The following is a 72,089-nucleotide window of genomic DNA, read 5'->3' on the forward strand; positions in this document are numbered from 1 at the left end:
TAAAATGAAAAAGCTGCAATAGATTGAGTGGGGAGGTGTGATCAAGATATAATGAAGAACAGAAAACTAATAAAAAATCTATGTTAAATGCCAAATAAATGCCTACCCAGTGTAAAGAAAAAATATCTGGGATATAAAACCCAGGGGGGTGATCTAATGAATAAAAAGGAAACTGACTCAAAGTCTTTAGTCTCAGTCTCTCTGGTGGCTGAATTCCAGAGTTGCCAAGCTTTGCAGCACAACAGCGCATTGCTTTCCACTTGCCATATTTCCTGAAAAAAGGAACCCAAGCAACAAAGTTGGCAGCACAAATTTGGTTTGTGCTTAAAGTCATTAATATCCCTACCTGGTGGGAGACAAATGTTGGAGAAGCCCTCAACAGACAAGTTGTCTGAAGGATTTGCTCAAAGCTGCCTTGAAGTTGCTGTCATCACCCTTGCTGCAGATTTCTCCCTGTGCCGAAATAACAAAGATTGCTCCTGCAGACTCACTCCCTGTGCTGCATTTTGCCTGGTTCAAAATTAATTCTCAAAATAATACCTAAACATGTTTTTCTCAACATATTATCACTGCAATATTATGTCAGGAAATGCTGCTCTCCAGAAATGGCATTTCCTTTGTAACCCAGGTGCACAACAGTCTTACCCTGCTCAGAGGCCCTGCTCAGATATCCTCTTCTGATCCCTTCCAGCATTGCAGGGAGAAGTGGCATTTATCAGGACACCCAGTGAAAATTCTTCATTTCATTCCCCCTCCCAGGCATTAAAATCCATAAAAGATTCTTGCCTTTTTAAGATATTGAATGACTGGTATTAGTGGTTTAAAGTTAATGAAACAGGAGATTCCAGGGTAAATTCCATTCTCACAAATAGCAGTGGAACTCCAGTGTAAGTTCAGTGAGCTTCACTGTGTGGCAGCAGAGGAGAAAGGGCTCCTTCCAGGCCAACAGACTCACTCACGAGCTAAGTGCAAACAGCATTTGGCACTCAATCAGCTCAGTAGTAATGCATGCCAGGGATTGAGAATATTTTCGTGGAATATTGTGTATATTATTCCTGTCTTTTGGGTTGCATTTAAACAATAAAACCCAAGATAGCAAGTTCCTGAATTGTGATAGGTTTTATTGTTCTGTTCTGATTTCTCAAAACATACACATTTTTATTTTACATTTGTATGCATACATGTGCATGGGCATATGTGTGTCTCTCCATATTGAAAGCATATTTGTAATGTCTCAGTGCATGAAGGCAACATTCTAGCTGAAATTTGCTCTTCCTGGAGATCAGAAAATCTCTGTCCCAGATGGCAGACATGCTCTCCAGCCAGTCATGTTCCATTTCTCACTTGAGGCATTTTGGATTTGTGCAGTAATTGTGCACACTAGAGTTTTAATAGTACATAGAATAAACACAAACAGTCTAGCTGAAAATGCATGAATTGCATAAGAATACATGCATTTCTTGGGGGAGGGGGTGAATACTTCTATTTTTGTCTCCAGTATGCATCCTTTACTTATTTCGTTAAATGCCCAAATAATATGACAGAAAATAAAATAACAAATACCAAACCCAAAGTTACATCCAGTACAGGAGAGCTTATTAATAATGGCATTGGCAATACATTATGCTGGAAAAAAATACACAATGGTTCCTCTGCAAGGCTTGTATCTCTACAATGCCACAAGGAATGTCCTGGTCCCTTCCTCATTGTGCAGGCATAATCAGTCCCTCTTGGGAAGGAGAGCACTCATTGTATCTCCCTGTGATTTGCAACTCTGTTGTAGCAAACTAATTTTAGCAGACTGGACAAACAGAATTGAAATGGGATTCCAGGGATGTGATGCAAATAAGCAGACCCAATTCTGATCTCATATGTGCTAGTTAACATCTCAGTTTACAGCTTCCATCAATGGAGTTATTCCTAATTTGTGATGGATTTGGCCTACAGAATAATATTGCAGCATGCCTTTTGTAACAATGTAAGGCCAACTTTTGCAAAATTCCAAACACAGTTGCCAACTATAATAATCAAAACTCAGTGTCTTGCAGGACCACACCAAAGCCCACAGTGTGCCATTTTCTTGTTGGGGAGATTGTTTGGGATCAGACAGTCTCCTGCTTTAGCTAATGAACAGATAGGAAGAAAAATGAATGATCAGAAGTAATTGCAACTTGCAAAGTAAATTACACCATTAACTGCTCCAGAAATCAATAATCAGGCACAAAAAGAAATTCAGTTGAGGGGATGACAGAAGAAAAAATAAATCTCTTGGGCATCTTGCCACTCTGGGGATTTTAATTTTGAGTTTTCCACTCCCATCTATCCATTCTTATTGCCCATCCATCAACCTCCTGATGAATATAAAGGACTCCAGTATGAAATGCCAGAAGATTGCTGGGTTGGTAGAACAATGGAAAGGGAGTCTTTCAGGTTTGGAGAAGGAAGGGTAAATCACAGATGACAGTTTAGAAAAGCTTGTCTGCTCTTGCTTTTTTCCCCTAACATCTCTCTTTAATAGCATTGGCAGTCTAATAACCATTTCAAAGGTAACCAAAATAGTTCTCATGGGCAAATCATCTGGAAATCTCCTCCTGATTGACTCTAACTACTGACATAATTTTTAATAGAAGTGCAACATGATATATGTCTTTGCTTATTGGTATAGCTTTAAGCAGGGACAAAGTGGTTGTTTAATCTTACTCCCATGTTAGAGGCATTTATCTTCCACCCCTTTGTATTTACTATTTACATCCTCATAAGAATGCTGACACTGTAGCCTTCATTATTAGCAATACTCCTTGATTTAATAGCATTTATGACTATCTCTGTATTTTGGGCTTTATTAATGAACACTGTGAGATCTTCTGAGTGCCTCCTTGTGACAGGTTATGTTGTGTGGATTTTGATCAGAAGAGAGTTAAAAGGAGGAGAGTGGACCAAGCAGAAAGCCTACATGGAAAATGTGGTTACATAGGTGGTGGCAGAAGACAGCACTTCTTCGTTAAAAGAGGGTGATCAGTTAAAATGCCCATCCTACAGGATGGGAAAAGTGGGGTGTAGACAGAAAAATATGTTTTCAGCAAGTACAGCTGAGCTGGACCCTGCTGCAAGCAGGTGCTGTCATGGTCTGTAGGGACACTGGATGCCCAGGCTCCTGTGAGAAAAGCTGGTGGAAGCACTGTATAAAAACCCTCATGGCTGGAAATCCAGTTCCTGAAATGCAGAGCACTTATGGGCAAACTGAGTCTATTAATGCAGGAAGCATTACTGATTGGTGCAAGCATTGCTCAGTTACCCCTCCACAGCACCATGGCTCTTAGAGACTCTCCAGGAACAAATCCCAGCTCCTTGTGCAAAGCAAAGCGTGGACCTGCCACCTGGAAAGGGGGACAAGTAAGAAAGGGGGTGTCAGTGGGTGCAGCTTTACCCAGAGACCATGAATGCGACACAGCTCTGGCAACTCTGTACCATCACCAGGGCAAGAGCAATGAGCTGCTCAGGCCACACTGTGGATGGAGAGGTACTTGCATCATAACCAAAAATAATCCCAAGGCTGACTGCTCATGTGCTTTCCCAAGCAGCACTACAGCCTTGTATTCACCACCTTAGATCATGACTCCATAGGGATAAAATAGAGAGAAGACACAGACCAGCAGGCTTGAAGGTTAATGGGAAAGAAGAAACCTGAAAGAACAATTTTTTTGCTTGCAATTGATGTTTTATTTTGAATAAACAAGGGCACTCGCAATTATGAGAATCTTTTATGGTTAATTACTGCTATTTATGTTGACAATTATTGGGTGTCATATAGGAATCTTTTATATCCTTAAACTTTGTCAGCTGAATGGGTAAACTTTAGGTCCCTATGTGTTTAAGACTTATTTTTACATACAGAGTTATGTTTTTATATCTGCGGTAATTCACCAGTCAAAACATGACATGCATGATTTTGGTTCCAATCTTTCCACTTTAATTCGGCTCTCACTCCTTCCCTCCCCCCAGTAACCAGTCTTATTTGACTGATCTTTTCAGATTAAAAGCTAAATGGAAGAAATATGTCAAATTTATTTGCAAATTCTCCTTGTTGAGCCCTGTCACTTCAGCGACAGCCCTCCTCGAATTCCCTCCCCATGTGGGTTTGAAAAGTGGATGTAACCCTTTCAAGGCTGGATACATTTTCTTTGGATCATTTTCCTGCCTTTGCATTGACACTGGTCTTCAAAGGGCGCTATTAATTGCAATAAATCTTAATCTACAGTATCTCAAATCACACATAAAGGTGGCTTAAATCCCTTAGTAGCAGAGAATAGCCTGGGAAAGGACTTCCTATGTTCCAAAGGACAGATAAAAACTTCCAAAAATCAGCAAAACATTTTTTTTGTGTTACACACCAAAGCTGATTTACTTTCCATGAGCATAAAAAGCCTGATTTTTAATAAGGAATACAGTGGGCATCTTGCAACTCTATAAACATATTTGGTCTTCAGTCATCCTGACCAAAATAGGTTTTGTGAGAGTTTGATTAAAGCTACCTCTACAGTCTCCTACCAAAACTGGTGCAGGACATGGTCCTCTCCAGGACCTGATGCCTGACACAAATGCCAGAGCTGATTTTGCCAAACTAAGGAAACAGACATGGAATAGGATACCAAGGATGGTTTGGGATAGCAACATGTCGTTGCTGCGTCTGTCACCATGGTACCTTTGAGCCACCTAGAGTGATAGGAATATTTTTCCCTGTTTATATTTTACAGCATTAACCTAATTACATGTTGGAATGAGTGCATATTTTTTCCTTGACCATATCACTGGGACCCAGGCTAAAATGCTAACCTTTAAGTATGCAATTAAATTAGTGTTTATAACAGTACAGTGTAGCAAAGCCTTAATTTCTGAGCAGAGTGAAATTCAAAACATGTCTCTAAAATAATAATAAAAGAGATTGAAAATATAATTCAGAGGGAACCAGATGCAGATAGGAGTGAGCAGAAGCAGGGTGGAGCTTGGCACAGCATTGGCACACTCATTTTCTAGGCATATGCCTTTTTCCATGGGACTCCTGCTTATTGTAGTTGGTAAAGGGTTACCCTTTCTCACAGAGTATTTTTCCTGGGCTAACTTTGAATTTAGCATTGCAGGTGTGAGGAGCCATTTTGTGCTTGGTGCCTGCAGGGTGTGTTGCCCTGTATGCCAGTGGTTGAATTTGTAAATTTTTTTCTTCAATTTTCCCCTGTGTTAGTGCTGAGGCAACAGCACCCATGTAAAACAGATATGCATGTTATGCTGCATGTCTTTAAGCCTCTGTATGAACATTAACTAATTAGGGAGCAAGGGCTGTGACAAGGTTGTTGCAAATGGCAGAGGCTGCAGGGGCTACAGCTCGAGCACCACCTGCAAGTCTGACTGCACGAGGGCCCAGAGAACAGGAAAGGAAGCAAACAAGCTGAATGGCTGGAGCCAGCTAGCAAGAGGGCTTCAAAAATACAAATAAATTTAGCACATTAAGACTGGCAGCAGCTCATATAGGTGTAATGGTTACACTAAGAATGGACTGTCAATCTGGACTGTCAGCCTTTAGCATGGAGAGATTATAACCTAAGTGCTACCCAAGCCTTAATTACAGCAGATCAATTTTTGACACACCATTTCAGGGCAACAAAGGTCCCATAGCAAAAAGAGTTTCCTACTCTTCCTTTTAATTTGCACCAGACTGCTGAGATCTCTGGTGCATAACTTCTGAGCACTTTGGTTTCCCATTTTTAGTTTTCCAAGAAAATACAATTTTTCCTAGGCAACTAATCTGTTAACTAAGTCCAAGGTCACAGGTTATGTTCCAAGCTAACATAAAACCCCTGCTGACAACCCAGTATTTGCCTTGATCTCTCTATTCTGGTTACTCTGGCTGTGATTTTTGTGGCTGTCTTCTTTGGGAGAAGGTCTGCAACGGTTTAGAGTGAATGAGCATCCCAGGCAGCACAAGTGAGGATAAAACTGTTAAGGAAAAGGTTGGTATGGTAGGACCAACTTTAAGAATCAGGCTTATCATAGCTGGAGTAAGGAGCTGAGGGTGTGCTTGATGCCAAAAGGTCACTCAGCATCACAATGGCTTCACAGTTCATGACAGGTTTGTGTTTATTTCAGAATGAGATCTGTCCTTTGCCTAACGTGCATCGCAGCCATTGCAACGAAGGCTCATGCACACCCTGATGTCACAAAAACCAGCTGGCTTGGGGATGACTAAATACAACACCTCAAGGGCCCAGCTACAGGCTGAGACAGAGCAGTCACTTCTGGCATATCTTTTCAGTTTTTCTTGCCCAGAAGAAAAAACAGTGCTGAAAGCCCTTTCCCATGGGGTGAAGAGAGCAATGAGATATGAACATAATCCTCCAAGTGTGTTGGACTGCCTTCCTGGGTCTTGAGGGGAAGCCTTAGCTAAGGGAACTGGCTAGCTTGTGTCAGTGCCAGATAAGGAATTTTTTAAAGACAGAGCATTAGAGAAAAGTAAAAAATAAAAACTTTTTTAAAAGGGGAGGGAGGAATATTTACAAATGCGTGAATGGAAGGTTTGTCGACAGTTTTCTTGGGAGATAAGGAGCTGGACTGGCCCATCTCTGCACGGCATGGACACACTCGATGCCTTTGAGTCTCTCAGGAAAGAGCAAAAGGAGCTGCTGACATTTCTGCTTAAAAGGAAGAATCAATGAATCTTTGTTTCCCACTGCCTGCTTGTTTGACCTTATTGTGTTGCGGAATAGAAAAGAAATAAAAGAGAACAGTGAGAGGAGAGCAGATTCGTGCTAATAAAATCCAAGACAAGATCACAGCCCTCTGATCATCGCTGGAGATGCCATTATTTGGTTGTTGTCCTATTTGCTGCTGTTGCTCATTTCTGATTCTTGCCCTGCTGTAATAAGTCACACTCTTCCCAGCCATCATCCCTGTATTGACAGGCAAATGTCACCCAGCTTTGATTGACGTCCATTGCTCCTGAATACAGAAGTATGATTTAGGAATCAATTCTGTTTGTTTGTTTAAACAGCTCTTTGTGTACCTTGTAGATCTGTAAGCAGGACAAGTTCTTTAATATTTTCTCTGCAACATTGCCACTAATACTGCACATTCACCTTCCCACTCAGTCACAAAGGTGCCCATCAGACCCTGGGGGAGGAGAAGCCTTTCATGCACCAAAAAAAAAAAAAAAAAAAAAAAAAAAAAAAAAAAAGAAGAAAAAGAAAAAATTAGAAGACAGCAAAAACAACAACAACAAAAAAACAGCCTCCAAGTTTTAACAAAATGCTTTACTGCCCCTGAGTTAAGCCAAAGAGATCTTTATATCAGGTCTTAAGCATCTGACGATTTGCATATACCCCGGACTTTTCTTTGGCTTCTCAACAAAAGGGAACACTTTCCCTCAGTGCCGGTTTGCAAGCAGAGCCGCGGCTGGTTTTAACACCGGGAAACACGGTAGCCAGTGATGAGCACGTCAATTTTAATTCACAGGAAAAACTATTTCCTTTACTGTCTGTGTGGTTGCAATTGGGACGAGGAGAAAGAGGGAGATCCGAAATTGCCTTAAATCTCTTTATTATTGTGGGAGGTATATTTTCAAATAACTTTTACTCGGACAATTGGTAAAACATCCCTGCATTTAAAGAGGTATTTCCCAGAAAACGCTAACATGGCAAAGTGGCCTCAGGGAAGCGTTAAGCAGGAGGTGGATTGACCTTTTAATTCTCGATCGGTGACCTGAAGGGTACCCAGAGGCTGCTAAGCACGTCTCTTCCTTTCGGTCTGCTTCAGAAAGAGCTGTCATCACAAGATGCAGCTAGTGAGTGAGGCTCACGATTTCGCTGTTCATCCGTTTGCGGGAGAGGTGGGGGAGGGAGAAAAGAAAAAAAATATATATTTCCCACACTGCCAGAGTAATGCCAAACTCTCTGTGAGTGGGAAGAGCAGAGCAGATGCTGGAATGAGATGCCAAAGCAGCTCCCCTTTCCCCTGCGCTTTTGGGTGCCTATAAATTGCTCCAGCGCGCTCGTCAGCCTCCTCCTCTCCTGGCAGGTGGCACTCGGGCAGGATCCCGCTCTCCCTTCGGCTCCGGCTCCGGCTTCGGCTTCGGCTTCGGCGCGGCGGCGCGGGCACTGGGCGGCGGGCACCGGGGCGGCCGGGAGGCGCGTCCCCGCTGAGGACTGTCGTCTCTGCGAAAAGAGAGAGAGAGGGAGGGAGAGAGAGAGCGAGCAGGCGAGCGGGGCGATCGCGAGAGGAAAGGCAAGTTCCAGGGAAAGTTGACTCGGACTGGCACAGCCTGCAAAAAAAAAAAAGTCGATCGCCAGCGGGAGCATAAAAGTGCGGGCGGCCGGGGCGCGGCGGCAGCTCTTCCTCTCCCGCTCCGCTCCCTCGCCCGCCCCGCGGCTGCAGCGGCCGCAGCGGAGCGCCGCGACCCGCGGGATCCCCCGCAACACCGGCGGCCCTTGGGAGGGCGGCCGAGCCCCAGGGGAGCCGAGCTCACTCGGGCTCGGCGTTTTTTCGGCTCTGAGGAGGAACCCCGCCAACCATCAAGATTTTGTCCAAAAGCAGACAAGAGGATCGCCCTGCGCTGAGCCGGCTGGTGGGCAGCAGGCGGCGGCTGATAGCGGCCGGCGCGCTGGGGGTGGTGATGGTGCTGCTGCTGGTCATCCTCATCCCGGTGCTGGTCAGCTCGGCCGGCACCTCGGCGCACTACGAGATGCTCGGCACCTGCCGCATGGTCTGCGACCCCTACGGCGGCACCAAGGCGCCCAGCACGGCGGCCACGCCCGACCGCGGGCTCATGCAGTCCCTGCCCACCTTCATCCAGGGGCCCAAGGGGGAGGCCGGCCGGCCGGGCAAAGCGGGGCCGCGCGGCCCGCCGGGGGAGCCGGGGCCGCCCGGCCCGGTGGGGCCGCCGGGTGAGAAGGGCGAGCCGGGGCGGCAGGGCCTGCCGGGCCCCCCCGGGGCGCCGGGGCTGAACGCGGCGGGGGCCATCAGCGCCGCCACCTACAGCACCGTCCCCAAAATCGCCTTCTACGCCGGCCTCAAGCGGCAACACGAGGGCTACGAGGTGCTCAAGTTCGACGACGTGGTCACCAACCTCGGCAACCACTACGATCCCACCACCGGCAAGTTCACCTGCTCCATCCCCGGCATCTACTTCTTCACCTACCATGTGCTTATGCGGGGCGGCGACGGCACCAGCATGTGGGCCGACCTCTGCAAGAACAACCAGGTGGGCGCCGCGCCGGGGACAGCCGGGGACAGGAGGGCAGGGGGCCCCGGGGGGACGGGGGTTCCCCGAGGGAGCGGACGCTGTGCGGGCAGCGGGCGGAGCGGCGCGGGAAGGGCGGGAAGCGGGCGGGGAGGGGGAGCCGGGCGGCCGCTGGAGGCGGCGCGGGTGCGTGCCGGGGGAGCAGAGCCCGAGCCCGGGCGGCGGGAGGCGGGAGATTGGGACCGGCGGCCGCCTCTCCGCTGTTGGCGGGGAACCTGCGGGGAGCTCCGACCCTCTCCGCCCGGGCTGCTGGGTGAATGCGGACTCGACGCGCTCTCCTTTCCGAGAGCCACGCCGTAGGTGCCGCTCCCAGCCCGCAGTCCGAGCAGAGCAGCTCCCGGCTCGCCTTGGCCACCGCCCCGGGCGCGGAGCGCTGCCCGCAACTCTGCCGGGACGGGAGCGGGGGGCGGGCGTACAAACTGCGCTGCCCCCGCAGGGGCAAGAAGAGCCCGGCGCTCCCTCCGGGAGGGAGAAGTCCCCGGCAAGAAAGGGGAGCCAGGGCCGGTGGGTGAGCTCGGGAGAGGGTGGTGCTGTGCCCTGGGAAGGGGTGAGGTGGGTGGGAGGGACGCAGCCACGGCACGGGACGGGGCTCCCACGCAGCGGAGCGCCGGGCTTGATACGCTCAGCCCCCGGAGGGGTGCGAGGCTTCTCCCTGTCAGGATAGCTGGTAATAGAGCGAGATCGGTGCCCGCAGACCTGAGCCCTTGGCGGGCCGGTGCCGGCTGACGGACCGTGCCAGGAGGCACACCGGGCGTCCGGAGAGCCCGGGCAGGACCCGAGGCTGTCGGCATCCCCTGGGCAGGATGAAGGCATCGGAAATAATTAAAGGCTTTGCGATGCTGCCTTCTGAAACACAGAGGAATCATCCCTTTTAATTAGGATAAACGTAGCCACTGCCTGTTACATTGCCCCCTTGTAACCCCTCCTTGGCAATTTTGCGCCTCTTCCGTGAGTAGTTAACAGACACGGTTAGGCTGACACTAATTCCTCCGGCGCTTTAAGGCACCGCCATCTCTCAAAGCTCTGGATGCCCAGGGACAGTGTGAGGTGCTCAGTCGTTCCCGTGTCCCCGGAGCTCCGCGGTGCTCCCGCCGGTACCCCGGCCCCCGCACACCGGCGGCTCAACAGGTCCCGCCGCCCCCGAGCAGTCCTGGCGAGCAGGGCTGGGCTGGCCGCTCGGGGAGCCCGGAGCCAGCGCTGCCGCTCTCCCTGGGCTGTTTGCCCTCCGGCGGGGTAGGCTGGGGGATGGCTCGGCTCCCTAGGACTGGACGGCGGCCCCCGTGTCCCCGCCGTGCCTGGCGGCCGCGCTCAGCCCCGTTCGTTTGCGCGTCTCCTCCCCAGCCGAGCACGGCCGGCCGGCGGCCCTTTGTGCTCGGCGCACACGGGAGCGGCGGCTGCCAGTAAATTAATCTGATATGCCACTTAACCTTTTCTTTATGGCTCCTCAGAAGGACTGTGAAAACGGAATAATGAGGACATCAGCGGCAATTAATTAAATTAGAAAATATCTACCATAAATACTGTCTCAGCAGATAAAGCAGGACTAGTAAAACTAACTACATCCTAATATATTCACTTTGATATCTCCCTACAAAAGCAATATTCTTCACTGAAGAAATACAATTTTACTTACAACTAAAGAATTGATCTATTTTTACCCATATTTATAATGTTGTAGAGTGTTTATTTTCCCGAACCCTGAAAAATAAATACATAGCAGTAGTTTTAAAGAAGCATCCAATTACAAATATTCAATTGAAGCTGAAGTCTAACCATTTCCAAATATAGATACTTCCAGTGCCAGACTTGAGACAAACTCAGAGCTATTCAAAGAAGAAAGAAAAAACCCACCTAAAGAGAGGTTCTATGTGTACATTTGTATATACTATATGAGATATTTAGGGAAATATCTACGCATCAGTGGTTTTAAATCAACCCACAGTTTTAATACTTCAATGATTGACTAGGATTTATACTTGATACACTAAATGCTGATGTGACAGGCTTTATGTATATTTGTAAGGAAGCTCAGAAATTTTGGAAGTAAGCAGTTAAATGGAGAGACAAAGGCAACATTATAAATCCAATGTTCTCTAACAATGAAAAAACTGGAAACATTGAAAACTGTATGACTTACCAAAAAAAAAAAGCATTCCTAAGTAATACATATGTGAAACCTCAAGGTCCCCAATGTTACCACATTGTCTGCTTTAATGGTTATCAAGCTTGAACAGGGAAGTGCTGAGGTGACACAGCTTAGGGATGTGTGTGCAGGCTGAGAGCGTAGCTTCATGAAAGAACTTACATGAACTTGTGAAATGTATTGTCTCATAATGCTTTAATTTTGAGATGCATTTACCCTCTTGCAGCAGTACACTCCATTCATTTGAGGAGAATTCATTTGAGACTGTTCTAGGCTTTAAAAAGAAATTGCTCTGGCTAACCAAGCAAGCAGGTAAACCCACTAAGAATAGCATACAGGACCTTTGCTGCTACACACAAGGCACTAACATCTGCATTTTGGTTTCTAGACTTTCAGTATCCAGAATCTTTTTCTTTTTTTCCAGCCAGTATGAATTATGTAGAATCTTAAAAATGAAATATCCATTGCTGTTGTAGCCAGTGTCCACATGCTGACTCCCTTGAATTACTGATGTAATTCAAAGTCTCCCTTACCGTCCACAAGATTTTATACAAATCCACAAAGCAGCATTTCATTAGGAAGTAAACATGAATTTGAAAAGTCCTTTAAATCATTTTTCTCACCATTATGCAAGACCTGTTCTCTGTGGAAGTTTTTCTACCTTGTCTGTGGCCTTTTCACGCCTCCCCACTTGCCCTTTCCATTTCCACTGCCAGCAACCGCCTCAGTCCATTATTTTCTCTGGAAGGTCTTTCCAGGGTTAATGGCCCAGAGCCTTCTACTCTGCCCTGCCAGTCACTATTCCAAAGGAAACATCCAGTACTTAGAATAATTATTGCTTAAAATACTAGCAAAAGAGATCACCTTTGTAAACAATACCAGGCAAGTCAGGACCAAGAAGTCCTGAAATAGTCGAGTTTTATCATCATGCCACGTATCAGTTTAAATTTGCAGCCTGTCACAGCTTTGCAAGCCTTTGCAGCCTTTCTCACTGTTCTTACAGGATGCATAAAGAATTTCCACCTACTGTGATTTTTAAGCTGCATAATGCCATAAGATCCTGCATGGTAAAAGAACCCCCTCCTTTTTAACATTTCAATATTAATGTGAAATCATATCACATGAAACTTTAATTTGGAAATTTATCATGTAAACTTTGAAAGGAATCCATGGAAAATTATGACTTATAGCCTATTTTTTCAGTTCAGAGCAGAAAAAAATCCCACATATAGTACGCCAAGTCATGCATTATTACTTAGTTCAGATTTGCAATGCCACTAAATCATTTACTGCTCTGTAACTACGCTAGAACAAAGACAAGCAACAAGCAGATGACGTGTTACACTGAAATAAATCACATACAACCACGTTTAAATATTTTACCAAACAGAGTCAAATTATATATAAATGATTTGGAGACTTACAATGGCACAGGCTGTTCATTGCTGAAAACCAACATATATCTTGAAATTACAGATTATTTCCAGTTTGCAAGAAATGTTAAATTTAATCAGTAGTGGAATACCAATGGAGAAATGGGAAAAAGTATGTTTAAGGGAAAGTTGCAAATGAAAAGCCCTCAATGACTTGTAAATTCCAAAAAACTCTTACAGAAAATAGTGACTTGTCTATGATTTTTCAAAAATGCATCCTTAAAACACAGTGAAATTAAATGTTTGCTTACTGAACTGTGGTAATAGCAGTTTTTCCAAACCCATACTGCTTTTGTGCATGTGTGTGGGGGGTACTTCTTGTATTCTTTTTTGCAGCATGATCCTATTGCTTAGTATGACAATAAACTGCCTCTGGAAAAAGTCCATCTTGGGGACTCCCTGTGGGCCTCCCTGTGGATCCTCAACTTTGTCAATCACTTGTCCCACTGATACAAAAGTTACACCAAATGTAAAACTGGCACAGGATCAGATCCAGTTCTCCCAACTCCAGCTGTTCTTACACATATTTATAAAAAGGCTCCAGACATCTAGAGGAGATGAGGAAGTTGTGTATTCATGAGATGATTGCTTTAGTTTCAGAAGTACAGTAGGAGAAAATAAGCAATTGCCACAGGAATAAATTACAATATATGTTTAAAGTGGCAACTCATGCGTGTTGAATAAAACTTTGAGGATATGCTTTAATTTCACCAGGCAGGAAAAATTGCCTGAGTTTTCTTAACCAGTGGTTCTGTATTTTGTGTAGGTTCGAGCTAGTGCGATTGCTCAGGATGCTGATCAGAACTACGACTATGCCAGTAACAGCGTGGTTCTTCACCTGGAGCCAGGAGATGAAGTTTACATTAAATTAGATGGAGGAAAAGCACATGGAGGAAACAACAACAAATACAGCACATTTTCTGGATTTATTATTTATGCTGACTGATAATGAGTAAAAAGACCCACCAAACCGGTCGAGAAATGAAGCCTGCTCTTCTAAGCGATGGGTTGCGTGGCAAAAGTCAATGAAACAAGCACCCCAGCAGAGAGTGACCACTGAACACCTCAGCAGTGGGGGAAAAAGTTGAATGCTACCTGATTCACATCTGTACAACACAGAGAAACCTTATGTTAAAAAACCACAAACCAAGTTAAACAGATGTGCGATCCACTTCCGCCAAAGCAAATACTTCCTCATTGTTAAGTGTCCATGTGAATGAAGTTCTACATAGATCAGATTTTTATAGGAAGGAAAGCCCACCCAAGGACGCTGAGTTATTTCTTCAGTGTATATGATACTTTGATGTGTTATGATCTTGCTGCTTTATCCATACTTCAGCTTTGGTTCTTGTGACTTACCTGCTAACAATGATGCTTGGAGTCCACTCATAGTGTGGTGAGGAATGATTTTACAATAAAAGGAAGAGGTAATCAAAATATACTTTCTCTCTGCAAAGAAATTGTTTGCCTTGTACTTTTCTTACCCTTCCACTTAAAACTAGAAACTAATCAGCTTTAAGCCTTAACTCAATGTTTTTGTTTTGTAGGTTTACATTAGACTTTTAACATAAAATCAATCCAGTGGAGTTATTTAAATTTTGTCTTTCCCTTAGCTGCCCTCTAAAAGAAAATGATAGAAGAAACCCTATTTTCCCCTGAAGAAGAGAACAGTTGACAAACTATTTTATTGGACCATATCCCTGATTCCACCACAGCAAATGGCAAAACTCTCATTTCTATTAGTGGAAAAGGGATCTGGCTTTTGATTTGTATACATGTAAATATATATTTAGACAATTATTACAGGCCCATTGTTGATGGTTAGTTGTGTAAATATTTAGAAAGCCTGGCATCCATACCATCAGACTAAGGCAGAGTGTTTTCTTTGCAGCAATTAGTCTTCATTAGTCTTTTAGCACTTAGTCTGTACCTGGGTTCTATTTTTATTAAAGTAGTTATGAATTAATACACTGCAGATGTTCCACTAGAATTTCATAGGAATACAGACAACCTTTATTGTCTTAGGTGTCTTGTCTCACTGAAGTCAGTGGGATTTTTCCAACAAAGGAAGAGTGGGAGATCTGACACATGAGAAAATGCTGTCACACAGACCTTTTCCATGGAAGCTAGTACCAGTTTGTGATAAGGCGTGCCTACGAGATGGACACAGAGAAGCATATTACCAAAAATGATAACACATATGCAAAGAAAGAAGCAGATATTTACATGCAAAAAAAGTGTGTATTAAAACCTATTTTTCTCATTCATATAGATATAGATATAGATATATAAAGTCTCAAAGAAGCTTAATCCATATAGAGGATTAATGGCTTGGAGAATAAACTAAACAGAGATACATAGTTATAAAAGTGCTTTAAAATCAATCATAGCAGTAATGTCCACAGATTTTTTTTATTCAGAAAATGGATTTATTATTTGCTTTGGTTTTGGGAGGCTATTACTCTTAGGTTAAAACTTTCAGATTTCATTCTAAAGCTAAATTTCAGCGAGACTATTAAATTATTTTAGCACAGTTTGTTACTTACTTTTAACCTTTTGGCAAAATCAAGGTAACATCTCTGTAAATCATTAAAGAGTAACAGAGGCTACCCCTAGCATTGCTATTTCATATACTCTGTCACAAGCAACCTTGTCTAATGTAATAAGGGTACAAACTTAGATTTATCTGCACTAAAATTTCAAGTGTCTGCCACTCTGAAAAAAAAAGCTCTCCAGTGCTGGCTACTCAGCAAAAGTCTGATAGAGATTTTACACATTGCCCTAAAAATCTCGTTGGAATGAGTGAACCTTTTCTCAAACAGAACGTGTTACTCCTTGTTTTGAGTCGTTCAATTCAAAACAAATGCCGAGTGAGCCCAGGCTGGCTGAGAGGATCGCCAGGCAAACTTATCCAGGGTTTACAAGGGGACATGGTGCTGCCAGCTGCTTGTGTATTATCTCACCAGATGGGTAATGCTTCTACCTTATGACAAAGGGCCAGCTCATATCTGTACATTGTAGTGGTTACTCCTGTTTAATTTCTATGAGGCAAATATTTTAGTACCAGATGTGTACCTGACTTGTCTGCTCGCTCCACTGTTGCTGTTGCTGGCCAGTGCACTCCCACAGCAGTGTAGCTAGAGATTCCCTGTGTAGTGCCCAGCACTCCTGCACCTAGAGCTAGAGATCTTTCACAACCAGCAATGTGCATTTACCACGGTGTGTATTGGTAAAGCTCAATACTACAAGACATACATGGTCAAATTTGAAGAAGCTTCTGAAATCAGGCTACCACTGCTATTGGAAAACACCATCTTTTGGATAAATCATCTGCCCTGGTTAAAGTTAGACAAGAGCAAAGAACACACTTTATGTGAAAACCACATGTAAGGCAAACATTTCTTCCTTTTTCATCATATCTTGATATACTGATTTGTAAAGACTTATATCACAACCTTTGTTATAACTAATACAACTCATTAAAACTGTATTATGTAATATATTTTGAGTGCTGGTGTTGCATCCTTACAAAAAGAAGCTGGTATGTGTCAAGTTTTACATGAATGCTGTGAGACTCCAAGTTCATGAGAAAAAATTAATGCAATTAGAGAAAGACATCTGTAATAATACTGCACATAGTTTAAGAGGTGATCAAAATGCTTTATTCAAAAATATATTTTTCCATGTATTTTTTACATTTTCAGTTATAACTAAGTAAATTGTTAAACTAGAAAGAAACCTTTTTTTTTTTGATTTGAGATTCCTCTTGCCTTCTCTTGTCAATGGAAGCTAATTAAAACTTCCAGACCTTTCAATCAAGTATTATTCAAAGAATATGAGGATAATGAGAAGATTGACAGTATTACAAGGATTAAAATCAGCCCCTGAAGTCAGGAAATTTAACTGAAATCCATAAATTCCTTCCAAGGAAATTTCCTTCCATGTGACACATCTTCAGAAGTAGTTTGTAGGTAACATTCAGTAACAGTATTAGATTATGCTTTTGAAACAATTATTTTAGAATTTCAATACAAAAGATTCTGTAGGTAGGCTCATATTCAGTAAATCATTCATGAGCAAACTTTTAGAAGGGAGAAAATGTAGAGACAGCACACAATTTTGATGCTCTAATTAAAAAGAAAAGTTACAATTAGTTTGTTTGCATCTACTTAATTTTTAGTTTCTCAGAATTTTTTTAAAATGACTGCTCTACTGAAATCTGAATTTTATTAGGCTTCCTTATAAATCAGGCATATTTATTCATTGTTCCTACTTAAAAGTCAACCACCGCTTTGGATTTGCTAGGAGTATTTTATCAATTTTATCTTGGGATATGCCTCTAATTAGCATTTTGGGAACTATATTTTTTAGGATATGTGAATATCCATGACCTCCATATTTCATCAACCTGTTCTTGGTGTGCACATCATGAGCCATCAGAATTCTGTCTTCATAGCCTTCATCAATCAGCGTACGGATCCTGCAAAAGTCGGAAGCATCCCTGTCAGTGAGAGTTCTCACTGTAACAGCATTTACATTTCTTACATTACTCTACTTCTGGACTGTATTATAACACAAAATACTTAGGTGCTCAGAGGATATACTCCTTACATTTACCTGAAAATAAAATACATTTTTTATTGCACGAAAAATATCCCACTTCTGAAAATACAACACCACTTATATTAAAATGGAGAAGTAAAACTTTGCTTTTGGCACATGACTTTGCATTTCCAGACCCATAAATTCCACAGAGGAATTCAAGAACTTCAGCATCACCACACACGGGACACAGGTTTTATATAAATGAGTAAATAATAATTTCCTACATAAATTCCTTCTCAGCTGGTTACTTTTTGCTGCTGTCACAAGGCTGTTCCCATTACATTTGCTGATGACCAGACTCTGTGTGTGACAGGCCTTTAGAGCCTGGCTCAATTACATAAATACTTTAGGATCTTTGGTTGAATCCCATTTAGCAAAGCAGGTTAATAAAAAGTTGAAGTTGTCAGTATCACACTCCATATAGACAGTTACCATCAAAACACATTGCAAAGATGTTCATTAAAGAAGACAAAGAAGACTGGCATGACACAGCACATGCCAGGAAATAAGGGGCATTAATTAATATGGCAGTGCAGCTAAACAGCCTTGGCAAAATGACAAGTCAGCTTGGAAAAAGAAGTAATCCTTCTGGTCACGCTCTTGTAGCAGAACTACTGCAAGTCCTTCTGCTTCATGTTTCATTCAGGTAGCCTTACTCCCTTGATCAGCTCATTTTTTTAGCATTTGTGTTATGTGGATGTCTACACTCCTGTATTGCATGACTGTCAAGTTTCTCAGTAAGCTTCTGTTTAGTTTGGCAGAGGATTACAGCACTGAAGTGGCAGGGACTGACAAACCAGCCCTGGAAAGTGCTCATTCCTCATGAAGGCCTCCAATTCCACCAGTTGCCAGCACTCTGCAATGTTTTTCATGCTCTGATCAGCATGACAACAAAAACTAGCCTTACAAGTACCCACACTGTATCTGAAAGCCCTTACTGACATTTTTTTATTACAGGTAGTTACAAGGACATACATGTAGCAGCACCTAATGAGCGTGGGCAGCAGAAAGAAGGCAAATAGGATAGAATTTGGTAAAATGTTATTGTTTTCCAAAAACCCACCATACATTGTGCCATACAGTGCACAACACTACAAAAACCATAGTTTAATGACATCACAAGAATCTCCTCCAGCCTGAAATACAGAGAGACCACAAACCAGACAGAAAATAAAAGTAATGGCACTGGAGGGACTCAGTTTTTGCTGACCAAAGATATTATTAGAATCACCTCCTTTAATACTGGACTCATTTCATTGGTTGGGGAGGCATATGATTCTTTCCATTCTGTATCCATTGCTCCTTTTTGCTCATTACTCTATATTTAGTTAGTACCTTCTGACTCCAACCTGCCCCAGAACAGAAGTCAGTGTTTTGCTTGCATTGGCAGCAAACTGCAGCCAAACTGCTGAAGTACACAGACAGCTAAACTGGGTTAAGTAGGTATGTTATGACTACAGAAGTTTGTGCTTTAAACAAAAAAGATGTGAACAAGTATTTTATATTCAGTATTTTCATTTAGAGGTCAATCTGGTTCCTACTTCTGTGGTGCTGTTTCACAAAGAAAACCCTAAGGAGATTGCCCCAGCCATCCTTAGTCCACTGTGGGTACACTGATATAACTCAAATATATACACTCACACTGTGCAATGAGAAGACAAACCTGTCATCTTTTCTTCCTTTGAACAGCCTGCTGCAAGAAATACTCAGACACTAGAGTTTCAGGAGAGATAATGGTGGCTGAGCAAGCATCATGAATGGAATGAAAACTCTGCCACAGTTGAACATGCACTTGTTAACCAAGGTTTAGTCCAGTCCTCTCTAAATATTCCCCAGTTCTTCTCTAGATGCTGACTTTCCATGGTACAGGAGAGGGCAGGAGGCACAGCAGAGGAAGCAGCTTTACTCATTCTAAATGGGAAAACTGTGGATTCCTTGCAACAGTTTAAAATACTGAGTGCAAGACTGAGAGCATTGTTAAGAGAGAAACCATTTCTAGTGTGAAAAGCAGCAGCAAAAGCTTGGGAAGGTGGAAGAAAAGCCACAGCACCTTCTTAGGAGAGAACAGTTTGAAAACAGATTAGTTTAAAGATTAATCTGAAAATGAGGGGGAGGGAAACTATGTCTGAGACGTAAGGGAAAGTCAGAAGTTACTTCATTAGTAATCAGCAATCATAAAATTTTTTTCATCAAGGAGAGTGAAAGAACTGTTTGTGACTCTGCAAGGTAAAAAGACACAGGCAGGATGGCAATCCACCCCTCAGACACCTGCCACTTCACTGCCCACAAACACTGTGGACAAACAGCATGGCAGCATCACACCTCCAGATGGAGTGGAAGGAGTGAGGTGTCCATTCCCAGCTGATCCTACCTTCTCTCAGACAGTTTCTGTACAGAATGTATCTTCTTGGCAAAACTTTGTGTTAGCACAGCACAACAGATTGGCCGTGCAGCTGAGCTGAGACTGCAGGTGCTGATGAGAAGCAGGGAAGAGGTATCCTGCCAGTGGGACCAATATTTTCACATTGTGAGTGAGTGTGAAGAGAATGGGAGCTCTGAAGAGACAGGAATCACATCCTTCAAAACAGAGAAAGGGCAAAAGGACAGCGGGAGGAAAGGTGATAAAGTGCTTGGAAGAAAAAAGGCAGTTTTCCAGGATGGAAGTACAAATCCATCCAAAAATACCAATGACTTTTGCTGGGTTAGCAAACTAGTGAGGATATAAAACAGGCTCAGATGATGTTTAGTAGCAGCACTAAGTTTCCAATACTATGTTCCAAACAGAAGTACTTAATCCAACATAAATGCAATATTGTCAGCCTTTTCCTTTTTAGAGACTGTATCAATTTGACCAGATCAGCATGGAATTAGGACAGAGAATGAAGTTTAAAAAGCTCTTAATCTTCTTCTCAAGTAACTTCCTAGAACACTATGATTCTGCCTCTTCCTCTCAGAAAGAAGAAATGATACATGCTGCTCTAACTGTGTGACAGCAGCAGGGGAAAATGGCATTATTTCAGCATGATAGAAGACAGTTTTGAACAACAAGCAGAATCACTCTGTGATGGTCTTAAAACAAGTATTTTTTAATCAATATTATTTTTTTATCAATGGCTGTGCTATAGCTAAAGCTGCATGGGAGCAGATACCTTGCAATCCTTTCATTGTCATTTGGCATGTCAATATCCGGATGGAACTGGTAATGAAGGAGCTCTGTACCAAACAGGTCATACTCTAAGTAACATCCAAGCTTAGCAAATTCGAGAAGTTTCTTTTTGTCAAATATGGTCCTGCAGAACACATATAACACAGAGTCAGCACTGTAACAGGAATAAAACATCTTATGGTATGAGGACAGGTACTTAGTGATCTCCTACTTGCAAAGAAAAAATCAAATAATCTACAATATAATTCACCCATTTGAAAAACAGGACTCCTGTTTGACACATGCAACTTAAGATGATACACGGTATTGTCCTTCTTACATTCATTTGGGATTCCATGCATTAGAAAACCAAAACAAAACCAACTCTTTCCCCATGAAATAATGAAAGCCTCTACAATAATCTTTAAATGGAAAGAGGAAAGTTACTTACTTTTGGTATCATTAACCCTCTCAACAGACAACCTAACAAGGAAGGACATTTAAGGAGGAGGTTAATTCATAGTGATATTAAAAAAACCTAAAACAATGGATTATCCACACAAGACAGATTTACTTTCCCGAAAGAGTTACAGGAGACAGCTTCACCCAGGGCTTGTTTCATCCATCACACACCAGCAATATACAACTTTGTCTTTAGTTTCTATTCTGTACAGTGATGTTTCTAGATTGCCATTAGAACATAGCAATACATCATTGTTTGCACTGGGATCTGGCCAGGATGCCTTAAGGAAAATCTCTCACCAAAATACATAATGGCACTGTGAGTATCTGGGACATTGGCTTTGCAACAGATTTGAAAAGTGAAGGAACAAAGCTTCTAGCACCTCTCACTCATTTGGAAAAGAACAGCAACAGAAATAAGAGTTCTCTGGAATATTTTGAGTCTTCTTTGAACCATTTTTACCAAGTGTATAAGCTGTTCAAAGAAAAACAAAAACACTCAAGTGATACAATTTTATCTTTATAGCTGCTACACAATTTATTTTCTTTTTAAGAAGAAACCACATTTCCCAAGAGCAGCACAGTTAACCAAAAGGGCAGTAGGTTGTTGGGGCATTTTTTTATTATTGCAGATATTGATGTCACAAAGCAGTTTTATCTGATACAATTACATCACAGTCTGTTGCTATGGAAATGACTGATGTCATAATTTCAATATTATGACTTAACTACAGATCAAGTAGGAGGAACAGATGGGTTGAGAGAGAGAAAATCCATGTTCAAACAAGCCTGCCATCAGCAGGAGTGTAAGACTTGCCAACTGTAATTAATAAAAAATGTTATTTTAAAATAAATGTTACAGTTTACAGAGACTGAACATTTATCACCAAATGAGTTTTCAAAGTGCAGAGCAAAAGAACAGATTATTTTAAATCCAGCCCAGCTCAGTTCACAGGGAGACAATCGCCAAGAGTCTTCAATTCTGTGCAGGTGGCAAAAGCACCCAACAATCTATTTCAAAATCACAGCAAGAACAGTTTCTTTTGAAAACTGTTGTTAGTGTCATGCTTTTGGGTGCTCTATCCCAATGAAGAGCCAGAGAACTTTGTTTCCTCAGCCACTGGGTCCCACAGTGAGCCACAAGGACGTAGCAACAGCAGCAGTTCCCAGTTCAAATTAGGGATCCCTGAGCTGGAATTGGGTGTTTGGGCAACACTGTCCCTGAACAGCTCTGAGCTCATGGAAAAGGAGGTGGGACATGGTGAAGCACCCTGTAATTTGGACCTCAGCCATAAATACTGTGGGGACAGACACCAAACTGTTATGTTGCCCTGACTTTGTAACAGTTGTTGTGAGACTTCTAACAGAAATTACTCAGTGAGTTGAGTCAAGATGTTGATCTCCTTTATAACCTCAACCCCTAACAAATGGCTAAAGCAGAGGCTTAATAGCTTTTGCTTCCAGACTTTTAGCACACTGTAGTTCCACTATGTGGAACTGCTACCTTTTTTTAAGGTGCTAAATTGCAAGACATGGTAGCTAGCATTTTATTTTATCATTTAATTGTACATCCACTGGAAAACTACCATTCTGTCTATGTGAAATGCAGACATGAAATATGGAGCTATGTACAAATTTATCTCACATTTAAGGGATTGGGATGCTCCCACATGGATTTTTCTTACTGGAGGAGACTTAAAATGTTAAATGCACATTGCAAAGCCAAACTTCACAGCAGTTTATGTTATAGCAAGTGCCAACCTGAATGTGTGAAAGTAATGATAGAAAAAGATAAAAGGAAATGTCATATTGTGCATCAGTGGCTGTTATTGAAACTGCACCTCTGTTTTCCTACTTATATTGCTTAATTTCCATCAATTAATTATTTAATTCAACAATTTACAACAGCGTATAAGAAGCAAAAAGCGATAATCGTATGTTTAAGTTGTATCAAAATGGGTATGTAAGTACTGATACCTGCATCTTGCTTAGTCCTCTTAGTCCTCTTTCATAGAAAGATTTAGGTAACCAGTTTGTTCTCAAAAAGGAGTAAAAAGTACAGCTATAGATACAGTGGAACATAGGTAAATATGAAAAGGAAGTAATTTATAAATATTCAAATATAATATCATGGCATGAATTTTATGCTCCTAAAATCGTCAAGTAGAACAAGGAGCTCTGTGTGAATAACAAACACCTGTAGCTCAATTTGCAAGCTCTTATAGCCTGAAACCATGAGAAATTTGGAGCACAGTGCTGTTGCCTGTATTACATTCACACTGAGGGCAAACAATCCAATTGCTGAGAATCATATGACCACAGACAGTCTCCATTATTCAGCAACTGGCCAAACTAATCAATGCTTGGACATACTCCAACTCACCATGAGCAAGACAAGGTCATACAAAAGTGATTTGGTAATAGAGGCTATATTTCTAAACTGGAGACAGAAAAGCATCCCAATTTCTCTCCGTGCCTCATGTGGAGCTCCTGGCTTTTGTTCTCGAGGAAACTAAAAGTTAACTATCTGGTCTATGCTATGGACTATCCAAAACCCAACCCAAGCATTTTCTTTTTAAGCAGTACTTCCTCTGTCTGGTAGTAGAACATTAAAAATCTGCCTTTTGCTTTGATTGAGACTCCAGCCAAATTAAGGAAATCTCCATTAGCTTCTGTGAGATTTTGGCAAGGCCATTAAGAGTGACCCAGCTTTCAAAAACACTGTAAACCTAGCAACTTCCAACCCAATTTAGTGAGAGCTGTTCAGTGTCCAATGCTTTGTAAATACAGGGATTTGTGCAGGGATACATATTAATGAAATTCCTATTTTTAAAATGTGGCTACAATTATTCCTAATTCCTCTGCCAGGCTTTCAAAGACAGCATTTAAAATACCAAAATCTCTTATCAATGTGAATCTAAAACCTGATCCTGACTGTAGTGCTGGAGGCAGATCAAGCTCTATATAAGCATTTATTTTTGAGTCAATTAACTTGAGGGTAACACTCTATGTGAATTTTTCCCAGTGCAGTTCTGCAAAACCCCAGTGAGTGTGGTAACACTGCAGGAAGCACAGCAGAACAGTCTCCTTACCTGTCGAGGTGAGACATGACTGTCTTTGAAGCATCAGCCCCAGCTTCCTGCAGAATGCGGATAATCTGGAAAGGGGAGTCGCTGTTCCTGCCAGGATGGATGATAACAGGGCACCCAAGCTGAGACTGAGCCTCTGCTGTTGCCTGAAGCACTCTGTGTTCACTGGGAGTCAAAGGCCAGGAGCAACCTATTTCTCCCACCACACCACACTTGATAATAGTCCCATCTGCTCCTTTGAGTACCTCATCAACAATAATCTCTGTCAGCTAGAGAACAGGAAAATGAGATTTTTGGTTATTAATTACTATTTGCAATAAATAGCATCAAATTTGGCCTATAGAAGCTGGGCTAGTTATGCTCCCAAGGTCTTTCTGAACTTATCAAATTAACAGCTGGGTGTGTGAAAGCACTGCAGTTAAAATCTGTTTTCTGTCAACTAAGGTTATGCTAGCCATTCACTAAGACCAAAATAAACACAGAAGCAAATCAATTTAACAGTATCCAGTCACACATTTTTCCAGGTTTGCCAAGAAAGCTGGTCTACATGTAATTTGAACTCTGACTTAGGCAGACATTAAGTTTTCTTGAAAAAAAAACAAAAAAAAAACAGGATAGTTTATTCCAAAACCTTTGCTTTGCAATCCTGAATTGCCTTCAGACACAATTCAATGTAATTTTTGCAAAACAAGAGATCAGAGAATAAGGAAACCTTGTCATACATATAGGGAAGAGAGAAACTCTGGCAAGCATCCTGAAGAGACAAGTTTAAGGCAAAACCTGCTAATGGGAATACCAATATAAAACAACAGATCTGCTTATTTCAGAACTACAAAACAAAGCTCATTTGACAAATTTACAGGATCAAAATTAGCCTGCTTTAGAGTATGCATAGACAAAACCCATCAGAATCTCTTAATAAAACTACTTGGTTATAAAAACTTTTTTTTTTTTTTCCTAGAATAGGCCATATATCTTAAGCATACATTCAGAACTGAGAGCACAACATGGAACTGATGACAGCCTACCTTCTAAGTGCAGAGTACAAGAAATCTGTGGGTCTCCATCAGTCCATCAAACACAGAAGGGAAACCTTTGCCTTGAGAAATCTATTTGTGTCTATGCTTTTTGTATCTATTTATATTTCAAGCCATGGAAGAACATTTAGGAAAAGCAGTACTCTTGAGTACAGTTTGGGCCAGCTTGGGTACAGTTTTGTTGGCAGAACTGCTCAAGTTTTGACCACTGATTTTTAAATTTAATTTGACTAATTTGTAAACTGTGACGGATTTTTAGAAAAAATTGTCATCTCTATTCATACACATTCACAGACTCCTACCTTGGAGAGTTCCATTCCCTCTTCTCCTCATCACATTTTCTTATTAAAAGATGAATATTTATTATTACAGGAACATCTGGGGACCTCAGCTATTATTAACACATTGTCTTAGTCACTGTACAAACATGCTGATGTAGACTATGCCCTGAAAAGCCTGGACAAATGATAGAGAAGAGAGCTATAACACACAGCCTGAGCAGAGCAGTGATTTACAACTACCTTATAAATATAACAATTATTTGTGCTTTTAATAAGAATGCTGGGTAAACTCAATGGGAAGCAATTAGCCATAAAAAGTGACAGAAGAGGTAGCAAGGATAAACTCCTTCCTTAAAAAATAGTAAAAAACTCAAGATAGTTTGTGGTGTACCAAATGTCCACACATGAACTACTGTATTTTCCTTTAACTGTTGCATTATAACAAATCCCTCAAAGAAAATGGAGCTTAAGAACTGGAAATTCTGACAGATAAACCAAGCACATGAAAGTAGTGTTGCTCCAGATATTACCCACAAGCAGTAATGCTGTTCCCATTTTCCATGCTGAGCACCTCTGTATTCCATCTATTTTACTGGAATTTCTCTCCAGGGATAATTCACAGGACAGAGGCACTGAAGCAATGGTTAAGACTTACCTGCTCCACTGTCATGGCCTATGTTTGAGAAGAATGAGTGGAATCCACATAAAACCCAGCACCAGCAATAATATGAACTCCAGTTTCTTCAGAAAGTTTCTTTAAAGTACTCATATCCCGGCCAATTCCTGTAGTTGTGTTTTCCACAATCGTCCCACCACCTGCTGCTTTAAAATGCAGCAGCTCCTCCCTCACAGCATCTGTCTCCTGATACAAAAGAAGGTTTTCTTTATGGCTGTAGGGATTTTGCTTAATCCAGAACAAGTTCTTCAGCTCAATGGGCCCATTAGACAAAGGCTCTTGGCCTGGAGATGGTGGACAAAAGCAGCAGCTGTAGTTCATAGTCAAGTGTTCATGAGTCAACGTGTAGCCAAGACAGTCTGGCTCCACAGGGCCCAAGACAGTCTGCACTTTTCCACTCAAGGAAGGCATTTTTCTTTAACAAAGGGAAAAAAAAATCAGATCCTAAAGGAGTCTGGGAAAAAAGAAAGGAAACAAACATGTCAGAAGGAGCAGTGTTTTCTCAGGCAATTTCTGAAGTCCCTCCTCCCTCTTGCCCATGTAACTACACTCTGGGTGTGTTTGCTGGGATCTTTCCAAAAGCTGTTTGTAGCAGGGTGGTCAATATGAAAAACAAGGCATTTATTTTACCTAACTGTGTTTGTATCAGTACTCCAGCAACATAAACACACCACAGTTTCAGTACATGGAAACTGTCATCATTTATTGTGCTGCAGTCAGTATCACATTAAGATAAATGTTTCCTATTTAATAAAACCACTGTATGTTCAATTAGGATTCTTTGCTCTTCAGCAGCTGTCAAATTTTGTCAGCCACCAGATGAACACACTTGGCACCAAGGCTGAATATTCCTCACTGGTATGTTCAGTATATTTTTTTCTGGCCTCCAAGACTCAGTATCCCTCTCACGTGCTAAGGAAGGTGTCTGTGTTTGGGCACCTTGCCTGCTGTTCTCTATGTGGAATGCATGGGTGGGGGTGATAATCTGAATCTGCTCCTCTGGCTTGAGAGGGGTGGGGGTGATAATTTGCTCCTCTGGCTTCAGCAGGGCTCAGGTTCTCCTACCAGCTGTGCTGTGGAGGTCTGGAACAGCCCAGGACCACTCCTCTAAGGCTGATAACGGCCGCCAAGGATACACTACGGCCCACAAACAGCAGTGGAGACAAAGTGCTTTAGTGGGCAAATATTTTGCCAGTTAAGAGCAAACCTTAATCTAACAATTTATATGTGGCTCAGCATCTCAGACACTTTTAAATTAATCTTTAATATCAATGAAAAAATGTTACTTCTCAAAATTTCAAACGAGCAGTGACAAACACTGAGGCTGCAGTCTGGATCATGTCAAAAGCGCTCTGCCAATTTGGCCTAACTCACTGCAGGTTAGAATTTACTGCAGCTCTCCCCATTGGGATTTTGGTTTTTTTCCCCTTTGGGAGGGGAGGTAGTCCTGACTAACCAGCTCATGTTAGATCTTCCAGATGCAAGTCACAAAGGCTTGCGGATATATAGTTAAAATCCCTAGTCAACCAAAATCATGAGTTATGAAACAAAATACATGTTTAATCATGTCCAGAGGAAAGGACTAACTAGAGCATGCATTATTGATTAAAGAGAGAGGTCTTTCCCATTTCTGCCTCCCTTTTAGTGAATAATGTTATAAACATGGGTTTGTAACTGGTAAAGCCCTCAGAGGACATTTTCCTTTTAACTGCTAAAGTTAATCTACCAGGATGACAGAAAAACTGAAATCTGAAGGGCACTGAACTCTACATATCAAAGGGCACAGGAACATCAAGATCTCTTTGGGGAGACTTTGATCTCATGAGAAGCAGTCACTGTCAGAGCACCAATGCGCAAAAGTGACCCAGCCCCTGGAAAAGGCAGCTATTGCCTGCCCAGTGAAGTCTACAGTGCTGTGCTCATTGTAATATGAAGAGTTGGCCATCCATAAAAAAGAGAAATGACTGACAGACTATTTACTTGCCTTGTGTAAAAGCAGATTAGTAAGAACTGTTCTTTTAGGAATTTTTTTCCTGGACTAGCACGTCAACTTATTTGAGATGGTAGAAGAAATTACTCTCATAGAACAGACTGCTGGCTGATTAATAGAATGATTTATTTTTCTTCCAAACAGATTAAGAAGTGTATGATTTCAGAAAATATTATTCTTGAGCAAATAATTAAAAGCAAAATACCTGTCTTAGTCAGAAACTGCTCCTAGCTGCAATTCAATTAAACAGTCATTAATTTCATCCTTGAAGAAGGCTGGAGTTCTGTATAGAGCAACCCACTATTTTGGAGAAAGTTCAATTATCTGAGTCATTCTTACATGCACAACAAAGCAACTGACATAATTCTAAGCATTACCTTTGCTTTATTATTTTGCCCGCCCCCCCCCCCGCCTTTTAATGTTAAATATCTACACTCTGGCATTCTGTAAAACCCTGACAGCACTGAGTAATAACTACCCTCTGCATTAGATTCACACTTCTTTCCCCATGTTCACGGACAATTTTACAATCCATTTATTAAGTTAGCAAACCAAACTTATATACAATTAAATACACAAGTATTTAATTTCTTTTGATAAAGCTTGACACAAATCAATTATCAGTTCTCATGCCAGATTTCTCTTGTAGCAGACACCAACCTGTTGATTTTTAAACTCTAGATTTCAGATTACAGCTCACATACAGAATTTACAGAACCTTTTGATTGAGGCCAAGAATTTTTATAAATATAAGAAGCATCACAAAAAATGGAAACTGACACAAATAAATATAAGAGCATCACAAAAATGGAAACTGACACAAACAGCATTTAACATAGGCTTAATTTTATCTTCATGAAAAATGTATTAATATTAATGCCTGTTCCTGTTAACTGACACAGTTTTAGAAACCCACCACTCTTAATAAAAGAACTATAAAAAATAGTCAACAACCTGTGACTGAAATTATTTTTGAAACCACTGTTCTGATATCTTCCCTACTGTCATTCACATAAAGAGCCTGCCCTGGTTATGCTATGATACATTATTCCTAGTAAGCTTCACTTGATGGAATCAGAATTATGCGTTTTTAAAACAGATTTTAGGTGCAAATAGCTTTTAAAAGGAATCAGGATTCCTACTTAATTTAAGCAGGTATATGATACTACAGGGAATCTCTGTTTGTGTGGTTTACTCATTGCTTGCATGCCATGTTTTACAGGGAACTTTCTCTTGTAGAAGTTTCTTCTTTTATACACCAAGGACTACATTCATATCACCTCATTTAGCCATTTAAATGATGCATGTCTACTACAAAACAATCATCTGAGGATGGAAGGACATATCTATAGGCAATTCATCCAGCTTATTTTGAATGCCTGTAATAGGACAGGACAAGTCACTTTCTGTAATGTTATCCTCCTTCCATGGACTAAGGACCAAGCCAAGAAACAATCCAGGACAAGACAAATATATTTCAAATGGCTTTACACAGGATATGCGAATTATATTTCTTTAATCTTAACCCAGTCTGAGGGGATGGGAAAACATGCTGATTCCTATCACAGAAGATCAATAGGTAGGTTCATATCTGGCAATAACAGCTATTTTGGTTCTGAAAATCACTAATTTACGTGGTGGTATAGCCAAGGAGCTCCTGTACAGACCAAAACTTCTCAGCTCTGGGTGTTCTAAAAAGAGAGAGATAAATGATATTTCCTGAAAATTACAAATTCAGACTAAAAATGAGAAAATTGCTTTAAGATGTAACCAAAACTTGTATTATTTCACAAAAGCCGTGAAACACTACCTTATCATTTTTGTAATAAACTCTGGACAAATTTTTATAACCACCAACTGTATGGTGCATAAAATACAACTCTCACCATTAGCCAACTATCAAATCCTGGTGAAGTAAATATTTTTCCTACAGGTATTGTTAAGAGAAAAGAGACTTGCTACTAAAAAGGTCATGGTGCTGCATTCCTGACTCTGGTAAAAACCCCACTGAGTTCAATAGATGTTTTGCCTGAATACTGATGACAAGATTTATGTTTCCGCTTTTCCCATCTGAAACATGCGCTTCAGTCATTGTGTCATTTTAATGGCCTTGTAATGGGAAGTCCCCCTAGGTTTGGATTAGTTGCTTCCTACAGTAATCTCATATTGCTGAAACATTATAATCACATAAACGCAGTTTCCATATGCTAATTCTGCATTTGTTTTGATTCGGTAAGCACATTTTAATGGCATTAGCACAGAGTCTCTGTAGACCGGTGTGAGAATCATTTCACTGTCATTACATTACAATGTGAGATTAGAGCAACATTAAATCCAGATTGCTATGACATAAAAGTTACCCAAAAAAGCTAAAAAAAAAAATAAAAAAAAAAAAGGCTCAACGGGTATTAACTGTACCCAGAAAAAGTTAAACACAGCTGCCATTTAGAAACAAGGGCTGCCCTGGCTGCATCAAGAGCATTTTAAGTGGGTCTTTCTTTTACAACCACACAGCCTGTGATTTAGCACAGGCTCACTATATACTTACAGATGGAGGAAATGTTTTGAGTATTCAGTTCTAGTTTGAGCACCCCTTACAGAGCATGGTAAACCCACTAATTAGAAATATGTGACACATTTGTAAGAAATTACTATTAGTTAGTCTATTGCTGTGTTATCTCACCATTCCCCACATGTAAACATTATGTGACAAGGGAAAAAGCCAGACAAAGAGAGGCAGAGGGTAAGAGAACATGTAGGCTATGTCAGGAAGAATTTAAAAAAATAACTTATTTTTCTCTTCCCTCATGTTTCTGCCAATCCTGTAGAGGTTTACAGAAAGGAAGGAATTCAATACTGCCTGCACAGTTCTTCCTCTTCCCCACCAGACAAGCAAGCTTTCTAACCTCTCCCCATCTATTCCACCTTCTTCAAAAATATATTCACAAGTGCTAATTACAGTGCAAACACGCCTGAAAACCAGCATTTCCTTGGACACGGATTTCAGTAAGCATGGCTTTTTTGCTCATCCATGCTGTCAGGAAAGCACAGCTACAGGGGCTGTGGAGCTGAGCCTGCCACAGCTGGGTGGCTGAGTGCAGCAGGAGGACAGAACTTGCACTTGCTCCAGGACAGATGCAGACTCACCTGTCATTTAGTCCAGCAATTCCCCGTGCACCAGTCAGCGCAAAAAGAGTCCAAGACCTATGACACTGTAGTCCACTGCACACAGGCTTTCTCACACCATCACTAGTTTGTGTTACATGAGATAACAACATGTCTTATATTGCTTTTGGATTATTCTGCCCAAGAAAAAGAATTTGAAAATGAGTGGAAGAGTGAAAAAATTGAGGTTTCTGGGCAAACTTGGGCCTCTTTTGTAGAAATGGAAAGTATGTTGCTCTGAAAGTAACAGATTATTTTTATTAAAGGTCATAAATGTTCTTCTCTGTTTTCAGAATTGACACTGGTCAGAATGGTATTGGTCTATTTCCTCTCCCAAAATGGAGCTATGAGAGTACCATCATTTGCTGAACTTCAAGCTAACTCAAGGCTTTGTGTCCTAAGGAATGATGTCACACTGGAGACTTTTCATGCCTTGAACAAAGCTCTTATGAGAGAGGGAGGGAACACTTATGGTGCCTCTCCCACACAACTCCTGCCTAATCCCACAGGAGTATATGCTGCAGCTGCTCCCTTTGTGGACCACCCTTTGTTTCCCATCATTGCGTGGCTGTATCTTCATGCAGCATGCACACAAACTTCACCATTTTGAATGTGTAAGCACTTGACTGGGCAGAAATTGGCCAAGAGACTCAAAGCCTAGAGAATTCTTGGGAGAATTATTTAAAAAGCATCATCTACTCCACTTTACCCCATTTTTTAATGAAACACACTATTCTAGAAATACTCAGAATAGTGGGTTAATGTTGTGGCCTTCAGTGACCTACCTCTGGTCCCCAAACCACTCAAAAACATATTTCCTTATGAAGTCAAGCCAAAAGAAATGCTAAATATTGCTTTTCACTATATTTTCTATATATGGTTTGAGCAACCAAAAAACCTTTACACTACAGAAGTGAGAATACTAAAAGTAAGACTTTATATAAGGTGACAGTATGTGCTATGAAAAAGAATTAGGAGAGCTTTAGACAGGTTTTATATAACCCAGCTATGATAAAGAGAAGTCCCAGCAAAATATGCAGGTACACACACTCCACAGCAGCTACATTGCTTGAGCAGCACTGTCAATATTCTACAATCTAAAAGCAGTCACTTAAATTTTAAGAGAAATATAAACACTAGTACACACATGGGAAAGGTCCTGCCCTCAGAACCTCCAAAAAGTACACTCAGATAAGGAGCTGGGTAAGAGAGAAGCAAAGCTTTTAAATGTTCACCTGAAAGGAAAGAGAAAATTCTTACAGCACCTTCGCTCTGTGGCTCAGCTCGTGGCAGACAGACCTTCCAGCTTTGCATGGTTTGAGGGTCATGTTCTGGCTCTAGCCAGGCATATCTCAATCAGATTGCTTCCTTACAGATGAACTGCCACACCAGGACAAGCGCAGTGTCTCGTACCCATCTCGCAGGGTGGACAAACCCCGGGGATCAAAGCAAGCACGTGTGATTTGCCCCAAGAAGCAGAGTCCAAGTCACCTCGTATATAGAACTTTGCACAATTTTTTTCCAATTTGGTTAAAGTTTAGTTGTTGTGACCAGAATAGTCAGACTTCCATTTTACCTTATTTCTGTGCAGATAACAGTCTCAAAATCTAGGCTTTTCTGAGCAAAGTCACATTGAAGTTTCTCTTCCTCAGAGAGATCTGAGACCAGCATACCCCTAAGTGTTTTTTCATTAACATCTCTTTAGAAGAACTTCAGGGGATTTTACATTTTGGGCAGCTTCCAAAATTACTCCTGATAAAAGGTCAGATAAAAATTCTCCTCCAGGGTCAAACATTACATTAATTATATTTTACATGCACACACAGTGTTTTTAGGCCAAAAATCAGAACTGAAGTCACATTATGCTATATGCAAATATGGGCTAAGTCCTGCATGTTGATACATACATTCATATTCTTAAGACTTACACTCACATTTGCTTCTTGAGGGTTCTGGGGTACAAGCACATATTCTCTTTTTTTCGAGGACAATATGTAGGGAAAAAAGTCTCCTTTTCAGGAATGCATATCCAGCCTTCATTTCCTCTGAATTTCAAATCTGAAACAAGTGTACATCTTAACACATCTCTTTATTGTTATTCTGTTTATTGTCATTGACTTTCATGACAATAAACAGAATAACAATATAGGTTTTCTCTCTACTTGAGGTCACATACACATATTTTCACATGAGCCTAAAGATTTCAGTAAGCATGCTGGGTGGAGCATTATCACTATCTTGTGCAGTCCTACAGAGACACACCAAACTCCTCCATGATCTTTACATGCAGAAATGCACCACACAAATCTAAGAAATGGATGACTGATATGCATTACTACCTCTTGATCAAGACTGAACATTACAATCTAGAAAAATTCAGATGAATGAACCCCAATGTCAGCTTTGCCACAGACCACAGCAGTCAGTGATCCACTAAGATCTGCAAAGCCATGCATGCTGGAAAAGAGCATGGTGATTTGGTTTAGAGTCTCATTCAGTATCACAGACTACAGCAACTGGAAAAAGCAGGGGCTTCCAGAAAACCACCTTCTTTACTAGGGAGTGATGAGCTTAGATGCAAAGAACTAAATTCAATGTCCCACTACTGCAAAGAACTGTGTCACAAAATTTGCAACCAATCTCAAGACCTAATGGGAAAAAATACCCTGAGAAAAGCCTTTGGACTGTGACTGTTCTCTGTGACTCTCAGGAAATGGAAGCAGGATGTCCTTCTCAAGGTCCACTCTAAAGAAACGAGCCCACACAAGAAAAGTTAATGTGAGTCAAGGGAGAGCTCAAAGCTGATGGGTGTAGCTCAAGCAGTATCTTTTACCTCAGAAACTTTACAGTCTGTGTGCTTTGTCAGTGATCAGACTCAATGAACTCTTGCTTATACAACTCCTGCTTTTAATTTCTTACCCCCATCTTGGTAGAACAGTGGAATGCTAGCTGACAAAATTGTCAGGTCTCCTACATATCCTTCTATTTCTTCTCCAGGTATTGCAGAATCTTCAATCTTAACCAGAACTGGACACAGAACCCTGCCAGTGTCTTGCTTTTTTGTATCACAGAATTTCTGAAAGAAGATACAAACTCAGTATTTTTGTCCTGGAAACTATTATCTGTTTTTCAAAAAATCCTGGCTACCCAGTCTAAAGTGAACAACCAAGAACAAAGTCCTGCAATAAAGCTTACAGAACACCAGAGTTCAAGCATTAAAAACAGTTGAAGATTTCCAGACCCATCTGAAAATTATTCATCTGCCAAAAGGTACACAAATCACAGCAAAAAAAAAGGTACACTCCTTTCACTTGATCACTAACCCTCACTGTAGTGACTGTGGATAGGGCAAAGGCAACTGTGGGATAAAACAATTCTCCTTTTACATTTTGAGGAAAGATATGAGATCCCAAAAGAGCAAGAAAAGGGAGTAGTTCAGCAGGTAACACACCATTCTTTGATCCTACCTCCTCCACAGAAGTTAATTCAAGAAAAACCCTGTGGCTGTGGCTACACAACAGCAGGGTTTCAGAATATCTTTGAGAAAAGCGATTCTACATTTCTGAGATCCAAGTAAAAAAATGTGAATTTCTCAAAGCTGTCATCTAAAAGATGACGGTGGTGGTCTTTCTTCTTGCTTCCTTTTTATCTGAGTAGTTAAGTACTTGTGAAACATATCCCAGCTATTGTTAGGATAAAATGCTTTTCTTGGATTATTACCAACATACATATTACTGTCAGACCAAAGACATGACCACTGCTTAGAAAACTCTGAGGAAGCTTTTTAATTTGTGACCAGAAAAATGACATTGAATACCCTACCAGTGTTGAGAAGATGTAATTTCTTCTTAGAACTAGAGGGATGGGATACTCCCCTTCCCCTCCAATACAGCTGGCAATCCAATTTTCCAGAAATGAAGAAAATGTAAAAGTTCAAAACTGTTCCAAATCAAACCAGAGACTTGTACCTCAGGTTTCCACACATGGAATTAGAGATGGATCTCTAATTCCCTCGTACCAGACAGGTGGCCAGGCTGATACAAGCAGAAGCCTCACTGTTTTCATGAACCTTAAGATGTCTTGGTTTCATCTGACTAAAAAATGATTTTGTTCAGTATTTCAAGTCCTGAAAGATGGGAAAAATATTTTGGATCTACATCAAGTGAAATAAGGAAAAAAATTCACAGAATGTTCAGAGGCATAGTCCTTTAATAAACACAGAACTCACTGGTGCCATATGCTTCACTATATACTGATTTTTATGTGTGAGAAGCAAGCTGATGGCTCCCAACCACAGAGGGAAGCTGTGACACTTGCTCCTGCTGCACCATGCACTAATTCAGTACGTTAGCACTGGTCACCTACATGAAATATAATTAAGCATCTGAATGCCATTGTTGCCACCTTTGATTATAACTATGAAAATGAATGTGATGATGGTGACAGGATGGCAAATATTATATATGTTAAATTCCAAAACATAAGAGGCATTCATAATAATAAATGACACTTATGTAGTATTTCATAAAACAATCTCAGAGTACCTGACAAAATGATGCAAAACTACTTATTAGAAGCATTGCTTCACCCACCACTGAAACACAGCCCGCAGCAGAAAGAAGGCAACAACCTTTAAACATCACAGAACATATCATGACAGAGGAGGTTGAATAATGTATCCAGTGTTAAGCAGAAGGGAATTCCAGACAAGTAAAACAAAATTTCCCAGAAGTAAATGACCTCCAGCTAAAAATTTGTTTCATTCAAGAACTGCCACAAGCCTCTAGCATACAGAGGATACCACCCTTATCAACAGACACCTGAAAGAAAAGAATTATGTTTACAGGTATCTTAGTGATCATATATACATCCAAGTACCTTCTGGGCTCCTCAGAATTCTTCACCAACAGGACCTGTATGCTTCAACTTATGACCAAACTAACCACAGCACAAGACCTACTGCAGAGGGGGTGAAAAAACCCAAGGCCACTGCCCAGCAATGGCTTTGCCACCGTGCTGAAGCTCACTTGGCAGGGGGAGCTGAACCTCCCTCGCCCAGATTCAGCCTGCCTTCCGCAGCATCCCGAGCCGCTGCCAGGGGAGCAGGGATCCTGCTGCAAGGGTGCCTTGGAACAGGCAGCAAGCCTCAGGCCACCGAGAACAGGCATGGTGGAGCGTCGAGTCCCAACAGGGCACACAGGCAAGTCTGGAGCTTTGCTGCTGAGCCTCGACAAGCTTAAGCAACTCTGGAAGCATCTCGCAGAGGGCTGCTGGTGCTTCCAGATGGAGAGGCAGCTGAAGGCAGGCTCTGAAGGTCCCAGTTTTGGATTGAGGCATTTGTTCCTTCACAGAGACACCCTCGGGAACTGTCGGGAGAGGAGTACTAGAGAGGACGTAGTTCCAATATTTAACTTGTTATGGCTGAACAAATATTAAATACCAGCACTAATAATAGCAGCGTAGCTGCACTCACACAGTGAAGCCGCCTAAGCTCGGGGCTCACTCTGTTGGTAACTATCATCTGGTGCTCTAAAACGCTTCTGCAGAGAGGAGCTGCTCGTCCCCTCACACTTCTCACGGGCCGCGGGGCTCCCCGCAGGAGCCCTGCCTGACCCAGCGCCGCCGTCCCGGCCACCTCTGCCCTCGCCCCGCAGCCACCCCGCAGCCGGGGCTGCACCGGCTGTGCCGCGGCCCTGACCCGCGGCCGAGCCCGGCACAGCCCTGCGCTCCCCGCCCGCCCCGGCCCCGAGCACAGCCGGCCGCCTCCCGCTCTCCCGCCTCGGGCCTTGCCGGGCCGGCAGCGGAGCGACCGAAAGCCGCGCCCGCCCCTCAACTCGGCCGAAGTTTCCCGTCCCGGGCGCTTTGTAGGGCCGAGGGCAGCAAGGGCAAGCCCGGCACGGCTGGGGGCCGCCGGAGGTGGCGGAGCGGCTCCGCAGGCGTTCCCCACACCCCGCTCGCTCACCCCGCGGCCCGGACCCTCCGCCGGCAGCACCGCACCCCGCAGGGCCCCGGCTAGCCGAGAGCCGCGACCGCCCCGAGCGGGGCGGGACTTCCCGGGGACGGGAGCGAGTGGTGGAACATGCTGGGGGCGGAGGGGCCCGAGAGCCCGGGGTGGCGGACGGGCGAGCGGGAGAACGGCCGGGGAGCGCAGCGCTGCCCCTCTGCCTCCCTGCCGGGACCCGCCCTGCTCGCTGCCCGCTCCCCCGAGCCAGGAGTTCCCCCGTGGAGTGAGGGGCAGCTGTGCTTTGTGTCAGCCTTGGCTCCTGGTTCGAATGAGAGTCGGTGGCTGTGAGCATCCTGCCTGTCCTTGTGTGTTTGCACAGGGAGGAGGCTGGAATCCACGGAGTCATTTTGGGGGGGAGGGTGTGGTGGGAGTTCGCTCTGAGTGCTTGGGCTTGCAAGAGGCAATATTTTCTAATCTGCCCTTTAATACAAATAGGATGGTGGAAGAGGCACTTCCAAGTATCTGCACACAGGATGACAATGACTGATTCTGGAAGAAAATGCAGGTCCAGAGCATGAAATGAAAACACAGCTAACACCAAGTTAGAACAATGGAATCATTAAGGCTTCGAAAGATTACCAAAATCATCGAGTCCGGCCTTTGATTGAACACTACCGTATCAACCACATCGTGGCACTACGTGCTATGCCGCTTCCTCGGGCAGTTCATTCCAATGTTTTTTAACCCTTTCAATAAAGAGATTTTTTTGATGAAGAATTCACCTTCAGAATCCTTTACCTCTCCTTTTGAGGATCTCAAAAATGTCTTATTTGCCCAAGGCTCACAGCATCCAGTGTGGTACTATTCCATTTTATAGAAGGGTAAACACTCTGGCAACATGACTAGCAAAGGCACAGGCGACAGAGCTTCTCTAGCCCTCACACACAGTCAAAGCTGCAGGAAAGTCACCCAGTGTATTGCAGAGACATAACCTAAAGTCAGGAAGTTTTTCTGGGAGAAGTACTTACTTTTTTCATTGCTATGTGTTCTACTTTGACTCTTCCTTGTTCCCATTCATAACAGGCTGGGACCAACACTGCAGCATTATGCCTGCAAATGGATTCCTGGGTGCCTGCCTTTAATATGGCCTGGGGGAAATGGATCCTAGCTTTTCTTCAGATCCCAGATAATCCTGTGATGCAGAAAGTGAGCGGGCAAGACTGGGAATGAAAGCCAATGCATGCTGATACATGGACCGTTTATCATCTATCTTACAGTGAAGGACAAAAGTGGAAGTAGAGGATGAAAAATGAGGAGGGTGTTGAAGTAAACAACTTTAGAGAGGTAGGAGGTAAAAGAAAGTTGTTCTTTTATGAAAGTGATGGAGAAATGAAGTTTTTGCTTAAAAAAAAAAAAAAAAAAAGAAAAGGCATTTTGAGAATACTAGACCTGAGGGTTTAAATCCATGACTGCTGATATTGATCGGGGGAGAACCCACCCTTTGGGATCTCAGCTAAGGGGAAATTACTGCCCAGTGAGAGAGAGTAAAGATGAAGACAGTGACGCAAGTGAAATGCTTGGGATCTTTTGAATTAGCATCCACTCACCAGGAATATGCAGTAGTGATTAATACAAATAGATGGCTGGAGCTAAGCTGCTGGAATGGCTCCAGTTGTCCATGTCACTTGTTTTTGTTTGCTTCTCATATGAAGTCAAGTGAGTAGGGGTCTTGCAAAGATTAAGTGGAGATATGAAGGCCTGTCATTTATAATGGTTTGTATTTCAACATGTTCATAATTTTGGGCAGTCAGTGCAGGAGAAATTATGTATGAGAAGTATGTTAAAAATAGTCATGCAATACTTTATGGAACATCATTTGTCACTGGTCATATCCAACCTGTTTTGAAGATTTGTGATGAATTTTACATAAGGTCCGCACTTCTACATCTTTTGTGTTTTAAAATATACAGGCAGTATTAAAACTTGGGTAGGTACAAAGTAAAACCATATTTTTACACATGCAGAATGAGGTTCTCTTTAAAGCAATCTTCACTATGTCCAAAGCAAAGTAAGATACTATATTTTTAATTTTAACATCCTTGACTTCAACCTGCTACAAAACAGAGGCTTGTAAACATAAAATAATGGGACTGCCTTGTTCAGACCAAATGCATAGTGAACAGTGAAAACAAGTCAACAGCTGGCAGAATCTATACATCTGACACTTGGTTCACAATTTAGGTGATACACAACCTTGTGTAATGTATCTGGCATTTGTATCCACTTTTCCAAATTTGAAAACCAGGCTGTGGTCTTTCTAGAAATATTGAATTGGTTGCCATATTAAATAGTTCATGAAATAGGAAAATCAACCCACCACATTTGTCCCTCAAAGCCTCTCAGCTATGCTACCAGCAGTGACAACTGTCAGTAACATCAAAAGCTAAAATATCCATATTGTATAGCAAAAAGGAGAAGCCATTTACTATTAAAAAAAAAAAAAAAAAAAAAAAAAGAAGAGAAGGTGTTAGGTGTTCTTTATTTTGTGTAGAAGTTACAGTTTGGTCAGGGTTAAATCACGCCTGTGCTTTTGTCCACCTCAATCATGCATGACCAGAAGGAGCACTGAAGCCAATGGTCCTTTTCCATTTGGGTCACTGTTGTAAACTCTGTCCACTGTTTAACTGTAGACACAAAATAAGGACCAAGCATTTGCAGTGCTTGAGCTTCAGTAGCATTCCTTCTCTTTCCAAAGGTGAATATAGAAGAGAGCAGACCAATTGCAGCATCAGCCCTGGGTGACCTAGGGGAAAGTGCTCTCAAGGATCCATACCCAGAGGGTGCATAGATCCCAAAACCAGGTGGGTTTCCCCAGAGCAGAGGGGTTGTGAGAGGCACTGCCACCTGGTAGCTATGGAAACAGCTGAGCCACTACACTGGGACCCCAGGGAGAGGGACCCGTGAGACTGAGTGATCTCTTCCAGACTGAAATCTGCTCAGGGCTCCATTTCTCAGGTGATATAGAAGATAGAAAAGCCATTGCCATGTTTTAGTTTTACTCAGACAACAACTGATGAGGTTTGCATGAGCTTATAAATGCAATACTTTTTTCTTCTTTGAAACAAGCCTCTTTTGGGGGGACTGTGGTAACAGTAAAACACTACAGCATTCATCAGACCAGCTGGGCTGCCCAGAGAAGTTGTGGAGTAACCATCCCTGAGGTATGTAGAAGACTTGTAGATGTGCTGCTCAGGGACATGATTTAGTGTTGGGCTTGGCAGTGCTGGGTAAATGGTTGTACTCAATGACCTTAGAGGTCATCTCCAATCCAAAAATTTAATGGTTCTATGATTCTAATGTGACTGGAAAACCAGTCAGATTAGAATAATGGACAAAATTTCAGGTACAAACAAGCACTTCTTCAATATCATGCTGTATATGAGTTATTCTGGTATGACTTGAGGACAGAAAATTCCAGTTTGCTGTAATAAAAGTTAGCAACTGAGGGCCCCAGATTACTCTTACTCCTTCTTCTGAAAGATAGTAAGCACAGAAAGGAAAAAGAGACAGAATGTAATTTAGGCACTATTTGTGCAAGGGCCATTGCAAACATAAGCATTTGCACATGCTGTTGAGAAATGGGAAGTGAGAGTACCATTTGCACACAAACACAATGTATCCCACAAGTTGGTAGGATGAATAAATAGAACTCCAGAGCATAAATAATACTGCAGAGATAATTCATTCAAAAAGAGTAAAGTAAGAGAAAAATTAATCCTCTAGGGAAACCCTTTATTGATCATGCTCTTTTCAAAGGGATTCCATGAACTTAGAGGGTTAGAAAGAATAATTTGCTTGTCAATCTGGCGTGTGCCTATTGCTCTTAAATGACAAAACGGCAGACAGGACTTCTGCTATGCATGCAGAACATGAATTGTATGGTAAGTAGAGTTTTAAAATCAACCATGACTGTTTGGAAGGGGCTTCAAGTATGACTTTTTTGTTTAGGAAATGGGGTTTTATTGATTAAGTGTTATTCAATGATGACAGTGACTTTTTTTGAAAAACTCTGATGTACTGAAGATGTAGGTACCAGTCTGAGTGTTAAATTGCAGATGCTCCAAGGAGCAAATAAAAACTGGAAGAAGTAAGCAATACATAATATTTAAATAGAAATAACATAAAGCTATTCATTAAAAGCAAAAGTAAATATGTCTCTGGAGGCAAAAGGTAGAGCAATGTTGACTTTGACTAAAGACTTACTTAATCCTACATTCTTAGTTATTGAGTTAGTGGAGGGTATTTTGAAAAAGCCAAGCTAGGCTGATCATTAAGAAAGTTTGTAGAATTCAGCTTAATGTTATTTCAGAATACCATTGAGTTCAATTCTCTCAGCACCTTCATCTGTTTTTCTTTTGACTAGGCTAGAAACTCTAAGCAGCTTGTACGGTGGTACCTCTCCTGTTATCTTGTTGATTAATATTTTAGGAGGTAAGTATTTTCAAGCTTTTGTTTGATCTGAAAACAATTTTTTTTTCCAGAGAGGAGTATGCAGACAAGTATTCCTTGGAGTCTGTAAGCTTCTGAGGTGTTTTCAGCAAAAAGTGCATATTCACCTTCTGTGTTAAGAGAATTTTTTTTCAAAGAATAATTTTTTCAAAGATAAGTTTACTGGATCTAGATGACAAGTGACTGCATAGACTTTTTAAAGAAAATGACAGATTAAAGTTACATATAATCTTAAACTGCAGGTGTCTTACTGTTGATGATGACACAGTAGAGGAGCAGAAGAAGGAGAGGAAGGAAAAGGAACAGAGGAGAGAAAAGGTTCACTGACAGAGTGGAAGATAGGCTGATGGGGCACTTTGCATCATTTATAAAGGCTGCTGGTCAGCAGCAAAAGACTCCCAAGTAAACATTTCCAACTCTTCTCAATAAACATTTTTTTTTACAATTCAACAGAAAAAAAAAATAGAGTAAATTTTACTGTTTCACTCACTGTTATTGATTTGAACATCATTTTATTTTACTCTGTGGAAGAAATTTTGTAACAACTGCTGCTTTTTTTCTAGCTCAGTGCTAGGATGACTTCATTTGGTATCACAAAATTCAAGCTTATTTCTGCTGCTGATCAGTGATAACATGCATGAGTAAACCAAGAGTTGTCACTTCAGCCTGCCACTTTACCTTCATTTTTTTGATAAATCCCAAGAGCTGCAGATAAATGACTTTGATACCATCTGTACTTGCAATTAGTACCAAAGTTACAAATATGTTCATGTGGATATAATTGAGGGCAAAACTTGAGGCTGCTAGATTTCAATTCACTGTACAAACACAATTTCTTCCAGTTATTTGACACCTTTTAAACTTTATGTCTTTAATGAGAGAAACTGAAAATGAGAAAACTCCTTAATGAGGGGAACTGAAATGGAGATGGCTCTACAGGCTCAAAGTAAGCCATAAAAGGAGGCTAGACTGTTTTGTTTTCCTACTAGCTTACTGGATCAAATCCTATCTCCTTAAATCAGTTCCCTACCTCCCATTTCTTTATTGGAAACACAATTTGTTCTTTATTTGCCTCAAATTTCCATTGCTTAGGAAAAGGGCTCTGAAGGTCACAACTGGTTATGTTTAACAAAAGATAAAATGTGGCTTACAAGCCTTTGGTTTATTTGCTTAAACATTTTAATTTTGTTTAAATGTTTCACTGTTAATTTGGGCACAGGAGGATGCTATAAGTAGTGTTCTTTAAACCTAGGAATGAATTTAGGGACATGGGGTCAGGTCTTCTATTCCCCACTCGCTATGCTTTTTGAAAGTAGTGAGAACACTGCCCTTGTTCTGTCCAGATGGTTATTGAATTATGAACATTATTTAGTAGAAGATACAACTGATGGCAATTTAGAAGCACATGAAGTTAACATGAGACATTCAGGCTGCAATCCAAAGTGGAACAGATGGATCTGAAATTGGTTAATTCTAGATCAAGGAAAGCTCAAGTATTTGTACTTACTAATGCTATCTGGGTTACCCCTGGTAAATATGATGCACCCATGCATGCCTTAGCTTGCCTGGACTTTGCACTAAGGTAGCCTGATCCAAGGAACTGCACCATCAGCAGAGGAGTTACCACACAATGCTTTTAATCATTTCTCTGTTGAGTAAAACTTTTATAGTTCTGACTCCAGCTGTCCACATACTGAAAGTTTTATTTGTGGGGGCTTCTTTTTGTAAACTTATGTTATTTGTCTGGTGTTTTTTCTGAAGTAGGGTTTCTTTATTTTCCCTTCTTGCAGGATGGCCACCTGCTACCACTTCAGCTTTAACTGCATCTTCTTAATCTTTTATTCTTGCTTGTTCACTTGTTGTTTTCACCTGTCTCTCTAAGTAATAATAAGCATACATCTTTCCATGCTTCAGTGTCCAGCTTCTTGCTCTGCTCTGTCTTCTCAGTTTTTGCTCTCTGTCATGGCTCATGAGACACATAGTTCAAAACTTTCTTTTAGAGAATGAAAGATATTGTATTTTCTCCAGTCATCCTCTAACTCCTCACTTTAACCTTGAGCTTCTCTCTGTTTTTTTTTTTTAAATAAATCAATGCCTACCACTAGACCAAATAATTGCCTCTCCATACAATGTAATATAATATTATTTCATATTTTATTTAAAAATTATATTAGTTTGTGCTTACAGCAGAAATGTAATACAGCTTTAGGCCTTACAGAATCATGTTTGGGAGATTATGGAACAATTGTTCTGATCCGTGAAATTAACTACTGAACACTAATCACACTAAATCAGATTTAGCACACTAAAAGGGGATTCAATAAAAAATTTAAATGCCTGAGGGTTTTACTTTCTGATTTGCAGAACTGAAGCTTACTCTTACCAATGCTGACTGTATTGCTTTCTCTACCACGTGTGTGGAGGACAGTAATTTACAGTGGAATCCTCTCTTTACTGCCTCTCTTTCTGGACAACATCTGTTTATTCAAAGGGACAGTCTCTCCCACTCCTCCTCTGTTGTCATATTTTCAGTCAGTAATGGTGCTGTGATGGTAGGTCTGTAAGTGATCTGGAAGGTCCCCTGGGATCAGATTGCTCTTTAAGAATTGAGCCCTGTCAGTTTGCCTGCCCTGCCAAGAACTTGCTTTTATCTATGGTAATTGCTTTTAGAGCTGGATAGCGAAGAGGCTCTTCTCTGAGACTCCCATGCTTCATGCTTGCTTGTGGCAGACTAGTTTCACAGCTGCTCCAGCCCATTTAGGAGTCATTTTTCTTTCACCTAGTGGATATAAATCTGCTGCATTCTGCCTACAATTGACTGTCCCTCTGCTTTGCTTTAGGACTTGTCCATTCAGCATTGCTTAATGATCCTGATTCTCCGATCCCTTGGTGTTTACCATAAGTTGGGTGGGAGAGGGGTCAAGTTTGAGGCCGAGTGATAGAAGTAGAAATGACTGCCCCTTTCAAGTCAAACTAGGGTGAGCAATTTATGCTGACTTGCTCAATCTAGGATGCAGCTGCAGTCCATGCTATTTAAAAGCAAATGTTTACAGGAGAGAAACAGTTTTCACAAGGCAAACAATTTTCTCTGGTTCTAACAGATTTTCTAGTTATTGATCAGCACAGCTACTCCTTGAAAGGGAAAGAAAGAGCTCACTGGGGTGAGCAGCAAAGTGGCAGAATTTATACTGTATACTCAATGGTATTGCTTCCAGTCATATTACATAGCTGTAGAAATTTCAAGGCTGACTACTGCCACTTCCAGGGACTATAGCAACTGCTGGGGATTGCCAGGGTGAGGATGACCTGGATTCACCATTTAGTTGCATAATTCCTCAGTTACAAATTTCTAATAGGGCCAAGAATCTGGCTTGAAAGTAGCTCCCTTCTGTGTTGTGCACACATGCAGGAATTGATGTAGCTGTGGGGAAAGGGGAAAACTGACAGCTCTTCAAGAATAACTAACTGGAGATTCAATAAACAAGTAAACGGGATTTTCTCCTATTGAATGTTTGTGGGAGAAAGGGACGAACCCCCCCCTTTTTTGTTTTTGTTTTGCATTTACAAGGAGCTGATTGAGTTTTTACATCTATATAGTTTTTTTATTCTTTAGTCAAGTCATGTGCCTGCTTTAGACATTTTGCATCATTAATTCCCCTGATCCTGCAGGCTGCTGCATGTTGGAAGCCCTGTGCTCCCATGTGGAGCCTCACCATTTTTAATGGTGTGCTGTGTGGGCAAAGGCAGGTCTCCCTGGAGAGAAACTTTGAGCTTGAGGTGCATTAGTCAGTCTTCCCTTGTTTGTGTTGCTCTTGCAGGCAGAAAAAAAAAAAAAGGAAAATAAGAGGTAGCAAAGAACTGAAATACACACATGCATCCTCATCCACATGCACATGGAAATACACATGCACAACAACAAAACAGACATTAAAAGGAGTTTTTCTGGCTAATTTTTATGTTCTCTAAATTATGAGCTGACAGTATCCCCTTGTATCCTGAAACACCATTATCAATTGCAACATCTTACAAGGAGAGAATTCTCATTTTCCCATGTTTTTATTTCTGAGGTTAAAGCTACTGTTATTTTATATGTACATTTTAATTTTTTATTCATATTTGCTGTTGAATCACAGTTTTGCATCCACATGAAGAAAGTCAAGGACAGTTCTCTTTCAGCTGAAAACATTCTTTCTTCAAAAATCTGGCTGCTGTGTTCTTTGATTTATTGCTTCATTGGACAAGAAACCAAGTCTCATGCCACAATATTCCTATTATGAACGGGAGTGGTTTTTTCTCCTCTCTCAGAGATAGATAAATCAGAAGAGCTTGCATTTTTGGAGAATAAGTTACAATTTCTGAATATTAAGTTAATTATCTCAGACAGTGCACTTGAGACACTGTACCTGCCTGCTTAATTGCCTTACACAAGCTGTAAGTCTAAGTTCTTATGCTGTCATGCAGATTGTATAATCACCTGTGCAAAGGAACGTGAAAATTCTACTTAGTGAAATCCCACCTCTTATTTGTACCAGTGACAGCAATCATACATGGAAGCCCACGTTTTTAGAGAGATCATTTTCTGAGGAAAACAGAAGGGATAAACTAAGAGATAATAGGCACATTTTATAAATTTGGGGTATATTTTTGTTTCATGGTTGAAAATCTATCAAGTCAGAAATATTACCTTGATAAATTTAATGTAATTGTCTGTAACATGGGTGCCAGTTTGCTAGAAATATGCAGACCCAGTTCCAGCTATTTGTGTTCAAACAATTTGTGGCTCCCTCTATTAAATTTAGGTGAATATTTCCAACTCAGAAATAATTGCATGCCAGAGTTTTGGATTCAGCCAGACTCAATGTGCTTTTTCAGCCAGCAGCCCTCAAAACACAATCCAGATGATGAAGATCCTGGTCATAGCTTCCTTTCAATCATATCACTTACTCCAGGGACCTGGAGAAGTGGATGCCTCCTTTAACAAGGAAGGCTTTAATTGCTGGAAAATATGATATTCTGTAAAACAGCAGGGGACTTGTTGCTAATTTGTCTAAATTGCCTAAAATCGTTACTTTGTCTAGAGAAGAAAGAACTCAGGGACTGTCTACTGCTCTATCAGTCTTGCTGTTGGGAGTGCAACAGAAGCAATACATGGTAGGTTGGCTCCAAAATATATCTGCACAGGAAATAGAGTTGAGACCAAAGAGACATAAAAAACTAAAAAAAAAAAGCTTTGTCATTTCTTGCATCGGAACTTGATGAAATTTTTTTTTTAAAGTCTGCTAATATTTAATAGAATGAAGACTGAGATATTCAAACAAGGACTAAGCAAATATTCTGAGCCAGGTAAATATCTCTACGATGGATATCACGAAAGCAGCTGATCTTCTGAAGCAGGAAAGAAAGGTATAAATATATCTTAAGGACTGTTATACCCCTAGCCATCCTCCCACAGAAAGACCCTATTAAGTCAAGGTAAATTGTACCAACGGCCTCAAAGTGGTGCCTGTCTCTTCTAATTTTTTTGATACAGCAACTTGAAGTGTAGTGTGATAGTGATAGTACTGACCTATTAAGGCTGAAAGTGATAGGAAAATGCAGTTGTCACCTACAGCTTTGTTATTGTGGTGCAACACAAATGTTCTTTTCTTGAACCATTCTTGCTTGAAAGAAAGGCAGCAGGCTCCACCTTTCACTGCCCAATTAGATAACATCGGTATGTTTTGCTATAAGGATGCATTTTAAATGGGGCTCTTTTTTAAAATGCGTTTGGCAGCCTGAAGACACTACCAGAACAAATTAGTGATGCTTAGTGCTGCATTTGAACAGTACCTTTCCAATTGCTTTGAAAACAGAGTCACTCCCCACTTTTAGTGGTTTATCACAACTCAGTACAAATTTGCAGTCATTTTGCTGAAACTGGCTCAGTTACTTTTCCCTTCCATTATTTTTTTAATATGAATTTCATGTTCATGCCAAATTAACAGCCCTGGATATTTTCCCTTTTTTTCCCTTTTTTTCTAGTGGACATTCCAAATAGCAGCAGTGAGAATTCCATGTTTGTGCCCCAGTAATGTGACATTTAGTCAACCAGCTGATGGAAGGAGAAGAGAGTTCAGACTCATGCAGGGTGTTTGCTTGTCTTGCTCACCCTACCTCAGAAGGAGCACTGCAGTGCCCTGTGGCATTCATGACAAGTCACTGGCTTTTCCTCATACAAGTTTGCCAGGTCTGTCACTTGCTTTAGGAAAGTGTTTTGCAAAGTTTGATTAAAAGTGCTCTTGATAGCTATATAGGAATGAGTTTATAAAAGCAGTTGATCTTGCAGAAGAAAATGGGCTACCTGTCTTAAGTGTTTACTTAAGCACTCTATTATAAACTCACAGTCTCAATATCCATTATATTTATTTTACTGAAAGCTCTCTGCTTATGTTCTCTTTTGCTTAATATGGAAAGTTGTTGGGTGGTGATCAAGGCCTCCTGTAAAACTTCATAAAGCCAGGTAAATCCAGACCATGGCTTCTTTTTTATGTATCAAAACATGCAGATATCTGAGGGTACTGGGTATTTCCATGTGTGTTTGAGTGACTTAGGATCTAGCATCTCGACTGAGAGGAACATGTTGTTCTAGTGCAGGCAGGACTTCAGGACCAAACAGGTATATTTTTGCAACCGTTATATAGCAGGTGTCAGGCTCTGCTTCCCTCATCCACTTAGAATTCAATTGTGTAAACTTTACACCTGAGTACTTGGACCATGAACAATTTATTTGAAGATGTCAGTCAAAGAGTCAACAGTACAAATGCTTCCAAATGCACCTGCAATTGATTTTGCAGATACAGAGGAAAAATTGGCTCTCAGAGCAGATGAAAGCACCCAAATTTTGTTCCTTAATTAAAACTTCATTGGTTTTGTTGTTTCAGGTTTTTGGTTTTTTGATTTTTTTTTCACATGTGCATAGGGCATGAACAGGGAGAAAAGAAGATTTTTAAAACTTCAGTTTTGGTGAAACATCCAGACAGGAATTATGACATAACATTATCTGTAGAGTCACAATCGGTTTTTCTCAAGACTTGAGACTTCAGATTCCCAGTCTAGTGATACAATTTGTTCCCATGCTTAGTTGACCCAGTAAGAACCAGATGAGGTCTACAGCGAATTTTTTTGGCACGGAAGTGTTAGTGAAAGCAGCAGTAATTCCTCTACCGGCTGGCTTGTGAGCCAGGGAGACCATGGGTCAAGACCAGGGAAGGGGGCAAGGCAAAGCAGAGGTCAGAGCTCAACTCTTTAGTCCTTCAGTTTGTAAGCTGTTGCATCAGGAGAACATTCATTTTTCCCAGGGCATCAGTATGTTAGCATTGATTCCTGGTGCACTGAAGCACCCAGGAAAGTGCCTTCCTTCGCTAGGAAAACAGAATGGTGCAACCCTACAGAATATACCAGATCTGCATTAAAGCAGCAAAGAGTAATTTGTTCAATATGTTCAGGGGACCTTGCTGATGTGTAGCTGTCTCAAAGATGAGGTGTTTGGTCTAGCTGCTGGTAGTCCTACAGCTTGGATTGTGTACGCACGCGCTAGAAAATGTGGCGGGTATGTGTTATGCTGTCCAAAACCCTGGTAATGGATTTGGGAAAAACATTGTTATCTTTAAGGCTTGGAGTATAGTTTAGTATCGCTGTGCACTGTTAAATAGCTCTCAGGTTTCAGATGAGAGCTGTCTGTATTTTGCCATGAGGCATGTGTTGCAAGAGCGTGTAAATCAATCTGGCATCTCACTGTAAGAAAGGTGCTTCATTTAAATTAAACCTATGCCCCTAGCGTCTTTTAATGGCAGGCTAATGAAACTGAGATGGTTTGTGTAACTGGGGGAGAGAATACAACCAAATGGTCTCATTTGTGATCTAAAAATGTAGACACAATTTACTAATCGTAGCTAAAATATTAAATATATTAAGAAACTTTCTCTCCTGAAACAAATTGGCATTTTGGGTGCAATCCAGCTCATTCTAATGTGGATTTTCAAGACAAAGATGTTTCTTCATCCTGTCAGAATATTCTCATTTTCTATTTCTTTGTATAAAATGTCTGCATTTCAGATGCCTGAGAATCAATGGATGCCAACAAAGAGGATCTCCTGGGTACCTGAAACCAAAAGTTTAGTCTTTGCCCCTACAGTACACTGAACACAATATTTACCTTTTCTAAATCTATTGTTTTTAAGTGAATTCGCACATTTTATCAGGAGGGGAAAGGGAAAGAGGGAGGAGGGGAAGGGAGAAAGGGGAAGGGAAAAGGAGAGGAAAGGAGAGGAAAGGAGAGGAAAGGAGAGGAAAGGAAAGGAAAGGAAAGGAAGGAAAGGAAAGGAAAGGAAAGGAAAGGAAATGAAAGGCAAGGAAAGGAAAGTAAATGACAGGAAAGGAAAGGAAAGGAACGGAAATGAACGGAAAGGAAAGGAAAGACAAGGACAGGAAAGGCAATGAAAGAAAGGAAATGAACGTAAAGGAACGGAAAGGACAGGAAGGAAAGGAACAAAATCTTGTTTAAAGCAAGAAAGCTTCAGAAAATAATCTTATTTGCCATATGCATAACACAAAATTAGTTTGTAGTTTTGAAGCCTTATTCATTATGCTTCTAAGTGAAGCCTTTATTGACAACATATTAAATATGTAGTGGTAAATGCAAGCTGAAATAATCCTATGTATGCATTAACATGAACCTGTTTAGGCCAGAAACACAGACTTTATAATTGCTGTATTTATGAAATTATAGTCAAAGTTATGAATTATATTTGTTTGTTGATATTAAGATATTTTTCAATAGCAGTAATCTCTGAATAGGCTGAACATTTCCAAAAACAGATGTATATTCCATAATTACATTTAAAAAAAAACCAACAAACAAAAAACCAAAAAAAAATAAGTGCCCTGCATTTTATAGAATCTTCATGAACCATGGGTTTTAGAGATCCATGGGTTTTCCAGAGTAATGCTTTTCTTAATAATTTTTTTAAGAGAAAAATTCTTTACTTCACAAATAAAAATATCAACATTTACAATTGACCACTGTTCATAGTGGTTTCTTAAAAATTCAATTTTAAACTTGAAAAAGAAACTGAGAGGGCAAGACTGATGTTGCCTGTATTACCTAGAACTTGGATATTTTGTCTCATAGAATGTAAACATAATTATTTGGTAGAAAGAAGATATCTGTTGCTGTTCAATTGTCTGGCTAACTGTTTTTGACTCATTGTCCTGGTTTAGGACAAATTTGGGAGAGAATCCCCAAAGGGGGGCCCCTCCAGAAATCAAATCCACACGGCCCCTCCCCCCAACCAGTTTGGGAAGAATTCCTCGGGGAGAAGTGGAAAGAACCTGTTTATTTAACAGGCACAGCACCCCCAGCACACAAAATGAACAATACTGGATGACACCACTCATTCACCGCTCTGAAAAAGACGACAAATTCAGAAAGTCTCTCCTGGGGTGGTTGCTCTGTTATCAGTCCTTCCAGTGCTGGGGCAGCTGCTGCAGCCTCAAGGTGCAAACCCTTGGTGTTTCCCAGGTCCCAGTCTGGAGCAGGTTTGAGTAGATCCAAAAAGGAAAAGAGGAACAGTCCAGGAGGAAATTTGGACTGTTTAGCTAAACTAATGAACAGAACAAAAAAAAAAAAAAAAAAAGCAAGCAAGAGCAAAGCAGGAGCAAAGCAGAAGCAAGAGCAAAGCAAAAAGCAAGGCAAAAAGCAAAAGCAGCTCTATGTACTGACCTGTCTCTGTGTCCCGCTGGCTGTGGGAGAGCGGCTGATAAGAAACCAAAACAAAACTTTCACTCTTCAGAGCCAGTCTTGAAGGCACAGAACATAATATCCAGCATAAATAGCACACATGAATGGGGATACAAGCGTTAGGATCCTAACGTCACCCTAGGACACTCATCCTGCTAAAATTTACAGATAGGTACAAAATTCACAGTGGGATAAATTGTATATACTGTGCTTACCTCAAGAACAAATTCTTAAAATTCATTCCCGTATGAAAACCTAGACTAAACTAGTATCTAGACTTAGAAAAAATATTAAGGTGATAAGGTGAGGGTATGATTCAGTAATTCTGAATATGACATGGGAATCCCAGCAAACAATCAATGGAAGCCAATCCAATGTTGTATGCAATGCATCAATGTCTTTTCTGCCTGTTTACATCTGCCATTATCAAACAGAAGCAGGCAGATGGAATTATCTCAAATCTACAGTGGCATTGACTCAAGTATTATTTGACCATTCCTTCCCATCTTGTCTCTTCACAAAGGGTACTAAAAACCACAGGTACAGTTCTGAGAAGAGTTAAAAGGAAGGTTGAAAGAAAATAGAAAGAGAGCTATGCTTAATCCATTCATTTTTCAAATATTGTTTATTAAGGGTAAGATTAAAATATAGGATTCTTATACATGAAGAATATATCAATGTCTAAGGACTATACATTAATGTATATTTATAATACATTATACATTACATTGTGATAACTGGTTGTACATAGCTCTTCATCTGAAAAGGTAAAAATAGTGAACTTGAACTAGACAAACTCAGATTAAAAATAATACTCTGTTATTTAACAAGTGAGAGTAATTAATTCCTCGAATATTTTATTAAGGGAAAGAGCAAAGTATCGACGTCTTGATTGTAAATCAAAGGATGCATTTATACTTGATCCACAGTCATTCAATCCTAACTTTTAATTGTGATACAATGTTGAGATAAAATTCTCTGGTCCATAAGGCCCACAGTCTTAGAGCCCATTAATTGTTTTTGCTTCCTCTGCTTCAATGACAGCACTCTACACTTCTCTAGTACTCTCTACTGAGAACTCTTAATACCACTGCAAGACAGCAACATATCTAGTGCTAGATACTGCATCAGGACTCTAGAAAATCAAGGTCCATGTGGACAGTGAGCTAGTTGTTTCACCTTTCTGTACCTGAGATAACCCTGGGACATGCATCAGTCCAAGGAGAGGGATTTTGCCATGGTTGCTGGTACAGTAGCAACCCTTGGTTTTCAGCTGCTGTGCAGCTTATTAGCTAGAAAGTACAGCTTAGTTCCCTGCTCTGCAAGGGTTTTGACAGAGCCTGGCCACTCTGTGTGCCTCCACTCCCCTCCACCCTCTGTTTAGTTGCCTTAAGGCTGTGTTGAGTGTGGGAATTAGGGTATGCTGACCACGTGCCATCCAGGGAGCAGCAACCATGTTTTCCCCTATAATTTTCCTACTGTTATCTTTTTGCCCTTCATCTTCCCAGAAAAGGCTTCAGATATGTTTGTTGTTTTACAATTGGACTTTCAATGGTGCCCACAGTAATAATTGTTCATATTGTTAATATCTATGGACATCATATGACTGCTGGTATTACCACAGTGGAAAATTCCAGTTGTAAAAGAGAATTAAATTTCAGTGGTGATTTGAAAATATCCCATGAAACACCTTCAAATGCCTTGTTTTCATTATGTGTGCATACATCAATGTGCCAGAACTTGTATGCAGTTCATTAGCAAGCCACTGGTTATTAGAGGTGGCTTCATAGAGTTTGCAGACTAACATTTGCTAGAACTGAATTTGAAACATATTTAGCTACAGCTTTGACAGTGTTTTTAATTGCAAAGAGAGCTATCTTGCTGTCAAGCTTTTTATTTTGCTTAGCCATGAAAGGACATCTTCTTTTAACACTTTTTATCGACTCTGAAAGTGCTCTTCAGCCTCTAGTAATACTAATAAAGCCCAAATAGGAAATGTTTTTCAGCCTCCTTGGAAAAGTTTTCTTGATTGCCTTTTCCACATGGGGATTAACCCAAGCATAGTCACCTGTTTTCAAACTGGAAAAACGAAAAAATCAGATAGAATGGTTCTCATTTGGGATAGAAATGTTATGTGAATGGGGTCATGAAAGGGGAAGCTTATTCCCTGTCTCAGGTTTAAAAGTGAAAGTCACACCATATGAAATAAGGGGGGCCCAACCTATTCTGCCCTTGTTATTCTGTTTCTGGTCATGCTCACCTCAGAATGACTGAAAATACAGTATTTTGGCCAGTGATCAGAGAAAAAAAGGTTAGGATGCAAATATTATCTCTGAATATATTTTTTTTTTTGTTTTCCACCAGCTTCCCCCACCCAGCAGAGGGGAGTTCATCTTTATGGAAGCACATCTATATTTTGCACAAACTTGTGGCTTTGAGCACTTGGTATATTTGTGACAGAAAGCCATTTTACCAGAAAAATTCCCACCAACTCCAATGTTGATCTTTTGGAGGACAGCAACAGGACTCCAATTCTATCAGGAAATCCACCAACAAGTATAAAAGTAGAGAGTTTAAAGCATATATTTTCAAATATTTTCATCTTACTTTGAAATGTCATTATTTTTCTTCCTTCAGCTGCTCTAAGCCAGCTGAGTGAAGCATGTCCATATTTTGTAAAAGAATATATAAACTTTGTTATTTGAATCTTTCTGCCAGGTTCAAAATAGTCTTTATATATGATTAAGTATCTTAACTATTCTTTTGTTGCATTAAGATGAAATGGAACTTTTATATGTAAAAGGCCAGATGAATCTTTCCATTTCAGATTTCTCAACTGTAGCTATAGAGCATGAAAGCAAAAACAAAATTACTAACATGAGAGAGAAGTGCATTATTGTGCTATTCTATCTGAAGCGCAGGAGGGCTGACAGGATGGGTAGCACTTGTACAATGGAGGGATAGATATCAAAATGTTCACCACTGCATATCTTCAGCTGTGCACTCACCTTCTGAAATGGGAATAGAAATTGTTATGTAAATAAATTTATTGTCTTTCAAAATCATGTACTTTTAACTCATGATTTTGTAGCATCCATTGCTCTAAATTCCTACAGCTACAGTTATGCAGTTTATAAAACACTACTCTCCTCAGAAACATAACTTTAAAAAGAAAACCAATTGTTCTTCCCAATCCTCAAGATATATTTTTCCTGTAGAAAAAGTGTTTTCCTTCCCTTTATCTAGACTCTGTTTCTTTCTCCTGTTTGGTGCCCATTGTCAGCAATAAAACTGAGTAAAATTGCAATGCCATCAACTGGCTCAATAAGAAATGTTGGTGTCAAATATTGAAAAGTTTGACCCTGTTCAGCTAAGGGATTCATGACTGAGACTTGGAAAATGGTGTGGGTAATGAGTAGGAGATTGGAAGAAACAGTGTAGTTACTAGATAGGAGGAAGAAATAATATAATTTTAAACTTGTTCTCTTTTGAAACTCAGTTGTATGCACATGTTAATAGATACCTGGATATTGCCCTGTGTGGCTATAACTGCTTGGCTTGCTACATCTGCCAGTTCTTGTGACTTTATTTCTGACAGTGTAAAGAGCTTGAAAGTCTTAACAGGGTTTTGGGGTTCTTCTGAGAAGGAAAAAGTGGATAAATTTACATCAGATCTCTGTGTTAAGAGGTTAAGAGATATTTTAATGGAGAAAGGGTATAAACTGAAAATTGTGATCTGGAGTCTCTGTGTCCCTAAGGTGGCAGGATTGCAAACAATTTTCTCTGGACTCACAAGAAAGAGCTCTGTAGAGGCCTTTTTAGCAAGACTTTGGGAAGCCATATTCCCTGACAGGTCATGTGTACTTTGGCTGATGACTTTTCTCTGCCTGCCTGAGCATTTTCTTTTTTTTGGCTGACATTTTAAAGAAAATGCAAGCCACAGTTTTATAACAAAACTTCTTAGGAAAAAAAATTATTTCAAACTTTCAACTTAATTATTTTAATGATTTCACTTTTAAAATGTTTAAGACTTCAGTTTTTCAACAAAATTCTTTATTCAGTAAAATAAGTGAGGTTATTTCTTGAAGGTATCTCATGTAATTAATTAGAATTTCTAACTATCTCCAACATACACTTCTGTGGATTAAGTAACATTCCTAGAAGGCTTCACTATGCTTTTATACACTGATCTGGCATATTTACTTGTTCAGATTATTCTTAAATGGTGCTATACATTCAAATGAACCCATCATGATTTCAATGAATACCAAAGCAATTAATAATGATTAAACACTCACATTAAATGTCATTCTCTCGTATGTGTTTCAGTTAGAAAAAAATTTCTGGCATCTATTTTTATTTGAAGAGAGTCACATTGCCCACAGAAAATTTCAAGTGCATACTCAAAGTTTAGCAATTAGCATAGATCAGAAGGCCAGAAACAGAACAGACAGCGAGAAGCGGTTTGGAATTTTGGTTATTTCATAGGAGGCATGTGCTTTCTCAAGCTGTTTCTTTCCTGGAACCAAGATGAAAATCAACATGTAAAAAAATTATTTTCCGTCTTTTTGAAGAAGAGAAGAGATGAGAAAGGTTTCTTTGTTGCTGTTGCCACATTTGGTTATGAAAACCAAGAACAGGAGTTTGACTGCAATAACTCCCTGGGTCTTTTGGCAGTTCTGAGGTGTCAAAAGAGTTTTGTTCTGTTTAGCATGTCATAGTGGGTGTTTCAGCTGTCACTTCTGAACCAGACTGAGAGGACTAGTGGAGGCCCCCCTGCTTTCCCTTGCCTGATTTCTTTTTTATTTTTTTCTATACACAGACACTAATAGTGAGGAGGGAAACAGGAGACAATCAGAGGAGTTTAATATATCTCTTATCATATAAAATATAATGAGCCTTGATTGAAAAGAAGGTCAGGATATATATGTCCTCCAGGGACAGTTTGTCATTTATTTATGACAAAATCTTCTCCAAAAATCAAATTGAAATGGTTTTTATTTTGCATTTTGCAGGCCCCACCGTAATAGTGGCCTTGGCAAAGGACACTTTCAAAGGACAAAAAGTAAAACAGTGTTAAGTTCAATACTTGTACAGCAGTTCAATATACCTAACCACAATACTATTGAAATGATTTCCCTTTTCTGGCATGATTGTGGACTAGAAGGACATGAATTGCTGAACTTGTAATGAGATTCAGTAATTCTGATAAAAGTAAACTATTCACCATTTACTGCCTCATTTACAGGCTTGATAGTTTTTATACCTGTATTACCTAGAGTCTTTCACTGCTCCTTATATTCTCCTTTGCTAAAGAGGAATTAAATACAGCATCTGATGGAGAGGGTGCAGAGCAGATGGGCAAGTGTATATTGCAGCTTTGTCGTGGTCCCTCCTTGCATGGCAGCCTTTATGAAAAAGAAACGCATGGGTTTTCCCTCCCTCTTTTCTCAGGGTGTAGCAGAGTGACATTAATCTGCCATGATTGAGATATCAGTTTGGTTAGCAGGCACAAAGCAACCTTAAGCAAAAGGGCAGAGCAGCTTGAGAAATGTTGGCTGTTAGTGCTTGGTAACAAGCCCATGGAGAAGCCCTGAAGTGGTTCAAATCACAGACTGCCTGCTAAGTGGTCTTTGGGGAGCCTGCTCTGCATCTAATCCCAACGAGAGAAATATGAGCAGCAGTGGACTGGAGATCAATGTAGGTGCCTTGCTGGGGATATTAACTACCCCACCTTCACTTCTGGCTCCTGCAGCATGACAACTTTATTCCCAGAGGGCCAGAGGATTCTGCTGGGGTCTGTAGCAAAGTCTGTTGAAAGCAGGAGAATTGACATTTTGCTGATTGTCTCGACTGCTTTGACATCTCACAAACAGTACAAATGATCACTTATGTAAAGGTTATTTGAATAAAGGTAAGATCCCTTGGTGTGACTTAACTGTAAAACCATTCCAGTTCCCTTTAGATGTCCCTCTGAGATTTCTAGTCCCTTAAAATGTGCATGTACTTCTAATTTGCCTGTAGGCTAGAAGGCTGGAATCTGAAATCTGCAGAGCAGACCGAGCTTGTACAATACCCTGAAACTAGGCTTATTCAAAAAGGCTCTTCCAGGGCTTTAAACAAGACATGAAGAAACATCTGAACCATTAGTGTCTCAGGGAGCTGAGGTGGAGGCAGCCAGGGAGCTGCTGGAATGGGTGCTCCTGCTGACAGAGTTACAGGGTAAGTGAAGGATTTGCTCTGCAGCAGGAGCTTTGCCGCACAGCCCCAGGGAGCTTTGCTGCCCATTGCCCAGTGTCATGGGGAGGGTTCCTCCAGCAGCTGGGAAGGGGTGCTTTTGGGCGACAAAGTCATGCAGCTTGAGCTCTCATTTAGCCTCTCAGTCTCTCAAACACTTGGATTATGTTTATAGGATTTTCTCAGTAGCTCCCCTTAGGACTAAAATGTTGGGGAGAGAGAGGTGTGCTGGTTTGTTTTTGTTTTCAAACCAACATCAAAAAATTTTAGATTAAGCTATTTAATTTAAGGAAACAAAATTTTAAGACTCACCATGGAATGTTGCAAAGGGCTTGTGATATTTCAACAGCAAAATTGTGTATTAGATATGGCCTGGACACTCATTCTTCATAGCTCCTGTTGTGGGGAACAGCACAGACACTTATGCAGAATCCATCTGAAAGGGGAAAGCCCATGTTCTGATGCCCTAAACCAAACCTGCCATGTACTGTCAGAACAGATCTGGAGATCTGTGCAATTAGACCCTCATCTGCATGCCCATATAGGCATTTTTTTCATTAACTGTATAATTAACTGTATCCAATTAGCAAACACCGAGATACCTGAAACAAGCAAAAATCTGTCATGAAGAATTACAAGCATAGTTTTAGATGGTATTTTCCTTCATATCTGAATGGTTCTCAGGTAGTTTGCTGCACTGATAGATACTGATAGATACTAAGAAAAAATGAAGTTACCCTAGGGTGGTGGGAATAGTTGGCATCTCTAGGTGAATATGTTCAGCTTTTCTGAGTGCTTGTCTTGTACTTGCATTAAGTTTAATCAGAGATGATTTAACTTAATGCAAAATCATTTTAAAAAGATGACACCAAGATTAAACCCAGTACTACTGCATTGTGCCATGCTTAGTTATGCTCTTGAGATAAACTGAAACTGTGGTGAGGATGTTTTGGCCACTTTATTTGCAGAAATGTGCTGACAGCCTTTGTAATTATGCTCTGCTCCTACTTTGAGGCTGCTGAGGGATCATGTGTTGATTACAAAATAGCCTGTGAAATTGTATCATATGAGCATTCTGAGAGTCACATCATAGTTAGGTGAACAGATTCCTTATGGCTCCTTCAAAACAGTTTCTCCTAAAACATCAAGATCTCACCAATATGCTGAAAGAATCCCCAATTTGTATGTTCCATGCAATGTAGCTAAAAGCTTTGTGATACTCCTTACTTAGGAAGCTTTTCTTACAAGGTCGTGGGCCAGAAATCCTCATTTACTTTAAATACAGTAAAACTTTAGCCTACTGCTCTTGCACAGAAAAGTTTTTGTTGCACAGAAAATTTTTTTGGTAGAAACATTGTGGTACAATATTTCTATCAGAAGATCTACACTCTCTACTGACACAGAGAAGCCCACTGTGGTGAAGGGAACTGGTGATTTTTTTTTCTGTGTATTTTGGTTGTAAAGTTTTGCTAGAGCTCTTTTTTAAAGTGACAATGCTGTACCATACATACATGAAGAACATGAGCTGATGCCAAGGTTTAGCAGTCATCTGGAACTGCCTGTTAGATTCATACTTGCAGTAAGTATATGATGATTTTGATAACAAATTATGAAATGCCAAGTAATTATTAATTATTGTACATTTGCTATACAGTACTGCCTATCAGTGAGTGACTCCATCTGGTCTGAAACTATTGCAAATATTCTAAAGAAACACTGTTTAAGAGTAGGAAGGACTTCATAAAATTGAAAGTAAAAGGATGGGAGAATAGAAAAGAAGAACTATTTCCAACTTTTTGACACTGAGGTTCAGTGAAATTTTTGCTAGATTTTTCAGAGACCAGCCCTCCATGCAGAGCTGATTACATAAAGTTCTTGTGTGTTTTCTGCCAACCCATGTTCTCACCAACATATAGGTCCATCTGCATCTGCAAGAGGAGTGGACAAGCAATGAGAGAAGAAATTATTTTGCTCTCCTCATTGTCATTAACAGACTTTTGTTAGACTTTCTGTACTGAGGAAAAGTAATTATTGTTAACACTGTGAGGAATATTGAATGGGCAACATTGATTGGCACTGAAGTCACATTTAATGACTCTGCTTTGGTAGAATCTTTACAGGAGCTTTATGTCAGGCCAGATATGTTTCTAAAGGTCCCCAAAATCAGTGTGCTTGGTCAACCCTCACCTTTCTCACTGCAATTTCCTTGCTTATTTTCATATTTCACCAATTGCTCTCCAGTAAGAGCAGAAGGGTTCCTTTGCCACCTATGTTGGCTGACCTTCCACATTCCATCCTAATTTCCTTCTAACAAGGCTTTTCAAATGTAAAGTTGCGAATTAATTGCTGAGAAACATTTGAACATGAATAGCAATAACAGAAACCAGGACTCTGGGGATGTGACTATTTGTCACCAAAATCCCACTACTCAAGTGGAGATGATCAGCTGGTCAGGTTCATGTAAGTATTGCTTACACTCAAAGCTGAGAGGCTTCCCAAGTTCAGAGAGTAAATATTGTTCTGTCCAGTTTGAAAACCAGGACTCCACGACTCTAAAACATCACTGAGTCAGTGTGGATGAGTCCTCCACTTTTTGGGTTTCATTGTGATTTGGGTTTGCTGATGACCTTGCAGCTTCCCTTAAGGAAGGATTTTACTTCAGTTACACATCTGCTATTGACAGCCAGCTAATCACGAACATTTGAAATCTTTGGGCCAGGAACTCCACTAGTATCCTTTCAGTTGACATGTACTGATTTCCTGAAGGCAGCTGAGGATGTGGCAAGTTACACAGACCTATCTTGCAACTTCTTTTACCTGTGGATGGTTAGAGTGAGCAGCTTCCACTAAAAGTGCAATTATTTCCTTCTCTTGAACCACAGTAAATTTGTATGTAGGTCCTTTCCCCATTTTATTGGTATTTCCCCTTTTCCTTCTCAGTCATTAGTGGGTTTGGTGCTCTTTTTTTTTTCTTTTTGTTTGTGAACTGTTTTCTTAACTTACCTTTTAATTCCCTGTTTGACTCATTCTCTGTGCTTTCTGTGAAAAAGCTTTTAATTTTTATTCTTAGACAACATCTGACCACCTTTTCTGTCCCTCCTGCTTGTCACCATGTTCCCTGCCAGAGTCAGTGCAATAAGTCAGGGAGAAACAGAGTCAGTGCCTTTTCTACTTCCTGCTGTCCAGACTTCAAGGGTTAATTCTCACTCAAGTTCAAATCACAGGAATCCTAAAGAGGGAATTTTTTTCCCACTTGCCTAAACATCCTTCCTTCATTAGGACTTCTTTCCAAATAAAATTATGAGGTTTAAGTCTGACCTTGCCTGAGTGAATAATCAAAAAAACTGCATTACACCCCAGAAGTGCTTTTATTTTCCACTGAACAAAACAAATCTCTTTCCTGCTGACCTTCAGCTGCCTCAGAAGCAAATCACAATAATTAACAGGTGAGACTCATATTCTGCAACTTGGTTGCCACTTGACAGCGGGATTTCATCAGCACTTAGCTGCTTTTTTCCCTTTCTTGGGGTAGTGTTTCTGGTGGTAATCACCTCATCTATCAATTACAGTGGGCATCTCCTCAGCCTGGGTTGTGGGACTGCAGACTCCTATCACTGTGAATACTCACCCCCATACCAAGGGAAGGTTTTAGGAGAGTAATGGGTGCAGAAATTTGGTATGGAGCACTTCTACTGCTAAAGGAATGACAGACATAGGAAGAACTGAATTGGGAAACATGTGGAGAGTTCAGAGAAATGGCAAGCTTACTCAATGCTTTTTGAGGCCACTTCCAACAACTCTGGCCCTTGCTCAGAATAAGCCACCCACCTGCAGTTTTCTGCATGTAATTTCTTATGCTGCAAACTGATCAGGAGGTCAGATGTGACCAAGTACAACTCATTTAGATGTGTACAGCCAATTTAAATAAACTCAGTGGTTGTCTGTACACCAGAAAGACAAATCATTCAATTGCTGGCAGTTTTCTGACAGTAGGACTAATATTTTTCAGTGTTCCAGCTGCACACAGCTGCCTCAGCACCTGTGGCAGTCTTCACCCTCGCAGCAGAACCGAGCTCCAGTCCCTGAGAAGCCCCTTGGTTCAGTTTGTGGCTTGAAGCTAAGATGACAGATTCCAGGGAATGATCCAGACTTTCAGCAGATGCAACTAGTGAGTAATATCTATTCTAGTGCCTATCATGCACGAATCCTGGCTTTCTGCTAGAAGTAACTCTCTGTTTTTATGTATGTGTTTTTTATTTGAATCCTTGGCACACAGGGACTGACTGGAGTCTTGCATATTCCAGAAAGCGAGCAGCAAAGGCAGAATGTAGCAGTTTTCTCTCAACTAACAAACCACGCTTTTGTTGATTTATTGTTTATTTTGCTTCTGCCTTAAAATGTGGTGCTTAAGAACTCTATTTTAATTGCAAATGAAAGAAACATAGCCGTCTTGCTTCCGTGGGACGGATGCCTGTTTTCCAAGAACGAGTGAGAGGAGAAGGCTTTTTTGGCTTTCTCCTGGGAGCTCTGGGTTAGGTGAGGGGCAGGACAGTGGTGCCGGGCTGGTCGGGGCGTGCGGGAGCGCTGTGACTCAGCGGGCGCGGGCGCTCCCCGGCTGCGCCGCTGCCGGAGCGGGGGCCGGCGGAGCGGGGGCTGGAGCGGCAGCTCCGCGGAGCTGGGGAGGCTCACGGAGCCGGAAAGGCGGGCTCAGCGCCCTTGTCCTGTGCACACGACTGCTCCATAACCTGTTTTGCCCTCCCCTCTCTAAGACCTGTGTTTGTTGCCATAGTGAGAGGACGCGGCTCAGACAGTGAATGCTTGGTTTTCTTTGATGGAGGTCTAAATAAAAACAAGGGTAGGACAGTTCTGCATAGTCCTAGAGAGAATCCTTCTCTGTCTTCAGTGTTTGCATCTCATCCACTGAAAATTTACACTCTTAGAAAGAAATGTGCCCAGGATGGCATATTGTAACCCTCTCTGGGGAATTATGCTGGAGGGACTGGAGCTTTTGGGACGTGACAGAGCGAGAGGAATACAAAAAGAAGATGCGGAAACAGAAAATGTACCTCATTTCCTGGCTGAGAAGGGTAAATGGTGTGGGAATGAGAAGAGAAACACAGCCCTACTGCCCGCAGTAGCATACTATTACCTCTCCGAGGCAGAGGAGAGCAGTGCCATGGCCAGGAAGGAGGGACACGCTTCTCCCAGGGCTTGAGCCAGCAGTGATGGATTTGTGGACCTCTGGAGAGCTCTAACATAGAAATTGTCTATGGTGCACTTGTATCCTTGGGGTCTAAGAAAAGGCTCGTGTGTGATTCATGTGCCCTTCAAGTCAGCAACTAGACTTTCCTATCCACCACGAACTTTCTACATAGTTTTTAATCTAAGTACCAGCAGGAATGCACACTATGACCTGTCTAGCTCAGTCCTTTTCTGGTTTTGCCACCTAGAAAGACTCAGAGACCAGATTTGGTGCACCTCTGTTAAACCACCATCTTAATTTCTGACAGTGCCATGAAGGTAAGCCCACATTGGCAGAACAAGTGAGCTAGTAAGAACAAAAGCAGTCAAATATCTCCTAAAAAGGAAGACAAACACCCAGGTACAGAAGGCATTGATCATGCTGCCTCCATGATCAATGGGAGTTTTGCCAATGACACAAATGGGAGTGAATTGGCAGGGAAGAGAATTGGAAATATTTGCAAAGAAGTGCACCAGCTTTGCATGTATAGAAGAAAAAGCAGCTGCATTAGCAACTGTCCCATTAGAAAGGGCTCAAGGAAATCGAGATTCATTGCTTCTATCTCCCAGGCACTAATTGTGCTTTTTTACTCTCACTTCCAATTAGAACATTTAATGGGTCCACACCCCTTTTTTCCCATCCTCTATGCAATAAGCTCCAGGTAGAAGTTAAGTTTAGAAGAAGTGAGAGAAGTCTCACTCAGCAGAGTCTGTGAGGGTGTTCTTTCTTCAGAGACTAAGGCTCCAGCAGTCCCTGCCCTGCAAGTGCTGACCAGTGCCTTGGGCAGACCATGAAGTGATGCTGTTGTCAGTGTCTCCACTACACGTGCAGAGAGACACCATTTAAACTTGAGACCCCTTTTAAACCTTTACCACTGCCCATCGAGCAGGGGAAGGGTATCAGTCCTTGGCCATCTCTGTCACCCACATCTTTGCCACTACCCAGTTTGCAAAAGTTTCATGAAGACTTACCAAACACAATGGGTGGGATGTTAAACTCAGTTTGCAAATTTGGAGACCCCTTCTGAAACGATGATTCCTGATGGTAAAATTTTGTGTTGGAAGATACAGCATTGGAAGTGGTCTGTGACTTCTTGTGATGACAAGTGAGTGTTTTGGAGGTTATCCTGCATGACCTACCAGTGGTGATGTGAAAGAGTGTCTTGGCAATTGGAGCCAAAGCAAAACTTATCAAAACACCAGATACTGTGTTAGATTTGAGCTTTCTGGATTGCCAGAAAGTTTTTCTGGTGAGTTAGAAGCATATTCCATGACTCTACTAATCAGCTATGTTTCCATATGTGATATGATCCTCTTCATTAACCAGATTTGTTCCTTCATCTCTGTTCTCTAAAATACCAGTTTTGCTGAACTACTAATTTTTACTTTCCAACAGTCAGTTATGAAAAACTGCAGTTTTGAAAATGCTGCTTTCCTGTGAGCTGTCTCAAGCTTTTGCAGTAATGATGTCCTAAAATACTTCTGTAGGCAAATGTCTACCCTTTATTACAGAAGCAGATGCTCCTTTTACTAGTGAAGGGACAGCTACTTGCATGGCACCCTCTTTGTCAGTCACATGAGAAAATAAAGCAATACTGAAATATGGTTGCAGCAAAGATGTCTGGTGTGTAATCTTCTTCTGTCATGTAAACAGTATATTTGTGGGTTTTTATATATTTTTATATTCTGAATATAGAAAATGGAATTGTTGCACCAGAAAACAGCAACAAATCAGGCCATTATGAAGAACTAGGTAGCCAGAGAATTAAAATAGATTAGGTAATAGAAAATTGGGTAAAATATAATTGCATTTAAGGAAGAATGATATGATCTTTTCATGTAAACTGGGAATTCACAGGTTTAAAATGAAAAAGAAGAAGAAAACCAAAGTCTGTTAGTCAATGACAGGGTCCCTGTAAGCAATAATTATCATGCAATTGTGAAAGACTCAGATTTGGTACTAACTTAGCATATGAAGCATAATCAAAACAAAAAAGAGGAAAGTATAAGTTATTGTATAATACAGATTATTTAAAATAGTTCAGCCTCTCTGTGTGCTAGAACCATTAAATAAAATTAGAATTGGTGCAGGGAGTGAGGATGACCAGAGGAATAGATGTTAAAACAGTTGGTTGGTACAGCTTAGCAGACTGGCTGGGTGGAAACTGGGAGAGCATATGATAGGGCTCTATAAATGCATAAAGGACATATGTAGTCAGAATAAGAAGAGCTATTTAAGCAGAAGAATCATGTAAGCCCAGAACAAATAAATACATATTTTAAGATTAAATCAGAGGAAAAGTGTTTCTAATTGTTGGTGAGATTGTAAAACAGCCTCACATAAGAGGAAATTTCAGCAGCCTGAACATGATGAGTTGATGAGAAGTATATAGTATGGCTGCCTGAAGTAGCAGAATAAAGGACCCAGCACCTTCCCATTCCAGTTCACATACTGTGTTTTCTCACTTTCACATACAAATCAGCAAAGAGGAGACAACAAAGGTGTGCAAATGAACAGGAACCTTGAACCCACAGTCCAGTTCTACTCCACACCCATCCATGCTCTGGCAAGATGAACAGCCATAGCCAAATAACCACCTTCATGGCCATGGCTTTTCTTTAGACAGCATGTAAAGAGTCACTGTCTGTCACCAGGGAGTAAATTGTGTGAATCACTGTCTTCCAGTTAAATGTCACCACTGCTGCAATATCTCAGACAGCCACTTATAGGAGGCATCATTGGTTAGGGCCCAGCAGCAGAAGCCTGTGCTGCAAAAAATAGACACAGCGTCCTCCCTCTGCTTTACACCAAACTGCTACAAATGCAACACTCAGTTGCTAATGTGACAAATGACAAATTCAAACCGTGTTTAACTGATTCGAGCCTATTCCATAAAGTTTCTTGTCAAGGCAGCAAGTTGCCTCCCTGCAACAATTTCTGTCACAGAAGAATCTAAGCAGAAAAGGATCTGGGACAGTAGTAATTGAAAATTATTGGTTTATAGTAAAATACTTGAAATATTTGCACTGACCCCGCTGCTGGCTCTCTGAATAATCATTCCCTGCCTTAAAACAGGTAATTTTTTTCTTCTGTGTCACATGAAAAGTGCCCTTTCTTGTCTTGCATCACAGATTTTCAATTCCAATTAAGCTGCAAGCACAATTTTGTGTGAGGAATTGTACTTTCTCAGAACAAAGCAGTTTTCTACTGTACACTGTAAATGTGTTCTCCATGGCTGAGTCGCTGCAATTCACCCTCAGCACTCAGTTATGTGTAGCATGTGGGGAAAAGCACTGAATTAAAATGACAGGATTGTCCTCAGGTTCTGAATATTATACTAAGCATGCTTTGGCATCTTATATTTAGAGTGAGTTATTTTATGCTCGTTTCCTCTTGACACAATTTAGTTAATAGCCAAATTCAGTCACAAAACCACTTGTAAATAAACACCTTGTTACAGATTACAGTGTTTTCAATCTCATGGCTCTTTGGCTCAGTCTATCAGCCAATAAAACCTGCCAATTCAGTATATTACCTTCTGTCATGTTTAAGTATTTTTATACATTAATGGACCTGCTTGTAATTTCACTTTCACCCTATAGGCTACACATTCCTGCATATCCAGCACATATGAAATAAATAAGCTGTCCAAAGAAGACATTTGTATTGGATGTTCACTGTTGGTTTCTTCCCATACTGCCCTCAGATGCAGAAGCTGCCCTGGGAGATGAATGTGCCAGGATAAGTTATCTAGGGCTCATAAAATCTTTTTTAGAAGATTGAAATAAAGTCAGTGCTTGCAAAAGACAAATCAATTGTGACATTTCTGAATAGAGTGCGATGCATTTAATTAGCACAAGACATACTGGCAAATGCTGAATTACCCAATAAATCACTGAATGCTGGAACCCATACAGAGCTGGGAATCAGCTGTCTTGTGAGATGTACAGCAAGTGATAATAGGAAGATCTGGCCATTTCTCCACCATTTTCTGCTAAATTTCTTCCATTTTGACATTTCCATGCCAGACAATTTTAATTATTCTGAAACATCAAAGAAATTCTCCAGCCTAATCTGAAAAATCTGTGCCAATATCTGAGGAATGAAACATGTATTTTGCTATAGGTTTGCTCTTCAGTTGGAGGCAAATGGTGGAAGTTAAGCCTCTAGGAATGAAGTATTTATAAGAAAATGTACAAAGTTGTTCTCAAGGGAAAGTGTTGTAGGACCAGGCCCTGTAGTGACAAATGACACTGGCCTTCATGTCTAGGGGTCTCCCTGTGTGATGAGCAGAAGGGGCTCCAGGCTTTTTGCATCTGTGAGAAAGGGAAGCAGAGGAGAGGCTGAGCTTCAAGGTCTACATCTGCTGTGGTGCTTAAACGTCCTGGCCAGCATCTCCCTGCTCCTGCAGCACTTACAGCCCCATCTGGGTGTGTGTAGGTAGGAGTGCTGTCCCTAATGTGCTGTCCCTGTGCTCTCACTGCGCCTTTGCAGAGCTGCTGATCCACCTGCTGTGTCACAGGAGTGCTTTGGCAGCCATTTAACAAAACTTTTATTAATGTGTAAGAAGTTTTCCCATGTGCTACTCCAAATAAATTCTTAAGATCCTAAGATGTATATATGTGTGCCTTTTTTTTTTTGTATTTTGCACTTAGTATATTAGTATTTACATCAGATTCTTGTTTGCTTGTTGCTATAAAGTTTAGTCACAGCTTAAAAATAGAGTTGTTTAATGAAAAGTGACTTTCCTATTTTAAAAAACCTTAGCTTCAGGATAGAGCTAGTAGTTATCACAGCTTTGCAACAGATGATCTAAGCCACTACCAATCTTACAAAGGAGAGGTATGACTCAGGTGACACTTTAGGCTTCTTCCTATCCTTAAAGAATCAGCAGGGTGTTCATTGATGCTGCTTAAGTTGCCCAAGAGCAGAATTGTGAAAAAAAAACAGACTGGGGGGGTCTTTTTTTTCTATTCTATTCTTATAACGACAACAGCTTCCAGCTTTTGAAAATTATTTTAATTGTTAAGGGTAGCCTGGAGAGGAGAAGGTTCAGAAGAGACCTTATCACCCCCTGAAAGGAGGTTGTAGCCAGGTGGGAGTTGGTCTCTTCTCCAGGCAATCAGTGAGAGGACAAGAGGACACAGCCTTAAGCTGCACCAAGGGAAGTTTAAGTTGGATATTAGGAAGTTCTCCACAGAAAGGGTGACTGGGCATTGAAATGGGCTCCCCAGGGAGGTGGTAGAGTCTCTGTCTCTAGAGGTGCTTAAGACTGGATGTGGCACTCAGTGCCATGGTCTATTTGACCATGTAGTGTTGGGTCATAGATTGAACTCTATGATCTCAAAGGTCTTTTCCAACCAGTTTATTCTGTGATACTGGGAACATTTAAGTCTTAGAAATTATTGTTAAAAATAATGATAATTAGTGAATATATGCAATCATTCTCACTTGCAGCAGAGTAAATCACAAGCCTTTAAAATCATATCCTAGTACTTTAAAACTAAGAAAACCAAGATCAAAGCAGTAATCCGGTAGATAGGTAAAAATAAGGGAGGCAAAATCATTCCATGCCCTCTCTACCCTCCTGTGCCTAATCCTACAGAAGGCTGAGTTCCCTCAAGCTCCAGGAGCTTCAAAGCTTCCTCTTGCTCTAGATTTCACTGGTTCTCCTGAATGTTCTGGTCTTTGAAGGCAATGAAGAACACTGATCACTCTATCAGCCATTCAGCACTACACTGCCTCCTCTTTCCTGTAATGCGTGGGATAATCTGCTTTGTCTGTTTATGAAGTCTTACAAGGCCACAGAGTTGGAAACAGATGTAATTTGCATTCCTCTGCTTCTCTGTGTCTTTCCTTAAGTTCAGAGCAGGAGAACAGCAAAGCAAAGCAGAGTTCTTTCTATTATTTATAAAGATTATTATATCATCACTTCCTGAAGTAAGGAGGCGTCCATTACAAATAGCCTGTGAAAGGCCAAGGACTTCGAAACCCATTACTGTACTGTTGCTCTTAGTGTGCTTACCAAACAATGTTTTCTGCAAAGAAATAAATGCTTAGAAATTCTTAAGCTTCCTAAAGTATAAGGACATGTGAATTGATGTGTGTAAACTAAGTTTATATACATAATATATTAACAGAGGTTAATATGTTGGTGTGGGGTTGGGGTGTTGCTCAGGTTGGGGCTGCCCACATAAGGCATGCTACTTTTCAAGCAGATCCTCACATATGTGCCTTCCAAGCAGCAATTGTTATATTATGTCCCATAGACATTTATGCTGGGGTGACAAAATATAGCCACGTAGTCTCTGATTCCTTGGTCATTTCATTGATAGGCACTATTTCAATTGTTTTTTTAAAGTTGATTGTAAACCAGCACCTGACTAAAACCCTTTGTGAGCCTTTGTATCCAAAACCAACCCACTCAGAATTACAGAGCACTGTCAAAGCAAACATGACATCCAGCAGGATGTGTCCTCTTCATCTCCTTCCTTCCCAATTGCAGTGCATGCTGGGGAGGTGACCCAGTGAATCCCACTGGGAACTGGTGCTGAAAGTGCTCTGAGAGGGAAGGGCTTTTGATGTTAGAACTGCCCGAATCCTTCCTCCCAGCTCTCGGGCCCTAGGGCTTTCAGATCAAAGCTGAAGCATTACTGCAGAGAGCAGAACCGTTTGCCAAAAAAAAGAGGAAAGTCTGCCAGAAAGAAAGCTCATGAACATTCAGGGTGTGTTTAAGAAGTAGGTATCAACCTTCAGTTCTTGCTGGAGGCAGCTCAGTAGTCCAAGTGGACCTGCTTGCCATGGGAGCACCAGCGCCTTCTCTCCTCCCAGTGTTTCCTACAGCTCCTGCAGCCTGGCCTTAGGAATGGGAAGATGCCCCAGCCCAGAAAGGGATCAGCTTCTGATCCTGATGAAACTCAGGGCAGAACAAGAGACATCTCTGCTGAGCATGTTCAATCACTTTGATTTTAAGATTAATAGTGCTGATAAAAGCTGTGGGTGATGATTGCTCAAAATTTGCTACACAATTTAGACTGCTATCTTGGAGTAGACAAGAAAAATTTTTTGCCCTTTCCTACTAAATTCTGATAAAGCTTTTGTGCCAATTGTGTTCATATTCTCTTCCTCTCCTCCGTGTCTCTAAGTAATTTGTTTTTTCCTTTGTGCTGTTTTGAATCCTTACCATGATGTTGGTACTTCCCAGTTGGGTGTCAGAAGCACCCAGATAATTTTGTTTATCCTTATTTGAGCCTGTGTCATTAGCAGAAATTTTAAGCATGCTACATCCTAAAACTTGTGATTTGGGATTTCCACTGGTAACTTTCCTGTTCCTTTTCTCACTGCTATTGCAGTCAGTTTCTGAGCAAATCTCTGATACTTACGCTAAGGACGATCTCTTCCAGCTTAACTGTTCTTCATATGGCACCATATGTAAATTATCTTAAATTTAGGTAAATTAAATTTAGGACATTTCATCTGCAATTACCATACAAACCCCCAAAATATCAAGACATTTTGGCTTTATGTATTCTGGAAAAAACCCCATATTTCTATCTTATTTCCTATATGTTTCCATATCTTCCATTTTTCTTTCCTTAAGAACTCTTTCTCAAGTATTGCATACTGTTGATGAGTCTCATAATTATAGATATTCAATTAATTGATGTTTGATGTGTGGCATATCACTAGCTTGACTAGCTCACTGGAGACTCTTGAGGGGAAATTCCAGTCCCTTCTTTTGCATATTTGGAGCTGTAGGGATTTGGCTTCCACTTTAAATGTGCTATTTTCTATCTCCCTTCCTTCACTGGTGCCAGTGAGAATTGAATCTGGCCTTTTGTTGGAAGCAGCAAGCGACAGCGTGTACACAAAGCTGGGAATTCAGAGAGGGGCAGATGGGATTTCAGAGGCTGTTTTTGATAATTTGTCCTTACACATTTGTCCTAGTACACACGAGGCATAACAGTAAGCAGAAGAAGGGAAAATTAATCATCTTGCTAATGGACAATTTGTCTCCTGGATGCTCCCTAATGAGGGGTGTCCCTTACAGGCTGTTGCCTTTGTAGAGCTCAAGCCCCAGGTGTCACTGTATGTATTTCATTCTGTAATGTGGAATTTACCTGCTGCATTTCCTTTTAGAGAAGTTAATTGTGAGCTTCATTGTGTGTTTTCTGGATCAGAGATATCTGACCTGCCGGGGTCAGGACAGCTGTCTGGTATCAGCACAGGTTGGGGGATGAATGGCTGTGGAGTAGCCCTGCCCAGAGGGTCCTGGGGGTGCTGCTGGGTGAGAGGCTGGACATGAACCAGCCATGTGCACTCCCAGCCCAGAGAGCCAAACGTGTCCTGGGCTGCACCAAGAGCAGCCTGGGCAGCAGAGTGAGGGAACTTTTCTGCTGTGCTCTGGTGAGAGACACAGCACCTGGAACACAGCACCCAGCTCTGGGGTGCCCAACACAGGAGGGACATGGGTGAGTTGGGGCAGGCCCAGATGAGGGCCACAAAAATGATCAAAGGAATGGGACACCTCACTTCCAAGGAAAGGCTGGGAGAATTTGGTTTGCTCAGCCTGGGGAAGAGAACACTTTGAGAAGACCTTCTGGCAGTCTCTATGTACCTAAAGACAGCTTATGAGACAGATGATGACTAACTTTTTAGCAGATCTTATTGGGATAGGACAGGTTAAATGGTTCTAAAGAGGGTAGCTTTTAATTAGATCTAAGGTAGACATTTTTACAGTGAGGGTGAAGGGACCCTGGAACAGGTTTCCCAGAGAGGTGCTGGATAGCCCAGCCCTAGAAACATTCAAGGTTACACTAGACAGGGTTCTGAGCAACCTGATCTAGTTGAAGATATCCCTGCTCATTGCAGGGACTGTTGGACCAAGAACCTTTAAAGGTCCCTTCCAAACCGAACCATTCTGTGGTTCTATGACCTTCATAGTCAAGAACATTAATTGCTAGTTCTGTTTCTGCAATTCCTTGCACTAACAAAGAAAAGTAAAGCTTGAATTGGTTATATTAGGACATGAGTATTTTATCTCTTACATTTTTTGCGTCTATTGTAT

The 72,089-nt window shown here is 41.0% G+C and overlaps 2 protein-coding genes across 2 annotated transcripts; one reads left to right on the forward strand and one right to left on the reverse strand.

Moving 5' to 3' along the window:
* Positions 1-8,659: 8,659 nt before the first annotated feature.
* Positions 8,660-16,291, forward strand: C1QL3 (complement C1q like 3). Its single transcript, XM_030229343.2, has 2 exons — positions 8,660-9,247; positions 13,629-16,291. The coding sequence occupies exons 1-2, from the start codon at positions 8,660-8,662 to the stop codon at positions 13,806-13,808; spliced, it is 768 nt and encodes a 255-aa protein (XP_030085203.1). The 3' UTR covers positions 13,809-16,291.
* Positions 16,292-16,501: 210 nt separating this feature from the next.
* Positions 16,502-37,356, reverse strand: PTER (phosphotriesterase related). The gene is given in 5 exon segments (XM_030229335.2): positions 16,502-17,342; positions 20,617-20,757; positions 24,167-24,432; positions 26,137-26,611; positions 37,275-37,356. Coding segments are annotated over 4 exon segments (1,050 nt in total). The 5' UTR covers positions 26,569-26,611; positions 37,275-37,356; the 3' UTR covers positions 16,502-17,131.
* Between the last annotated feature and the right edge of the window lie 34,733 nt (positions 37,357-72,089).

Source organism: Serinus canaria, chromosome 2, assembly GCF_022539315.1.
Source record: "Serinus canaria isolate serCan28SL12 chromosome 2, serCan2020, whole genome shotgun sequence".
NCBI lineage: Eukaryota > Metazoa > Chordata > Aves > Passeriformes > Fringillidae > Serinus > Serinus canaria.

Coding starts and splice junctions, on each gene's coding strand:
- C1QL3 (XM_030229343.2), top strand. CDS start 8,660: ATGGTGCTGCTGCTGGTCATCCTCATCCCGGTGCTGGTCAGCTCGGCC. Junction 9,248..13,628: donor ACCTCTGCAAGAACAACCAG/GTGGGCGCCGCG, acceptor TATTTTGTGTAG/GTTCGAGCTAGTGCGATTGC.